The sequence below is a fragment of the Pelmatolapia mariae genome, linkage group LG3_W (assembly GCF_036321145.2).
Source record: "Pelmatolapia mariae isolate MD_Pm_ZW linkage group LG3_W, Pm_UMD_F_2, whole genome shotgun sequence".
Lineage (NCBI taxonomy): Eukaryota > Metazoa > Chordata > Actinopteri > Cichliformes > Cichlidae > Pelmatolapia > Pelmatolapia mariae.
In genome coordinates, this window is record NC_086229.1 from 42429521 (window position 1) to 42492408 (window position 62888).

The following is a 62888-nucleotide window of genomic DNA, read 5'->3' on the forward strand; positions in this document are numbered from 1 at the left end:
TAATAGATCACATTAGTCTTGATACAGCCTCTGCCATCACATTTGATCAATCCCTCTGGGCTCCTTTGATCGGCTTCATCACCTAGTGGGGGTGGGGGGTCATGGTTTGATCCTGCCTTCGCTATTGTGGTTGATATGGGGGTAGGGAAGCCTTAGGGCTTCTGGGGATTACCTAGGGACTTTTTCCTTGGGGGGCCTAACGCGGGGGTTGTGGCCATGACCTGGTTAGGGGCTCTGGTGGCTCTTAGATGGTGTTTTTTACTTGTGGCTGCGTACAGATGAGGGAGGGTCTGTGCTGTCAGACGTTGGTTACTGACCTGGTAGCCTGGCTGCCCCTGGGTGAGTACAGGATGGGTGTGGAGGCTTGGGGGTCTGGGGGTGCTCCGCGCCTCGGCTGGGGCTCTGGCTGGGCCTTGGGTCCTGGTTGTTCTGTCGCCGGAGTGGTGGGCGAGTGGGTACATGGGGGCTCAGCCCCGGTGCGGGGGACCTCTGGTGTCAGAGTGAATTGTTAAATGTTTGTCATTTTTATGCTTACCATCCATTTCTATATTGTTTAACTGTGAGGCTGTAGTGTTTTGTCACAGGCAACATCCTTGGGAAGGTCTGTTTGATGTTGGTAAAACTTCCTGCCCTTTGTATGGCTTCACTGTGTTATCTATGGTAAACCATACATTGGGTGTGGGGGAGACTACCCTCTTTATGACCTAGGATGTTGTTCCTGCTTTATGACCCTTTTGGTCAGCAGCTCACACACACACACACACACACACACACACACACACACACACACACACACACACACACACACACACACACACACACACACACACTTTCAAAACTACAGGCAAGGTACTCTTTGTGTGTATGTGTACATCACATGTTAATGACCCTATGCATATTCAAGTAGCCACAATAAAAGGAGTGCTATGGGGAACCTGGCTGAGAGTCTGACGGAGGTCAAATGGGTGGAACGACACTGGCTCCAGGCAGGCCTCCCTCATGCATGAGTAACACAAAGAACTTTGCCTACTTCGTGTCTTGCTTGCTGTGTAATTAATTGTCTTTAACGTTCCAGCGAATAGGTTTAAGCTAAAAACCTATCATCTGGTGCATCAGCCCAACTGCAGGGCTCTCTAACTGGTGGGGAGGCTGTTGCAGGAGGTCTCCTCTCTACAGGAGCTCACTCTGCAGGTGAGGGAGAGATATTGGAGAGGTGGAGAATGACTCAACCTGGGTGCCTATTGTCTTGTGTAGTCTGGGAGAAGATTGGATGATGGGGTGGGTGCAGTTTTCTCTGTGGTGGGGTCGAGTGGGCTGCCCCGGACTCTGGGGGGCGGGGTGGTGCTGCTGCTGTGGGCCCCGGTCCGGATGGGCCTGGGCCCCCTTGCCCTGGTAGGTTCCAGAGTGTGGGGGTGCCTACTGGGGTCAGTGGGGGAGCTGGTCCAAGGGAGGGGCCGCTTGTCCCTTTCTTCCCTCCCCATCCTCAGCTGCCTCTTTCTTCCCGCTCCACCGCACCCACACACACGCAGGGCTTGGGGTGCAGGTGTGTCACCAGGGTGCAGGGGAGGCACTCCCCCTCTGTCCCCTTCTGGCCGCCTGTGCCTCAATTTTATTCCGCAACCTAGACATCCACATTACTCATACTCTCATAACACACATATATAGGGCCTTGCGGGTGGGCACATTATACAGCGTCCAGAGGACGGTCTGTGTATTCAAACCCACCTCTGGCGCTGGTGCCCTACCCTCAATTTTTCAATGCATATAGACACTGAGGGTTTTTGGGAGGAGCCGTGCTGCTCTCTTTCAGGAAGCACCATACCCTCCTGTGTTTTAAATGCACTTTAGAACAGCACACAGCAACACTACATATGAGCGGGCGGAGGGAGGTTTGGGGTCTTCACTCACCCCAGTTCTGTTAGCCGTCGGGGCTGGGGGGCTGGGAGGAGGTGCTGGCCGTCAGATTGGGGTCTGGGATGCTGGGCCTCCCTGCTACTGCAGATAACGAGGCGGCCTGCTTTCCTCCACCCCAGAGAGAAGGGTTACATCTCCTGGGTCCGGGTACAGTTTGCCCCTCTGGGGGTGGGGGTACCCGGACCTGGGATATAGAGTATGTTTGGGGAGTGTGAATGTGTGTACAGTGTCTATTTGTGTCTGTCTCCACGTCGGGTGAGTGCCGAGTATTTGTTTGTGTATATGGGGGTGGGAATGCAAGTTTGTGTCTGCGTGCGCCTGTTCGTCTGTGTCTATATGTCAGCTTGGGTCTTAGACTCCACCTCTCTGGGAACATCTCAGGCTCTCCGAGGTATGGAGGCCTATCTCCCCTCACCACACTCCCTGCCGGTGGCTGATGCCCTCAGACGTTGGTGTGTTGGTGGTTCTTGGTGTCTGGGGCTGGGTGCTCATGTATGTACCGGCTCACTCCTGGTGGCCGATTGGTGGGGCCTGGCGCCTGTGGCCCGGCTGGGCCCCTTCCGTGGGGTGGGGTGCCCTCAGGCCCCTGGCCTCTGGGTCTGAAGCCCGGTCCTCTGGCACAGCTGGCTGCCTGCAGAGCCCGCGGGCATGTCACTGCAACCCCCTCTGGCCTCTGCTCCATGGCTACTGGGTGACCTCTCGTTTGGGGCTCTCCTCAGCTCTTCCCAGGAGGGTGGCACGGTTGCCCCCCTGGTGGTCCTCCTTGGGTCCTCGTATTCTGGGGCCTCTGGATGTCTGGGGCCTGGATCTCCTCCATACCTGCTTCATTGCCCTGGGGGACGGGGCTATGGCTCCCTACGCTCCCTAGCAGATCGTTACATGGAGAAACCTTCTGAATACAAGCGTGCTGATCCACACAGGTGTGCACACAGGTGTACACACGGGTGTTCACAGACACAAACTGCATCTTTCTTGGCTGCTACCTCAAAGCACATTGTGCGCTCTTGTAACTGAATTGTAACTTCACAATTCATCACCATACAGGTCCGATACCGATTACGTGGGTACAGAGGGTAAGTCCTCATCCTTACCCCATAGTGATTTAGGTAATTCCTCAGGGCCTTGGAATGGTGGCCATGCCCAGTCTACCTCATTAATGCCGGGAGAGTCGCCGAAATACAAAAAATCTTCCTCGCTGTCAGTGTCCATAGTCCACAGTTGTGGTGGTGAGGGGGGTGCGCTCCACTCTGATACTGGTGAATACGGTGCGTCTTCACCTCAATATGCCGAGGCATGCGCTAATCTGGTGGGGTTGGATGTGGTGAAAATCGGACAGCTACGGTTGGTCACAGAGTGTTACAAAGGAGGCTGTTTTCTCTGAAAGACTGATTTTTTCTTTTTTCTTTTTAAACATGTAACCTGCATTTTACCAAACAATGTATCCTACATTAAGCGCCTTTTTAAAAACATGTAAAAAAAGTTCTGTTGCTGAACTCTGATGGACGTATCTTTGAATCTTGTCAACAAAATCCGTAATCATCTAAATCTGCCATTTATCATCTTGTAAAATGTTCCCTCTGCTTCTGTTGCACATCTCCCCTGACACTCTCTTCTTCACCTCTCCTGTGCAGCTGGTCCAACCCCTGCCTCCTTAAACTGGTGTGTTTAAATCTCTTTACCTCTGTTGTGAACTTCACACAAAGTTCGTGGTAACAAAATCAAACTGAGGAAAAACACGCACTCACGAGACAAAATAAAAACAGACTGCTCAAAGTAAAAGCAGAGCCCTCACAGTTGGTAGTACAAAACACAGGGACAACGTGTGTATTAGATACCCTCACTCCAAAAGCATAAATATTAAAAAAGAAGAAGAAAGGAATCTCCAAGAATATGCTAAAAATGGCACTGAGGGGTTACAGTGTTACAGTGAAAAAAGCAGCCAAATTTTCATCTAAAAATGTTGAATTTTAGTAAAAACAATGCTCTGTAGTTTGATACTGTCGTTACATGTTTAAAGCATTTGGACGCGCATTTGAAATGCAGTAATTCTCCTTATCAGCTAGAAACATAAAGGTCATAAAATGACTTTTGAGAGTGGCTAAAAACTATTGAACAACAGCAATGTTAGTCTGTTCCAAATTTTGAATGTACATGTGTTGAAGGTGCGGCTCTTGTTGAATTTTTAAACATATTTTTCTTCAATCTTTCGAGCCATAAAAAAACAAAACAACTTTTAATTTTCTTCTGCTTGAGTCTCGGCCTCGGGTAGCTCTACTTATCATTGCTGAGTCAGTTGTCTGTTTGTGCTACTTTTTTCAAGGATCATTATTGGTAAAGGTAACTTTATGTGTTTAGTTACTTACTTAAGTGGAAGTACTGTGGAAAGTTTTACCTTACATACATAGATCTGACAGTACAGGTTCTGAGATAACTGTTTACAAGATGTTGTATCCTATCCAAAAGTTCTTTGCAATTTTACATTGATAAACATTATCCTTAACATATTTGACCATCATAAATGGCCATGGCCATCACACTGTCATTTATAATTGTTTAAATAACTCGTGTCTTAACTCATCCCATCACACAGAAAATAAAAAAACACATGGTTCACTTTTACATCACAAAATGTTAGAAATATAAGCCGTTCATAACAACCTGAAAGGTTGGGAGTTTAAAATGCAAACCAATGGAAGCAGAAGTAGAAAACTATAATGTCACAGAGCACACGGTGTCTATTATTGTGTAGACATGTATAAATAAGAGCTTAATAAAGACGCTTCATTTCTTAAGAAATATGCAGGTGGAGTGATCTTTATCAAAAGTAGAAGTGACATCTGTGGCTAAACCATTGTACACCACAACTTTAAAAATCTATAGTTTGTGAGGCTGTGTAAGTAAAGCTTGCTCTTCTCGCCCCGCGTGTAACAAACCATCTGTTGGGGGTTGTGGATTTGACACCTCAGCATTGTGAAATTGGGGAAACATGCTTCTGACTGTGGTCAAAGGAGTTAGCAAAGAAAAAAAAGAAAAGCGTCTGGACTTCTTTAAGTTGCTTGAAGACGTTTCACCTCTCATCCGAGAAGCTTCTTCAGTTCTAAGGTCAAATGGCCGAGAGTCCCAGATTTAAACCCAGTGGGAGTATCCCCCCAAAGAGGGACAAAGGACCCCCTGGTGATCCTCTAATCACATGAGCCAAGGTGTGAAAGCGGGTGTGGGACCTAATCAGCCAGGGTTTCGGGTGAGCTCATTGTGAAACCTGGCCCCACCTTGTCGTGTGAATTCCTGAGGTCAGATGGCCCAGGATGTGAGTGGGCATTAAGGCGTCTGGGGAGGGAACTCAAAACTGGATTATAGATGGCAGACAGTTGGTGTCGTAAACCACCGCCTCTGTTCAAAGATGGTCGCTCACAGTGGACATAGATGGCCTCTTTCACTCCTCTTTCAAACCATCTGTCCTCTCTGTCCAAAATGTGAACGTTGGCATCCTCGAAAGAGTGACCTTTGACCTTAAGATGCAGATGGTCTGCTGAGTCTTGTCTTCTGACTGTGCATAAGATTTATGCTTGCAACTTAGAATCTCAGTTCTAAATGAAATTCAGATGTTTTTTTAAGTGTGGCTAATGTATTATTTGACTTCTAAGGCACACACACACACACACACACACACACACACAAAGAACAACAACAAAGAGAAGAAGAAGAGGGTGTAGTTTACTTCGCCTCATAAAAAACGCAATCATTCATCTTCCAACTGTATCTTTCTGTTCTGACTTCAGAGTCCTTGTTTGTTTACTGAGCCGTACTTTGGGAGTCATACTGTTGTGATACTGGAGAGAAAGGGGTAAGGTGTGAGAGACTAAACTATTACACACAAAACTTCAAAAATCTAAAGAGTGAGTGAGACTGCTAGCTGTGTTGTTCAGCAATAAACTTATCTACAATGTGTTAGTAAAAGAGTGACTTGTACTTCTGTCCCATTAAGCAATGGTTTAACAAATTTCACTGCAATCTGTAAAAGGAATCTGGGTTTAAATAGAACATAGTAGTGTTGGATTAAGTGTAGGAAACCCTGGTATACAGTGTCTGTGGAACAAATCTCCTTCAACATTCGCAATGACCCAAGTGGATGACTACAGCCATTTCTCTCAGTTGATTGTGTTTAGGGAAAAGCAGCTAAATACACTGAGACTGCTCCACGCTGTTAGTGAGTTAACTCTGGATGTCTGTGGGTTTTGTTAACTTGGAGTGAACAAAAGCAGAAAAACACTAAAAGATGCAGACGGTGAAAGTCTGGTTTATTTCATGAATACAATGAAACATTTTACAGTTTACAGAGCAAAGCAAAATATATGATAAATAGATACACATAACACGACCTGTGAGAAGTAAAACTCATCGTCTTACCAGATGTTATATTCTGTAAACTTAAAATAAACCACAGAAATTAGAGTTTAATGTTTTTAAGTCATCTATTAAAAAAACATGAGTCAGCATTACTGAAGTGACACTTTAACGATGCTTCATATCACCATGTTTATGATGATAAAACATGTTCTCTCATTAGTAGATGTCTGCGCTGTCACTTGTCATGAAAATGTCCAGAGTCAGGGTTCAACTTCCTCTTCAATTACCATTGATCATTAATAGGGCGCACAAAAGATTTGTCACATTATCCCCATAAACAACATGCTTTTATAGAAATCATTGTGACCCAAATATTTAGATTCTTGTTTCACAATGTGCATGAACTCAAAATCTTTAGAGTTTCATATTTATAAAGTGTCGCAAAGAATACATTTATACCATTGTATGAGCTACACTTCTTGTAAAAAAAAACTGATTGGAAATGCATTTGAGAAAAGCTCCTGCCGTGACCTTCCTTCTGTGAGGGCACACACACACACACACACACACACACACACACACACACACACACACACACACACACACACACACAGATAGAGAGAGAGAGAGGGGGGGGGAGATCATTAATACGATTGGAGCCGGTTTTGGATTTTCACTTGTTGTTGGCTTTAATATGAACAGTCACATAAAATTCATTCCAATTTTTTTGCCTTTGCTTCAATTAAGATGTTTCTTTAAATCTACAACAGCTTCCTTTTCAAAAAGTTTACTGACATAGTAAGGAAGTAGCTAGGGTACTCAGTAAGTATGAGCAACAATAGCTTAAGGACACTTTCTCCAATAAAGAGGAATTCATCATCTGCAGTTCGTGAAAAAGTGCCACATTAAAAACAATTCAGCAGACCCTCAAAGTGTGGATACAGACTGTTTTCAGCTGTAGAGGTATACTTCATGCACTTATCAACCTACAGTTTAGAGGCTTGTATTAGAGTGCATTGGTGCTTGGGCATCTTTTATTTAGCATGGTTATACCATTGTGAATTTAGCTATATAAATATGCTCAAGGGTCTATCATATGTTTGGCATGCAACTAAAAATTCGAAAATATATATTTTTAAATCAGTAACTTTGCAAATTTAGAGAAAATGTTTTTGGACAACACGTGTCACATTTTAAACACGGTTTGAATAATTAGCGCTTACATACAGACATTTATGCGCTGGGTATAACAGACATGCTTACCGTGTGAAAGGACCGCGGATGTCTTGGAGCAGAGCAACATGCTGTATTGTTGTTTTTCTCTGTTGCATAAACGAATCCCAACTGTCAGAAACGCTCTGTGCGGGTAGCAGAGTCGGCTCCAGCGCACATCCAGGCATCAGTTTGAAAGAAAGGTGTCGCTGCGGCTAGGCTCTCAGGATAGTCAGGCTTTTATTTATATTTGCAGCATTCTGGTGCGTTAAAACTAGCAGCCTCTGTGTCCTGCTTGGATCACCATTCCGAAAATTCCGATATTTAAATAAAATGATGAATCGGCTAGTGATGAGGAGCAACGTAGATCCGTAAAATGAGGTTTGATTAAATTAAACTCTTATGAACAGCGATGAATTCTACCTCTCTATGTGTTCCAAACAAACGATGCTTTCTACGTGGCCAAACTGTGTGCTAACTACCTCACACCGCTGTGTCTGGGGTCCGAAAAAATAAAAAGTTAAAACGATATACCTTGCGGCAGTTGTGAAGTGCTGAGGCAAATACTGTGTGTCTGATGGGGTGTTTTTATATAGGTGGACTTGGTTTCAGTTGCCCTCTGACATGCAGAGATAAAGAGCAGGTTGTAAAGAAAAAGGTGGAAACTATAGAGGTGCAGTTGGGGGGTATACCTTTCTATGTGTACGTTAGTGTGTGTGTGTCCTTGGATGCTCTAAAAAAAGGTGTAAACTATGGAGGTACAGTTGGGATGTGTGTGCTGGGATGGTCTTGATAAGGAAGCCGCTTTTATAGTTTTTATGACTTGTTTTGCTGACTGTTGGGGCCCTACCTGTATGTCTAGTTGTCGGGTCTTACTGTTACAGTGTGTGGCTAGTAAATAATTAGAGGGGGTTGATACTGTGCTAGTGCGGCTAGGTGTGTGTGCTTTTAGACACAGAGGGATTTATCCTCTGTGTCTTTCAGAGCGTAAAAGAAAAGTGAAATGCCCCTAAACTAGTTAAATTAAATGCTGTGTGGGAATATGTATTTTTAGAAGTATCACAAGTAATGTTTATTTCTAAAGGGATACCTGTCATTTGTGGTACTCTGTTTAAAAACTACTACTAGGCCCTGTGTCTTTCAGAGTGCAAAAGAAAGTAAAATGTTCCTAAACTAGTTAAATTAAATCATCTATCTCTAAATAACAGAGCTCTGAGACCTATACAGTCCTTAAAAACAGTTTAATTATAACACATAATGGTTTCATTAAATAAAATGCAAAATAAAAAAAAGCTGCAGGTATATTACTACTCTCAAGTTATTCTTCTGGTGTTATTAGAATAGAATAGAACATAATAGAACAGAATAGAATAGAATAGAATAGAATACTCCTTTAGTGTCACTGTACATTTAGTGCATGAATGGGTGCAGGAGGAAGAAATATAAATAGTAAAGACATCAGGAATAAACAGCAAACAGAAGAAATAGTCAAGAGGAATATATACAGAACGGCACACATTAAAAATAAAGTGCTTTGAAGTAGTGCAAAAGACTTGATCTGCATGTGAGTGTCCTGAATGATGAGGGTCACTCAGACCATGGATCAGATTAGTGAGGTGGTGGGCAGGGGTGGGGGGTAGTGTTTGTTAACAGTCTGAATGGCCCAGAGGAAGAAGTTGTTAGTGAGTCTGGAGGTTTGGGGCCTGCCTGACCGACCAGAAGGCAGCGGGTCAAACGGGTGGTGGGCAGGCTCACCTATGATAGCCCTGGTTTACCTGAGACAGGAGGATCTGGCGAATGCCTCCAGGTGTGGCAGAGGGCAGCCAGTGATATTTTTGGTGAATGACCCTCTGTGCAGCCTTCCTGTTCTCAGTCGTGGCCCCTGAGCACCAAACACCCGGCAGAAGGAGAGCATGCTCTCCACTGAGGAGTGGTAAAGGCCAGCAGCAGCTTCTGGTCCAGGTTATTCTTCCTCAGGACACGGAGGAAGTGCAGCTGCTGCTGGGCCTTCTTTACCACGCCGATGGTGTTGTGGGTCCAAGAGTGGAGTGGACCTGTCTCTGCTTCCTAAAGTCCATTATGAGTTCTTTGGTTTTAAGGACATTCAGCTTCAGGTTATTTTCTGAGCACTAGCTGGACAAGATTTTAAAACATAAAAATACGTTTTATAAGAAGTAACAGGCTTAGATTGTCTAAATAATTGTAATTTCTTTTTATAATTTCTGTTTTCAACTCCTTTTTCACAACAAATAATCTCACCACAGATTAATGCCTTGCAGGAAAAAGACTGTTGTTCTAATACATGAGAATTTCAGCGTTTTCACACAGCAATGGAAGCACAAGCTAAATAACTGAGGTCCTAAAATTGGTCCTTCAAGCACTCTAACTGTACAGACGTGTTCATTTGGACACATTGAATGCGATCAGCTAATTAAGATCTAATCCAATTACTGAACTGATTTACAGAGTCAACTACTTTACACAAGACCAAAACTACTGCACCCACTATCCCTCCTTTATCAAAGTTGGGAACAACTACATTTTTAAGGACAAAGAGAAATACGCCCTCTAAATAGCTTCATTTATAATTTGAGTGACAACTGCCAAAAGAGGATCTTTTGTCTTTAAGTTCTTCAGTAATGTAATCATTTTTTTCTGTTACCAACTTATCCACCAGTTTAGATTACATTTTTTTAATTGCAGGTACATCATCTTTAATATGTATATGATGCTGTACCTTGCACTGAAGTTTGAAGTTATTCTGACATATGGAACAGCAATAAAAGCAGCATTTCAAAAAAACTAGCTGAGCAGGTTTGATCTGGCCGGTCTCCGACTCTTCAGTAATATGAGGTGTGGTTATTGAAGCATGACACTGAAGCTGCTTCTAGTTACATAAACTTTCAGCCACACCTCAGAGTTTAGTCTACGCATTAACAGCTGCTTGGAATTAGCAGCTTAAGTATTTTCCTCAGGGTAGACTCGAGGTGGTTGAGTCTTCACTGAAGAATGCCACACTACTAAGCTGTAGTGCCTTTTCACTGTGCAATACTTTGTTAATATCCAACAGTGCAATAGACTTCAATACGTGAAATGTGCAATTCCCTTGTATTCTTATTCCTATTTATTCTATTTATCCCTTTTGTATACTCTGTATTTATATATGTGTATATATGGTATATTTCTGCTCACATTCTGTAACTTCTATCGGTGCTGTGCTATTGGAAACCGAATTTCCCGAGGAACCCACCCGAGGGATTAATAAAGTTTTATCTAATCTAATCTAATCTAATCTAACAGCCATCAAACAGGAGACAACACGTCACCGGCAGCTACGTCACAGTAAAACCTGTCCTGTGTCTCCTTTAATTCTATGATGATGACATGTTTCTACAATGTGATGAGTCATGATAGAGGAGTGATCTGTCAGCAATCCAAAGTTATCTACCAAAGATCACAACACACACATATGTGTAATATGTTCTTAAAAAAAACAACCGAAGCATCTACAACACAAATAAAAACACTCTGATATAACAAACTGTATTAATATAGCGTGTTAATCATTTTATTTATTTTTCTATTTTTGAAATGAACTCGTGCTTACATGACTTTTCTTTTTATGTCAGGAGGTCATGTTGAGGCTTGTTTTTTTCTGTGTGACATTGAAACACACCTCACAAACTAGAGCAGCCTTTATTAAATCCATATATAAAGACTGAATGGAGGCTGGAGTGGATACTAATCATCATTGTGCTTTTACTTAACGAGTCACCTGAACATAAAACGTGTTCATTAAACAATAATAAATATTTATGTACTTTATGTAAGCTAGAAGAAAGAAGGGTGGAACTTCAATACTGTCCTGGATGCATGCCGACTATAGTTTATGGCCAAAGACTGTGTGTATTTAATGCCAGTTTAGGTTCATTCTTGAATAAATTATTGTGCTTTTAAATTTTCAACAGCATCTTCCTGGAAGGTTTAAACTCACTCAGATCTTTTATGTGAATTGCTTGTTTAAAATTGTACAGTTGCAGTACTTTAATATTCATGTTTTCCTGTTAATTTAGTGCATGTCACACTGTTTTATCATGCTGTGTTGATTACTTCAGATTTGTACCATTTTGTTTTTGCATTTATGATTTTCATATTTTTCTGCGTGAGGGCTCTGAGACACTAGAAGATGCATCTGAAAGGGCTTTCAGTTTTTAAAGAAACAATTTGAATTTAAGAGACTGATCAAGAAGAGTTGAAGTCCTGCAGAATCCTCCTGACAGGAAACAGCATATTAATAAAAAATATTTTCATTATGGAAAGCAGGACTGAAAGGCTCAATTGCAGTGCAGCTACTGCATCATACCCTCATTGGTCTCACGGGGTTCATGCTTGGATGGATCAGGGCAGTTTTGTCAGCAAAAATGGTGTAAACCATGAGCTCTGTTAGCTCTCCCTAACAAGTCCCTTCACACTTCTCCAGGATTCTGCAACCTGGATCATAACTTGCACACCCTGCTGAGAGCACATCAGCCCAGTTCAAGTCAAAAGTCAAAACCAATCTGTTTAAACTGGTTTACTCTCTTTGACATTGTTGTCTAATGCTGTTTTTTTATCCTTTTACTGTTTATATTTTATGCTCTGTATGGTGACTTTGGGTTTTTGAAAGGCGCCAACAAATAAATGGTATTATTAGTTTTATTATTAGAAATTTTCTCCCACAGTTTGTGTTTACTTGGATTGTCTTACCAATACTCAAGCTCAGTGGTGAAATTGAATTTATCATAAGAGAATAAATTAATATCAATCGTCCCATCATAGATGTTTGGACGAGTCAAAGACAAACATTATTTACAGGAGGAAATTTTTCATATAACACACACACACACACACACACACACACACACACACACACACACACACACACACACACACACACACACACACACACACACACACACACAATAAAAAAGAATTCAAACATGCTTATTTAAATATTTCAAATATTCACATGTGTATATACTTCAGTTGTTATGAGAACCTTTAAAAGAAGAGAACTAAAGAGAGAATGTCAACAATATCAGCTGAGAACATGTGACATCAGAACCAAGACTAATGAAAGAAAACTGATGTTGTTGAACATAGCAGACGAGGTTGTTGGAGCAGTTGTGGTTGTTGTCGGGGCAGTTGTGGTTGTTGTTGCAGCAGCTGTTGTTGTTGTTGGGGCAGTTGTGGTTGTTGTTGTTGGGGCAGTTGTGGTTGTTGTTGTTGGGGCAGTTGTGGTTGTTGTTGCAGCAGCTGTTGTTGTTGTTGGAGCAGTTGTGGTTGTTGTCGGGGCAGTTGTGGTTGTTGTTGCAGCAGCTGTTGTTGTTGTTGGGGCAGTTGTGGTTGTTGTTGTTGGGGCAGTTGTGGTTGTTGTTGTTGGGGCAGTTGTGGTTGTTGTTGCAGCAGCTATTGTTGTTGTTGGAGCAGGTGTGGTTGTTGTTGTTGGGGCAGTTGTGGTTGTTGGGGCAGTTGTGGTTGTTGTTGCAGCAGCTGTTGTTGTTGTTGGGGCAGTTGTGGTTGTTGTTGCTGCAGCTGTTGTTGTTGTTGGAGCAGTTGTGGTTTTTGGGGCAGTTGTGGTTGTTGTTGCAGCAGCTGTTGTTGATGTTGGGGCAGTTGTGGTTGTTGTTGCTGCAGCTGTTGTTGTTGTTGGGGCAGTTGCGGTTGTTGTAGTTGGAGCAGGTGTGGTTGTTGTTGCCGCAGCTGTTGTTGTTGTTGGGGCAGTTGTGGTTGTTGTTGGGGCAGCTGTGGTTGTTGTTGGAGCAGCTGTTGTTGTTGTTGGGGCAGTTGTGGTTGTTGTTGTTGGAGCCGTTGTGGTTGTTGGGGCAGTTGTGGTTGTTGTTGGAGCAGCTGTGGTTGTTGTTGCAGCAGCAGCTGTTGTTGTTGTTGGGGCAGTTGTGGTTGTTGTTGTTGGGGCAGTTGTGGTTGTTGTTGCAGCAGCTGTTGTTGTTGTTGGGGCAGTTGTGGTTGTTGTTGTTGGAGCAGGTGTGGTTGTTGTTGTTGGGGCAGTTGTGGTTGTTGTTGGAGCAGCTGTTGGTGTTGTTGGGGCAGTTGTGGTTGTTGGGGCAGTTGTGGTTGTTGTTGCAGCAGCTATTGTTGTTGTTGGAGCAGGTGTGGTTGTTGTTGTTGGGGCAGTTGTGGTTGTTGGGGCAGTTGTGGTTGTTGTTGCAGCAGCTGTTGTTGTTGTTGGGGCAGTTGTGGTTGTTGTTGCTGCAGCTGTTGTTGTTGTTGGAGCAGTTGTGGTTTTTGGGGCAGTTGTGGTTGTTGTTGCAGCAGCTGTTGTTGTTGTTGGGGCAGTTGTGGTTGTTGTTGCTGCAGCTGTTGTTGTTGTTGGGGCAGTTGCGGTTGTTGTAGTTGGAGCAGGTGTGGTTGTTGTTGGAGCAGCTGTTGTTGTTGTTGGGGCAGTTGTGGTTGTTGTTGTTGGAGCCGTTGTGGTTGTTGGGGCAGTTGTGGTTGTTGTTGGAGCAGCTGTGGTTGTTGTTGCAGCAGCAGCTGTTGTTGTTGTTGGGGCAGTTGTGGTTGTTGTTGCAGCAGCTGTTGTTGTTGTTGGGGCAGTTGTGGTTGTTGTTGGAGCAGCTGTGGTTGTTGTTGCAGCAGCAGCTGTTGTTGTTGTTGGGGCAGTTGTGGTTGTTGTTGTTGGAGCCGTTGTGGTTGTTGGGGCAGTTGTGGTTGTTGTTGGGGCAGTTGTGGTTGTTGTCTGTGCGTTGCAGCAGGCTGTGTAGAAATCTTTTGTCAGTTTCATATTTGTTCACCCTTTTTACAAATATAAAACTGTTTGAAGAAAGAAAGCTTCCCTTACCCACAACAAGAAGAACAATGACACAAATCTTTGCGATCATGGTGATGTTGTTTTTCTGCTCTTCTCTCTGAAAATTTTGTTGATTGCAGTTATTATTAGTTAGAGAAAGCATCATTCGTACAGTCACTTTCAGCTTTCTAAATTTATGTTGAAAAGAAGTTTGAGATATAAAACCCATAAAGATCAACCCATAAAAATCTTCCTACTCAATTAAATAAATTAAATTATGCATTATTTCTTTAGTACTGTTGTTGTGCTTTAAAATTAAAGTGTGAACTGGAGGACAATATGCTTCTCCTACATTATGTCTTTGAAGGTTCTCAGTCATCTAGGTCATCATAGTCTAAGGAGCTTGGAAAGAAATCGTCTGGACTTCTTTAAGTTTCATTAAGATGTTTCATCTGAGAGACTTCTTTAAGTTTTGAAACCAAAGGATGGAGAGTCCCAGATTCTAAGCCCTATGGGAGCTTCACCAGGAGGGTCATGGACCCCCCTATTGATCATCACTTCTCGGATGAGAGGTGAAACGAGGTGAAACGTCTTCAAGGAAACTGAAAGAAGTCCAGACACCTGCCTTTTTTTTCTCTTTTTCAGTTTTTGTACCTGGTTATGTCTTGATTATTATTCCACATTTCTCAATGAGGTGTTTGTTCAGATGAAGTTTGAAACAAACACAACAACAAAAAATTGGGCCCTGACTATGATGACCTTATTGTTACTGACTGTAAATCAGAGCATAAGTCACCATTTCATGTTCATAGCTCTGTTCATTTCCAATATTAAAATATATCACTCACACATAATATGTACACACACACACACACACACACACACACACACACACACACACACACACACACACACACACACACACATATATATAAGTGTCATATATTATGCATTATAGTTAATAGCAAAAAAACAGAAGCATTAAAAAAAACTTTAGAAGTATAAGAAAAAACACCCCAAGCAAACAAATTGCTGCCTAAATTACACCATATGTTGCCAAAAGATCATATCTAGAAATAAATATATCAATTCATCTTAAAAATCACATGTAGATGTCAGATATATATTTAATATTAGGATTACTTACATAGTATTTCTTTGCTTGTATGTCGTCCACTGCAGTGAAAGAAAGTGATGTTCTCTGACTTCATCTCCTCTTTTTATAAGCAGCAAACATGAACCTGAGGACAAATATGTGCAGGTGGAGTAATGGTAGTTATCGTCATGGTTTAAGGTGTGTGCACTAACCTTTTATTTACCTGCATCTCTCTCCTATGTCTACACACAGATATTTGTGACATGTTTTGACGTGAGCTTCTACATTTTCTCTGTGTGACTAAGTTTATTCTTGTGCTGGACGTGATTATATCTTCATGGCTACATTAGGACTCTATGTGGTCCATAAAAGATGACCGTTTTGCGACAATAAAATCTGACAGAATAAAACAAATATTCAGTGATTAGTTTTGGATTAAATAAAGCTCACAACTGGCTGACTAGATTTAGACCGAGAATCAACATTTACAGGTTGGTGGTGCTTGGTGGGCAGTCAGCGTCCACATCAAAATAACTCTGATTTCTCTCTTTTTTGTCTTTTCTTTTACACACATTCTAAATATTACTGGTTCATTTACTTGAAATGAAGAAGTTTTCATCAATGTAAATAAGAAGTCAGTTTTAAAGGGGTTCTTGAGAGTTGGGAGTTTGCTTTTTATTTGCTTTCATTGTCTTCTAGGTTATTGCAACACTTAATGCAGGAAGTCATTCCTCAGTTATCAGAGATACAAGGTGAGACCTGACTAAAAGACACTTACACACTTGTGCTGTAATAAAGAAGAACTGAAAATACCGACTGAGCCTCTCAGTTAATCAGACAAATACATACCATACTCATGCATGAGTAAAAATGGAGGTTTAATGCATTTCAGCATTACCTGAGTTGGTTCATCTTTTGCACCTTCAAATCTTCAAATATACACAAGTAAGAGAAAGTGAGGGTAAAGGACTCTTACAATCTACGGTCTTTAAAGGTGTAAACTTTTATTTCTCCAAGCTCAATTCTCAGGCGTTTAAGCAGCTGGAAAAGAAATAGTTAAATCCTTTATTTAAATGGGACTCACTGAGATTGAGATCTGGTTTTCAAGAGACACCTGTTTACAGAACTTATTTGCCACATAACAGCCACATAATAAAAGGAAACATTATACGTCATACACACAAATTTAGAAAAAGATGTACAAGGGTAGTTGCAGGTAGACAAATATGGGGCCTTCACACTTCAGTGGGCTGGCAGTCAGCTATCCTTTAAGTCCAGGAGCTTCTTCTTTTTTTCATTTTAATTATAATGTTGCACAATTTCTTTATCACTTCTTGTACCCACTAAATAGTGTTTGATAACACACACACACACTGAACATTTTTCATGTGAATCTGATGATAATGAGCTAATACTGACAAACAGATGTCCAGAGACACTCTCACTTATCAAGCATGTAAATTGGACGATGTGAATTTTCTATATATTGTATGTCAGTTTTGCTTCATGTGGTAAAAAATAGAAGGCCCTTTTCAAAAAGATTAAAAGTTTTCCAATCTATAATCAACAAGGTCTGTAGATTAAACTGAAGGATCACATTGATACAATCAAATCTCTAGGAAGAGTTCATTAGTACAAAAATGCTACCATGGCTGGCTTCTTGTTGACTTTAGGGCATGGCTCCAAGAGGATTTAGGTGAAACTTATTGCTGGGGCTAATAAAGTGCAACCCAAGACTCATACATGCAATTAATCTTTGACATCTTAAAAGATGAGAGTATGACAGTAGCATCTTGTAAGAGGAATTTGCTGATAAAACTTTTGGACACATCAGTACAGGACTCCACCCGGTACAAGAGTGTTTTTATTCATGATGTCGATGCTTCAGTACATACGTGTGTTGTGATGTTTGTGAGTCAGGATAAGATTTGTTGTGATGTAGTTGCCTAAGGTGCATCCTCAATACTTAGTAGTGACGTGTGGTCTCTTGTTTGATGGATATGTGGCATTCCTCAGGGAAGACTCCACCACCTTGAGAATGTGGAAAATGCTTTAAGTTGTTTGTGTACCCTAGTGCACAAACAACATGTTCTAGTTCTGTTAACAGACAGGAGACTAAATAATGAGGTGTGGTTGAAGGTTTAGGTAACTAGAAACAACTTCAGTTTCATGCTTCCAAAACCACACCTCAGATGACTGTGTGAGCGTCACTAGAAAAACAGGAGTAGTCACAGTATACTTTTCTAACCTGCTGACATACTGCTGTTCATCCCTATGTCTCTAAAGAACTAAGGAAATGAGCTACAGGCACTCCATACAGTGGAAAGACTCCAAACTAATTTAATGATCAAATTCCAACTTGTAGTTGGTGTTTCACGCTAAAAAATGCATATATTTATATTAAATTACAGCTGGATTTCAACCTTGATGCTCCACAGTGATGTGTGGAACAGGGTGGAGGCCATCCAGTGTGACAGTTGTAGGCTGAAGCCAAAGGAACAGCTACAACAAGACATTTGCTGTTATATCAGGGAATCAAGTACTTCTGATTTGAGGCTCTCTTTTTCACAGGAGCTACAGTATCCAGATTCATACGCAGTGAAGCAGGAACATTATTAACAAGATAACTAACTTCTGTGGGAGCAGCTTTCAGGTAGCTTTTCTGCTCTGTGTTGGTACAGGGCATTGAAAACAGTGGGTGAATTATATCCTTAAGCTTAGTTACAGCACTCTCAGACAGACATCTACTGTGATGAAGTCTATTCCCCACTGCTGTGTAATCCATTCACTCAAAAGAGGGTTCTCAGGAAATACTATTAAATCTTCAGTTTCTCGTTCAGTTTTTCATCTTGTAACAAAATGCTGTTGCCATGACCGTCGCACTCGCTTACGTCATTGTCATGAGACACTCTCGTAAATGAAATCACGGTTTAGTAACGCAGTAATCTAATTGCCTTTTTTGCAATAGTAATCCCTTACTTTACTCGTTACTTGAAAAGTAATCAGATTACCTTTTTCTGCTGCCCATCTCTGGTCACAGTACATGTTGGCATTCATGGTTCCCTCAATTAACTGTAGCTCTCCAGTGCCAGCAGCAGTCATGCAGCCCCAAACAATGACATCCCACCACCATGCTTGAAAGACACACTTGTCTTTGTGCTCCTCACCTGGTTGCCGCCACACATTCTTGACACCATCTGAACCAAAAAAGTTTATCTTGGTCTCGACAGACCACAGGTAATCCTTGTCCTTATTCTGCTTGTCTTCAGTAAACTGTTTGTGGGCTTTCTTGTGTGTTATCTTTAGAAGAGGCTTCCTTCTGGGACGACAGCCATGTGATGCAGTGTGTGGCGTATGGTCTGAGCACTGACAGGCTGACCCTCCATGCCTTCAACCTCTGCAGCAATGCTGGCAGCAATCATACATCTATTTTCAAAAGACAACCTCTGGATATGACACTGAGCACACGGACTCAACTTCTCTGGTCAACCACAGTGAGGTTTGTTCTGAGTGGAACCTCTCCTATTAAATTGCTGTATGGTCTTGGCCACCGTGCTGCAGCTCAGTTTCAGGGTGTTGGGTATATTCTTATAGCATTGGCCATCTTTATGCAGAATAACAATTCTCTTTTTTCAGATCCTCAGAGAATTTTCAGAGAATTCTTTGCCATGATGTGCCATGTTAGACTTCAAGTGGGCAGTATGAGAGACTGTGAGAGCAATAAAACCAAATTCAACACACCTGGTGTCCCTTCCTGGTGTCACGTGACACAGGAAGGGACAATGGGCACAATTTGGACATTTTCACTTAAGGGTGTACTCACTTTTGTTGCAAGTAGTTTAGGCAATAATGGCTGTGTGTTGGGTTATTTAAAGGGGACAGCACATTTACAATGTTAATCAAGCTGTAAACTGACTACTTTACATTGTATCAAAGTGTCATATCATCAATGTTGTCCCATAAAATTATGTAAAAAGATATTTACAAAAACTGTGAGGGGTGAACTCAATTTTGTGAGATACTGTATATATGAACATGGATGTTTTCTGATTATGAATCAAGTAGATGAATAATCAAAGAATAATTTTAAAATATGGTTCGACTAAAAAGAGAGAAATCAGAGTTATTTTGATGTGGACGCTGACTGCCCACCAAGCACCACCAACCTGTAAATGTTGATTCTCGGTCTAAATCTAGTCAGCCAGTTGTGAGCTTTATTTAATCCAAAACTAATCACCGAATATTTGTTTTATTCTGTCAGATTTTATTGTTGCAAAATGGTCACATTTTATGGACCACATAGAGTCCTAATGTAGCCATAAAGATACAATCACATCCAGCACAAGAATAAACTTAGTCACACAGAGAAAATGTAGAAGCTCACGTCAAAACATGTCACAAATATGTGTGTGTGTGTGTGTGTGTGTGTGTGTGTGTGTGTGTGTGTGTGTATGTGTGTGTGTGTATGTGTGTGTAACTGCCAAAATTAAAGTGATGACTGCTTCAGGAGGACAATAGGAGAGAGATGCAGGTAAATAAAAGGTTAGTGCACACACCTTAAACCATGACGATAACTACCATTACTCCACCTGCACATATTTGTCCTCAGGTTCATGTTGGCTGCTTATAAAAAGAGGAGATGAAGTCAGAGAACATCACCTTCTTTCACTGCAGTGGACGACTTACAAGCAAAGAAATACTATGTAAGTAATCCTAATATTAAATATATATCTGACATCTACATGTGATTTTTAAGATGAATTGATATATTTATTTCTGGATATGATCTTTTGGCAACATATGGTGAAATTTAGGCAGCAATTTGTTTGATTGGGGTGTTTTTTCTTATACTTCTAAAGTTTTCTTTTGCTATTACCTATGATAAATAATATATGACAAATTCACAATACATATATATATATATATATATATATATATATATATATATATATATATATATATATATATATATATATAGGGTGAGTGATATATGTCAATATTGGAGTTGATTAACACTATAAACATGAAGTGGTGACTTATGCTCTGATTTACAGTCAGTAACAATAAGGTCATCACAGTCAGAGCCTTTCCTTCATGATTTCTTAATTTCTTTTTGTTGATTGGTACAAGCACCTCGTTGAGAGATGTGGACTATTAATCAAAACATAACCAAAGAACTGTAGAAGAAGCATATTGTCCTTCAGTCCACACTTTAAATTTAAAGCACAACAACAGTACTATAGAAAAAAATGTATATTTTCATTTATGTAATTGAATAGGAACTTTTTTATATTATGGGTTTTAGATCTCAAACGTCTTTTCAAGATAACTTTAGAAAGCTTAATTAAGGCAATTGTAGGAATAATGCTTTCCAAGGTTTGGAGGCCCATCTCCCCCCACCACTTCCCCTGCCGGTGGCGGACGCCCTCAGACATCGGTGCGTTGGTGGTTCTCTGTCTCCGGGGGTGGGCGCCCAGGTACCCACCGGCTCACTCCTTGGCGGCTGCTTATTGGGGCCTGGAGCCTGGGGCTCGCTCGGGCCACCTTGGGGATGGGGTGCCCTCGGCCTCACGGCCCGGGGCTCGGCCACTCAGGCACAGCTGGCTGCCGGCGGAGCTCACGGGCACGTCACTGCAACCCCCCCTGGCTTCTGCTCCGCGGCTGCTGAGTGACCCCTCATCTGGGACTCTCCTCAGCTCTTTCTGGGATAGTGGCGCGGCTGCCCCTCTGTTGGTCTTCCTTGGTCTCTTGTGTTCTGGGGGCCTCTGGATGTCTGGAGTCTTGATCTCCTCCATACCTGCTTCATGCCCTGGAGGTCGGGGCAGTGGCCCCCCACACCCTCTAGCAGATCATTACATGAAGGAACCTTTTAAAAACAAGCGCGTTCATGCTCACAGGTGTACACACGGGTGATCACACACACAAATTACACCCTTTTTGGCTCCTACCTCAAAGCACACTGTGCGCTGTCGATCTCACGTGCTGCACAATAATGTTTAATATTTAGTATTTACTGTCATATTCTCATATATCATTGTGATCTTGTTTATTACTCTCGTTTTCTTCTGCTTGCTTTCTTTTTTCTTTCTCAACAGGTGATCCAGGTGATCGATATATGTATTTTTTGTCTGCTTATTCTGTTGGTTTTTGTTTTTTGCCCTTTTTCCCCGTCCCTCTTCTCAGGTTTTTTTCTTTCCCTCTTTCTTTCTCCACATTCTCTCCTCCAGTCAAGTCTGTCCCGTATTCAGCAAGTGAAAATAAAATAAACAATAAAAAGTTGAATCAAATGGACCATTACGGCAAGGCTGGGATGGTCCATTTGGTAAAGTAAATCCGTTGGGCATCTTTCTTCGCCTTTAGACAATAATTCTGATGGCAAAAGAACCAAACGGGACAGGCAAAAAAAAAAAAAAAAAAAAAAAAAGGAATAATGCTTTCTTTTAATAATAATAACCAAAATGAATTTTTATTTTCAGAGACAAGAGCAGAAAATCAGCATCACCATGATCGCAAAGATGTTTGTCATCGTTCTTCTTGTTGTTGGTAGGAAAAAATAAATTTCTCGAGGAATTTCATATTCATAAAGATGTGGTTAATGTGATGAAATATGAAAATGATGTAAAATTTTCTACACAGCCTGCTGCAATGCACAGACAACAACCACAACTGCTCCAACAACAACCACAACTGTTCCAACAACAACCACAACTGCAGCAACAACAACCACAGCTGTTCCAACAACAACCACAGCTGTTCCAACAACAACCACAACTGTTCCAACAACAACCACAACTGCAGCAACGACAACCACAACTGTTCCAACAACAACCACAGCTGCTCCAACAACAACCACAAATGCAGCGACAACAACCACAGCTGTTGTAACAACAATCACAACTGTTCCAACAACAACTATAGCTGTTCCAACAACAATCACAACTGTTCCAACAACAACTACAGCTGTTCCAACAACAACCACAACTGTTCCAACAACAAATACAGCTGTTCCAACAACAACCACAACTGCAGCGACAACAACCACAACTGTTCCAACAACAACCACAGCTGCTCCAACAACAATCACAAGTGCAGCGACAACAACCACAGCTGTTCCAACAACAACCACAACTGTTCCAACAACAACTACAACTGCTCCAACAACAACCACAACTGCAGCGACAACAACCACAACTGTTCCAACAACAACCACAGCTGCTCCAACAACAATCACAAGTGCAGCGACAACAACCACAGCTGTTCCAACAACAACCACAACTGTTCCAACAACAACTACAGCTGCTCCAACAACAACCACAACTGCAGTGACAACAACCACAACAGTTCCAACAACAACCACAACTGTTCCAACAACAACTACAGCTGTTCCAACAACAACCACAACTGCAGCGACAACAACCACAACTACTCCAACAACAACCATAACTGCAGCGACAACAACCACAACTACTCCAACAACAACCACAACTGCAGCGACAACAACAACGTCTGCAGCGACAACAACCACAACTGTTCCAAGAACAACCACCACTGTTCCAACAACAACCACAACTGTTCCAACAACAACTACAACTGTTCCAACAACAACCACAACTGTTCCATTAACAACCACAACTGTTCCAACAACAACTACAACTGTTCCAACAACAACCACCACTGTTCCAACAACAACCACAACCGCAGCAACAACAACCACAACTTTTCCAACAACAACCACAACTGTTCCAACAACAACCACAACTGTTCCATTAACAACCACAACTGTTCCAACAACAACCACAACTGCAGCGACACCAACCACAACTGTTCCAACAACAACCACAACTGTTCCAGCAACAACCACAACTGTTCCATTAACAACCACAACTGCAGCGACAACAACCACAACTGTTCCAACAACAACCACAACTGTTCCAGCAACAACCACAACTGTTCCATTAACAACCACAACTGTTCCAACAACAACCACAACTGTTCCATTAACAACCACAACTGTTCCAACAACAACTACAACTGTTCCAACAACAACCACAACTGTTCCATTAACAACCACAACTGTTCCAACAACAACCACAACTGCAGCGACACCAACCACAACTGTTCCAACAACAACCACAACTGTTCCAGCAACAACCACAACTGTTCCATTAACAACCACAACTGCAGCGACAACAACCACAACTGTTCCAACAACAACCACAACTGTTCCAGCAACAACCACAACTGTTCCATTAACAACCACAACTGCAGCGACAACAACCACAACTGTTCCAACAACAACCACAACTGTTCCAACAATAACCACAACTGTTCCATTAACAACCACAACTGTTCCAACAACAACCACAACTGCAGCGACAACAACCACAACTGTTCCAACAACAACCACAACTGTTCCATTAACAACCACAACTGTTCCAACAACAACCACAACTGTTCCATTAACAACCACAACTGTTCCAACAACAACCACAACTACAGCAACAACCACCTCCTCTGCTATTCTCAACAACATCAGCTTACTTACAGTACTTCTGGCTCTGTCGTCACATGTAATCAGATCATTTTTTTAACATTTCTTAAGTTCACATCCTCCAAATGAAGCAACAAACTGAAGTACCTGTGAAGATTTGAAATGTTTAAGTAACCAAATATTTAATCATATATTTTTTCTTATTTATTATGGTTTTATTTATTTATATCTATCCGAGAAAAGTTGTTAAATGTTTTCCTGATGTTTGTGTGTCATGCAAACATGTGTGATCAGAGGACTGATATCAAAAATATTGTGATGTCTACAATCTGAACACTGAGCTTATCATAAATAAAGTCTTTTTACACTGATTGATAAGTGTCTCCTGACCTTTCAAAGATGAGAATAATTTCTCATAACAATCATTTCTCTACAGTAGTCAGTGTTAATACTGAGTAATATTCAGCTTTATTTATATTGCTGCAAATCACAATAGTTCTCTCATCATGTTTCCTGTTTTAAATTAAAGACCCTGCAGTATTTGGAAGACAAAACAAGTAAACACAAACTGTGGGAGAAAATTGAGTGACATGCTGCAGTGGTATATAAACACACAGAGAAAAAAAAGAGTAGATAAGGATAAAAATGAGTGATTCTGATAATCCAGACTATATGATTGTGGTTTTATGGGGTCTGATATCTCCTTGTAATGTAAACAAACAACTCAAATATCAAATTTGATTATTAAACTTGACAATGGTAATCTAACACAACTAACATTTGACACTCACATACAGCTGCTTTTTATAACCACAGAGGTGCAGAAGAATGTGATGCAAGCAGAAACTTTGTGTTGAGCCCTTCTGAACACATAAGACTTTCTTCTCAGTATCTTGTGTTTGTTTCACTCACTCACACACACACACACACACACACACACACACACACACACACACACACACACACACACACACACACACACACACACACACACAAACAATTTGTCTCTTTCATTCTTTGTGTGTCAAAAGTTTTAAAACACTGTCCCTCAGCCCAAAACAGTGTTTCACACATTACATTACACACTGAGAATAAGGGCTCAGTGGAAGGCGTCTCACTCCCACCGCGTCACATATGGACATTTGATCGAGACCTGTTGTCATCACACTTTAATGCAACAGGTAACTGACACAACTTTTCCCCTTAAATAAACGAGACCTCAAAGAAGACCAATATGAATCTTGCTGCAGGTACGAGAATTCTAATTAGAGGACTGAACCTGTTCACAGTCACAGCGGTAAAATGTAGCAGGTCACTTCTGAAAAATGTCACAGAGCATGTGTGAAACAGCACTGCAACAGTCAGTGTTGTTGGCTGTTTCAGGAGGACAAAAGCAGAGAGACACTTGCATTCAAGCTGTTTCTACACACACCTTTAACCAGGACGATACCTGCCATTACTCCACCTGCACATATTTATCTGGATGCTGATGTTATCACATGTCGCTGGCTCATAAACCATCAGTTTCTCTCTGCAGCTGAAACTACCAGTCAGCCATGACACTTTTACCACACAACCTTGAAGTGAAATCTGCATTCAGGTAGCCTAATGTAGGCAGACTGGAAAGAACAAGAAAGCATTACTCTGATTTAAAACTTCAGCACCACGTAGTCTGTGAGTGGTGGAGCCAGAACTCTGTCAGATGGACTCAAAACTCCACAACACATTTCATGTTCAAATGTTGAACCCATTGTAAACTGGACCTTGGTAACATTCAGCTTATCATTTTACACCAGGCGTCCCCAATCCCAGTCCACGAGGGCCGGTGTCCCTGCAGGTTTTAGATGTGTCCTTGATCCATCACAGCTGATTCAAATGGATAAATGACCTGCTCAACATGTCCTGAAGTTCTCCAGAGGCCTAGTAACGAACTAATCATGTGATTCAGGTGTGTTGACCCAGGGTGAGATCTAAAACCTGCAGGGACACCGGCCCTCGTGGACTGGGATTGGGGACCCCTGTTTTACACTAATAATTAATTGTCCAAAACTCCAGATAGGTGACAGTTTAAGATTTTGTTACAATTGTGCCTGTGCTTTGAGCCAACACCTGTTTAGCCATACTGCCATACCACAATCATTTTATTCAGCAGCGAGCAGTGTCTATCAGCCATGTATCCATTTCATTTATCATTCCACTTTCATTAGCTCATCATTTCTGTCGGCAGCAAATGATTTTAAACATTTATTCCATTTTTGACCGTTTTTGAGTGGTATGTATTTGAATTTTACACTACTGCAAAAGAAGGCATGTAGAAAACTTTAATGTTTAACTTTCATCATCGATTGAGCCAATATGACAAATTGTACGAGAAAAGCAAAAATACAGTCAAATCCAAATATAGCAAACTGCTGGAGTTTCCAAATGGTCCTCTAATTATAATTCAGAAAATAACTTTGCTAAATTTCACTCGTGTTTCTTCCCATCAACATGAATCCTGACCTGTAATTTCAGACCGATATATTTGGTGATAGCAATGTGAAAAAAAATCAAACCGTCTTGTAAATCTAACATGTGAGCACACACACACCAATAAAAGCTTCACAATGCAAAACACAATTGTGTCAGTTTATAAATATGTTTATAGTAATATTTCAAAATATTGCAAAAATGATTTTATTTTAACTATTTATTTTTTGTTTGAAGAATTTTACAGTGGTACGCCAGAATTTCTTTTCTTGTTTCTGACTGACTTTCTTCACCAGTTTGATAGGTAAGGTTCAGTCAACATAAGTCACTTTTACAGGAAATGTTTTGCAGGAAGTCTTTGCTAAATATTGCACAGAGGTGATTCATGTGTGCAGCAGCTGCTGGCGTCAGTGATCAGAACCTGGAACTTTTTTTAATCTTCGGGTAAATACCAACAAGCTGACTGACAGCACAGTCTATTACAGTCCACTGCATGTCTGATGATGCATTTAAACAGCAACACACCCAATGCACAGAAATGTTCTTCACTTTTGGGTGGTGACTCTTCATTCACTGGGCTCTTTTGTTCTGACTTTATTATTTTCTGTTTATAGCTCCAAGCACTTAAAGTTGTTTATCACGGTGCTTTCCATGTTGAAAACATCTATTATTAATATGCTGTTTACTGTCAGGAGGATGCTGCAGGGCTTTAGCTTTTCTTGGTCATTCTCTTAAATTCTTTCTTTCAAAACTAAAACCCATTTAAGATGCATCTTCTAGTTTTGCAGAGCCCTCTTACAAACAAATATGAAAACCATGAATGCAAAAACAGTAATGTCACAAATCTGAACTAATCCACACAACATGATAAAAGTGAACAGTGTGACAAGCACCAAACGATCAGGAAAACATCATTTGAATGTAAAATTGAATCAGTGAAGTAAAGGAATATTAAAGTACTGCAATCACACCACTTTTTAAAAAGCAATTTACATAACATATCTGACTGAGTTTAAACCTTCCAGGAGGATGCTGTTTGAAATTTAAAAGCACATGACCATCATTAATTGATTGATTTGAATCTAAAGTTTCATTAAATAAACACAATCTTTCAAATCAAAACACTTTTATTGTCACATCACATGTGCAGGTACACTGGTACAGTACATGTGAGTGAAAGTCTTGTGTGCAAGCTCCACAAGCAACATAGGTGTGTAAAAATACAATAACATAAGAACAAGCAAAATATAAGAATGGGTAAATCTGAGAGTTATATGCATAAATATATGAACAATATACGAGTGTATGCGCATTACTGAATGTGTATACTAAATATGTATATCTACGTGTGTGTATACACACACACACACACACACATATTTTAAAAATTAAATAGAATCAACAGGTTGGCAGTTGGAAATGTGCAAAACAAGTGGCATTTATATACAGTCTGGAGTGCATAATGTTGAAGTTCTGGTAAGTGAAGGTGAGGTGTCTGTGAAGGGTTAGGGTTAGAGCAGTATTGAAGTTCCACCCTTCTTTCTTCTAGCTTACAAAAAGCTACATAATTATTTAATATCATCTAATAAACATGTTTTTTGTTCAGGTGACTGACGGTTTGTTAAGTAAAAGCACAATGATGATTAGTGTCACGGCGAATGGGATGAGCCGTGTGCAGAAAAAACAAACAAAAACAAAACAATAAACAAGGAGCATGGGTCCAGATCAGTCCATAAACACAAAAACAGTTCAACACAAAACTAGATCAATCATGAGTCCACAAATCAAAAGTTCAGGGACTACCCTCAGGAAATAGGGGTGCTTACTAGCGCTCTCTTTCTAAATCCTACCACAGGGAGAGTGGAGCACTCCCTGGCTACCTGTTGGACTTCCCAAGACTACACACAGATCCCAGGCTGGCATAAGTTTGAGATAAGCCACTGCAAACATCCACCCAAACTGTATCAACTGCACCCCATCCTCCCTCACCCCCTTGTGGCCCAACGGGCACTCAGGAGCCCCAGAGACACAGACCGGACATCTCGATGTGGGTCAAGACGTGTTATTGTTTGTGTTGTAGATGCCTCAGTTGAACATCTAGAGACTTTTCCAGTTCATATTGTACATACGTGTGTGTTGTGATATTAGTTTTGTTGTGTTGTTGCCTAACAGAATCTCTATTTTCCTACATCATGTTTTATCACAATATAGAAATGCATCATCACAGAACTGAAGGTCACACAGGACAGGTTTTCTTGTGACGTGTTGTCTCCTGTTTGACGGATATGTGGCATTCCTCAGTGAAGACTCAACCACCTCAAGTACATGCTGGAAAATGCTTTAAGCTGTTTTTGGACCTCAGTACAGAAACAATGAATGTTAATTCTCAACATCTGTTAACGCACAGGAGACTAAACTATGAGGTGTGGCTGCAAGTTTATGCAACTAGAAGCAGCTTCAATAACCACACCTCATATGACTGAATGAGCGTCAGAGAAAGGCCGGGATCAAACCTGCTCAGCTATATTTTATAAACTGCTGTGTGTGCTGCTGTTCATATGCATATCTCCAAAGAACTAAAAGAAAATCCATGTGTTGGAATAACTTCAGAATAAATTAATGAACAAATCTGCATCAATTAATTTCCAGAGTTGCACCAGATCAACAAGATTCATAAAATAAGTTCAACAAAACAGAAATATGTTGTATATATATATAAATTCCTGAACTGTGTTACAGTATAAGACACTTACCGGGCATCTGTGGTACTATTATTTTAACTGCATTGATAATTTGTTGTTTATTGTAAACTGTACTTTTTTTTACTCTTTATCATGCTGATGTTACAGAAAAAAAATCCCTCGTGGGATCAATGAAGGATGTATATATCTAAAGTCTTTACAAATAAAGTATTTACATAAAATGACTCATTCACACTGGTGCTGTTTTAGGCTCAAAGAAATAAAAGTTTACACCTTTAAAGACTGTAAGCATCCTTTACTCTCACTTTTTGATACCTGTGTATATTTGAAGATTTGAAGGTGCAAAAGATGAACCGAGTCAGGTCGGAAAAGTGAACATAATGCTGAGATGCATTAAACCTGCATTTTTAATCATGGCCAGCGGTACTCGGTGGCTGTATTCAATTTATTACAGCACAAGTGTGTAAGTGTCTTTTAGTCAGGTCTCACCTTGTATCTCTGATAACTGAGGAATGACCTCCTGCATTACGTGTTGCAATAACCTAGAAGACAATGAAAGCAAATAAAAAGCAAACTCCCAACTCTCAAGAACCCCTTTAAAACTGACTTCTTATTTACATTGATGAAAACTTCTTCATTTCAAGTAAATGAACCAGTAATATTTAGAATGTGTGTAAAAGAAAAGACAAAAAAGAGAGAAATCAGAGTTATTTTGATGTGGACGCTGACTGCCCACCAAGCACCACCAACCTGTAAATGTTGATTCTCGGTCTAAATCTAGTCAGCCAGTTGTGAGCTTTATTTAATCCAAAACTAATCACTGAATATTTGTTTTATTCTGTCAGATTTTATTGTCGCAAAACGGTCATCTTTTATGGACCACATAGAGTCCTAATGTAGCCATAAAGATACAATCACATCCAGCACAAGAATAAACTTAGTCACACAGAGAAAATGTAGAAGCTCACGTCAAAACATGTCACAAATATGTGTGTGTGTGTGTGTGTGTGTGTGTAACTGCCAAAATTAAAGTGATGACTGCTTCAGGAGGACAATAGGAGAGAGATGCAGGTAAATAAAAGGTTAGTGCACACACCTTAAACCATGACGATAACTACCATTACTCCACCTGCACATATTTGTCCTCAGGTTCATGTTGGCTGCTTATAAAAAGAGGAGATGAAGTCAGAGAACATCACTTTCTTTCACTGCAGTGGACGACTTACAAGCAAAGAAATACTATGTAAGTAATCCTAATATTAAATATATATCTGACATTTACATGTGATTTTTAAGATGAATTGATATATTTATTTCTGGATATGATATTTTGGCAACATATGGTGTAATTTAGGCAGCAATTTGTTTGATTGGGGTGTTTTTTCTTATACTTCTAAAGTTTTCTTTTGCTATTACCTATGATAAATAATATATGACAAATTCACAATACATATATATATATATATATATATATATATATATATATATATATATATATATATATATATATATATATATATATATATAGGGTGAGTGATATATGTCAATATTGGAGTTGATTAACACTATAAACATGAAGTGGTGACTTATGCTCTGATTTACAGTCAGTAACAATAAGGTCATCACAGTCAGAGCCTTTCCTTCATGATTTCTTAATTTCTTTTTGTTGATTGGTACAAGCACCTCGTTGAGAGATGTGGACTATTAATCAAAACATAACCAAAGAACTGTAGAAGAAGCATATTGTCCTTCAGTCCACACTTTAAATTTAAAGCACAACAACAGTACTATAGAAAAAAATGTATATTTTCATTTATGTAATTGAATAGGAATTTTTTTATATTATGGGTTTTAGATCTCAAACTTCTTTTCAAGATAACTTTAGAAAGCTTAATTAAGGCAATTGTAGGAATAATGCTTTCTTTTAATAATAATAACCAAAATGAATTTTTATTTTCAGAGACAAGAGCAGAAAATCAGCATCACCATGATCGCAAAGATGTTTGTCATCGTTCTTCTTGTTGTTGGTAGGAAAAAATAAATTTCTCGAGGAATTTCATATTCATAAAGATGTGGTTAATGTGATGAAATATGAAAATGATGTAAAATTTTCTACACAGCCTGCTGCAATGCACAGACAACAACCACAACTGCTCCAACAACAACCACAACTGTTCCAACAACAACCACAACTGCAGCAACAACAACCACAACTGTTCCAACAACAACCACAACTGCAACAACAACAACCACAACTGCTCCAACAACAGCCACAACTGTTCCAACAACAACCACAACTGCAGCAACAACAACCACAACTGTTCCAACAACAACCACAACTGCAGCAACAACAACCACAACTGTTCCAACAACAACCACAACTGCGGAAACAACAACCACAACTGTTCCAACAACAACCACAGCTGCTCCAACAACAACCACAACTGCAGCGACAACAACCACAGCTGTTGTAACAACAATCACAACTGTTCCAACAACAACTACAGCTGTTCCAACAACAATCACAACTGTTCCAACAACAACTACAGCTGTTCCAACAACAACCACAACTGTTCCAACAACAAATACAGCTGTTCCAACAACAACCACAACTGCAGCGACAACAACCACAACTGTTCCAACAACAACCACAGCTGCTCCAACAACAATCACAAGTGCAGCGACAACAACCACAGCTGTTCCAACAACAACCACAACTGTTCCAACAACAACTACAGCTGCTCCAACAACAACCACAACTGCAGCGACAACAACCACAACTGTTCCAACAACAACCACAGCTGCTCCAACAACAATCACAAGTGCAGCGACAACAACCACAGCTGTTCCAACAACAACCACAACTGTTCCAACAACAACTACAGCTGCTCCAACAACAACCACAACTGCAGCGACAACAACCACAACTGTTCCAACAACAACTACAGCTGTTCCAACAACAACCACAACTGTTGCAACAACAACTACAGCTGCTCCAACAACAACCACAACTGCAGTGACAACAACCACAACAGTTCCAACAACAACCACAACTGTTCCAACAACAACTACAGCTGTTCCAACAACAACCACAACTGCAGCGACAACAACCACAACTACTCCAACAACAACCATAACTGCAGCGACAACAACCACAACTGCAGCGACAACAACAACGTCTGCAGCGACAACAACCACAACTGCAGCGACAACAACCACAACTGTTCCAACAACAACCACAACAGCAGCGACAACAACCACAACTGTTCCAACAACAACCACAACTGCAGCGACAACAACCACAGCTGCTCCAACAACAACCACAACTGCAGCGACAACAACCACAACTACTCCAACAACAACCACAACTGCAGCGACAACAACCACAGCTGCTCCAACAACAACCACCACTGTTCCAACAACAACCACAATTGCAGCGACAACAACCACAACTCTTCCAACAACAACCACAACTGCAGCGACAACAACCACAACTGTTCCAACAACAACCACAACTGCAGCGACAACAACCACAGCTGCTTCAACAACAACCACAACTGTTCCAACAACAACCACAACTGCAGCGACAACAACCACAACTACTCCAACAACAACCACAACTGCAGCGACAACAGCCACGTCTGCAGAGACAACAACCACAACTGTTCCAACAACAATCATAACTGTTCCAACAACAACTACAACTGCAGCGACAACAACCACAGCTGTTCCAACAACAACCACAACTGCAGCGACAACAACCACAGCTGTTCCAACAACAACCACAACTGCAGCGACAACAACCACAGCTGTTCCAACAACAACCACAACTGCAGCGACAACAACCACAGCTGCTCCAACAACAACCACAACTGCAGCGACAACAACCACGTCTGCAGCGACAACAACCACAACTGTTCCAAAAACAACCACAACTGCAGCGACAACAACCACAGCTGTTCCAACAACAACCACAACTGCAGCGACAACAACCACAGCCGTTCCAACAACAACCACAACTGCAGCGACAACAACCACAGCCGCTCCAACAACAACCACAACTGCAGCGACAACAACCACAACTGTTCCAGCAACAACCACTATCGCAGCGACAACAACCACAGGTGTTCCAATAACAACCACAACTGCAGCGACAACAACCACAACTGTTCCAACAACAACCACAACTGTTCCAACAACAACCACAACTGTTCCAACAACAACCACAACTGCAGCGACAACAACCACAACTGTTCCAACAACAACCACAACTGTTCCAACAACAACCAAAACTGCAGCGACAACAACCACAACTGTTCCAACAACAACCACAACTGTTCCATTAACAACCACAACTGTTCCAACAACAACCACAACTGCAGCGACAACAACCACAACTGTTCCAACAACAACCACAACTGCAGTGACAACAACCACAGCTGCTCCGACACCCACTACAACTGCTGTTCCAACAACAACCACAACTGCAGCGACAACAACCACAGCTGCTCCAACAACAACTACAACTTTTCCAACAACAACCACAACTGTTCCAACAACAACCACCACTGCAGCGACAACAACCACAACTGTTCCAACAACAACCACAACTGTTCCAACAACAACCACAACTGCAACGACAACTACCACAACTGTTCCAACAACAACCACAACTGCAGTGACAACAATCACAACTGTTCCAACAACAACCACAACTGCAGCGACAATTACCACAGCTGCTTCAACAACAACCACAACTGTTCCAACAACAACCACAACTGCAGCGACAACAACCACAACTACTCCAACAACAACCACAACTGCAGCGACAACAACCACGTCTGCAGCGACAACAACCACAACTGTTCCAACAACAACCACAACTGCAGCGACAACAACCACAACTGTTCCAACAACAACCACAACTGCAGCGACAACAACCACAGCTGTTCCAACAACAACCACAACTGCAGCGACAACAACCACAGCCGCTCCAACAACAATCACAAGTGTTCCAACAACAACTACAACTGTTCCAGCAGCAACCACTATCGCAGCGACAACAACCACAGCTGTTCCAACAACACCCACAACTGCAGCGACAACAACCACAGCTGTTCCAACAACAACCACAACTGCAGCGACAACAACCACAACTGTTCCAACAACAACCACAACTGCAGCGACAACAACCACGTCTGCAGCGACAACAACCACAACTGTTCCAAAAACAACCACAACTGCAGCGACAACAACCACAGCTGTTCCAACAACAACCACAACTGCAGCGACAACAACCACAGCCGTTCCAACAACAACCACAACTGCAGCGACAACAACCACAGCTGCTCCAACAACAACCACAACTGCAGCGACAACAACCACAGCTGCTCCAACAACCACAACTGCAGCGACAACAACCACCACTGTTCCAACAACAACCACAACTGCAGCGATAACAACCACAACTGTTCCAACACCAACCACAACTGTTCCATTAACAACCACAACTGTTCCAACAACATCCACAACTGCAGCGACAACAACTACAACTGTTCCAACAACAACCACAACTGCAGCGACAACAACCACAGCTGCTCCGACACCCACTACAACTGCTGTTCCAACAACAACCACAACTGCAGCGACAACAACCACAGCTGCTCCAACAACAACTACAACTGTTCCAACAACAACCACAACTGTTCCAACAACAACCACCACTGCAGCGACAACAACCACAACTGTTCCAACAACAACCACAACTGTTCCAACAACAACTACAACTGCAGCGACAACTACCACAACTGTTCCAACAACAACCACAACTGCAGTGACAACAATCACAACTGTTCCAACAACAACCACAACTGCAGCGACAATTACCACAACTGTTCCAACAACAACCACAACTGCAGCGACAACAACCACAACTGTTCCAACAACAACCACAACTGTTCCAACAACAACCACGGCTGCTCCAACAACAACCACAACTGCAGCGACAACAACCACAACTGTTCCATTAACTACCACAACTGTTCCAACAACAACCACGGCTGCTCCAACAACAATCACAACTGCAGCGACAACAACCACAACTGTTCCAACAACAACCAAAACTGCAGCGACAACAACCACAACTGCTCCAACAACAACCACAACTGTTCCAACAACAACCACAACTGCTCCAACAACAACCACAACTGTTCCATTAACAACCACAACTGCAGCGACAACAACCACAACTGTTCCAACAACAACCACAACTGCACCGACAACAACCACCACTATTCCAACAACAACCAAGGCTGCTCCAACAACAAACACAACTGCAGCGACAACAACCACAACTGTTCCAACAACAACCACGGCTGCTCCAACAACAACCACAACTGCACCTACAACAACCACAACTGCAGCGACAACAACCACAACTGTTCCATTAACAACCACAACTGTTCCATTAACAACCACCACTGTTCCAACAACAACCACAACTGTTCCATTAACAACCACCAGTGTTCCAACAACAACCACAACTGTTCCAACAACAACCACAACTGTTCCAACAACAACCACAACTGTTCCATTAACAACGACCAGTGTTCCAACAACAACCACAACTGTTCCAACAACAACCACAACTGTTCCAACAACAACCACAACTGTTCCATTAACAACCACCACTGTTGCAACAACAACCACAGCTGCTCCAACAACAACCACCACTGTTCCATTAACAACCACAACTGTTCCAACAACAACCACCACTGTTCCATTAACAACCACAACTGTTCCAACAACAACCACAACTGTTCCATTAACAACCACAACTGTTCCAACAACAACCACAACTGTTCCATTAACAACCACAACTGTTCCAACAACAACCACAACTGTTCCATTAACAACCACAACTGTTCCATTAACAACCACCACTGTTCCAACAACAACCACAACTGTTCCATTAACAACCACCAGTGTTCCAACAACAACCACAACTGTTCCAACAACAACCACAACTGTTCCAACAACAACCACAACTGTTCCATTAACAACGACCAGTGTTCCAACAACAACCACAACTGTTCCAACAACAACCACAACTGTTCCAACAACAAACACAACTGTTCCATTAACAACCACCACTGTTGCAACAACAACCACAGCTGCTCCAACAACAACCACAACTGTTCCATTAACAACCACAACTGTTCCAACAACAACCACCACTGTTCCATTAACAACCACAACTGTTCCAACAACAACCACAACTGTTCCATTAACAACCACAACTGTTCCAACAACAACCACAACTGTTCCATTAACAACCACAACTGTTCCAACAACAACCACAACTGTTCCATTAACAACCACAACTGTTCCAACAACAACCACAACTGTTCCAGCAACAACCACAACTGTTCCAACAACAACCACAACTGTTCCATTAACAACCACAGCTGTTCCAACAACAACCACAACTGCAGCAACAACAACCACAACTGTTCCATTAACAACCACAACTGTTCCAACAACAACCACAACTGTTCCAGCAACAACCACAACTGTTCCAACAACAACCACAACTGTTCCATTAACAACCACAGCTGTTCCAACAACAACCACAACTGCAGCAACAACAACCACAACTGTTCCAGCAACAACCACAGCTGTTCCAACAACAACCACAACTGTTCTATCAACAACTACAACTGTTCCAACAACAACCACAACTGTTCCAACAACAACCACAACTGCAGCGACAACAACCACAGCTGTTCCAACAACAACTACAACTGTTCCAACAACAACCACCACTGTTCCAACAACAACCACAACCGCAGCAACAACAACCACAACTTTTCCAACAACAACCACAACTGTTCCATTAACAACCACAACTGTTCCAACAACAACCACAACTGTTCCATTAACAACCACAACTGTTCCAACAACAACCACAACTGCAGCGACACCAACCACAACTGTTCCAACAACAACCACAACTGTTCCAGCAACAACCACAACTGTTCCATTAACAACCACAACTGCAGCGACAACAACCACAACTGTTCCAACAACAACCACAACTGTTCCAGCAACAACCACAACTGTTCCATTAACAACCACAACTGTTCCAACAACAACCACAACTGTTCCAACAACAACCACAACTGTTCCAACAACAACCACAACTGTTCCATTAACAACCACAACTGTTCCAACAACAACCACAACTGCAGCGACAACAACCACAACTGTTCCAACAACAACCACAACTGTTCCATTAACAACCACAACTGTTCCAACAACAACCACAACTGCAGCGACAACAACCACAACTGTTCCAACAACAACCACAACTGTTCCATTAACAACCACAACTGTTCTAACAACAACCACAACTGTTCCAACAACAACCACAACTACAGCAACAACCACCTCCTCTGCTATTCTCAACAACATCAGCTTACTTACAGTACTTCTGGCTCTGTCGTCACATGTAATCAGATCATTTTTTTAACATTTCTTAAGTTCACATCCTCCAAATGAAGCAACAAACTGAAGTACCTGTGAAGATTTGAAATGTTTAAGTAACCAAATATTTAATCATATATTTTTTCTTATTTATTATGGTTTTATTTATTTATATCTATCCGAGAAAAGTTGTTAAATGTTTTCCTGATGTTTGTGTGTCATGCAAACATGTGTGATCAGAGGACTGATATCAAAAATATTGTGATGTCTACAATCTGAACACTGAGCTTATCATAAATAAAGTCTTTTTACACTGATTGATAAGTGTCTCCTGACCTTCCAAAGATGAGAATAATTTCTCATAACAATCATTTCTCTACAGTAGTCAGTGTTAATACTGAGTAATATTCAGCTTTATTTATATTGCTGCAAATCACAATAGTTCTCTCATCATGTTTCCTGTTTTAAATTAAAGACCCTGCAGTATTTGGAAGACAAAACAAGTAAACACAAACTGTGGGAGAAAATTGAGTGACATGCTGCAGTGGTATATAAACACACAGAGAAAAAAAAGAGTAGATAAGGATAAAAATGAGTGATTCTGATAATCCAGACTATATGATTGTGGTTTTATGGGGTCTGATATCTCCTTGTAATGTAAACAAACAACTCAAATATCAAATTTGATTATTAAACTTGACAATGGTAATCTAACACAACTAACATTTGACACTCACATACAGCTGCTTTTTATAACCACAGAGGTGCAGAAGAATGTGATGCAAGCAGAAACTTTGTGTTGAGCCCTTCTGAACACATAAGACTTTCTTCTCAGTATCTTGTGTTTGTTTCACTCACTCACACACACACACACACACACACACACACACACACACACACACACACACACACACACACACACACACACAAACAATTTGTCTCTTTCATTCTTTGTGTTTGCACAAGTTTTAAAACACTGTCCCTCAGCCCAAAACAGTGTTTCACACATTACATTACACACTGAGAATAAGGGCTCAGTGGAAGGCGTCTCACTCCCACCGCGTCACATATGGACATTTGATCGAGACCTGTTGTCATCACACTTTAATGCAACAGGTAACTGACACAACTTTTCCCCTTAAATAAACGAGACCTCAAAGAAGGCCAATATGAATCTTGCTGCAGGTACGAGAATTCTAATTAGAGGACTGAACCTGTTCACAGTCACAGCGGTAAAATGTAGCAGGTCACTTCTGAAAAATGTCACAGAGCGTGTGTGAAACAGCACTGCAACAGTCAGTGTTGTTGGCTGTTTCAGGAGGACAAAAGCAGAGACACACTTGCATTCAAGCTGTTTCTACACACACCTTTAACCAGGACGATATCTGCCATTACTCCAAATGCACATATTTATCTGGATGCTGATGTTATCACATGTCGCTGGCTCATAAACCATCAGTTTCTCTCTGCAGCTGAAACTACCAGTCAGCCATGACACTTTTACCACACAACCTTGAAGTGAAATCTGCATTCAGGTAGCCTAATGTAGGCAGACTGGAAAGAACAAGAAAGCATTACTCTGATTTAAAACTTCAGCACCACGTAGTCTGTGAGTGGTGGAGCCAGAACTCTGTCAGATGGACTCAAAACTCCACAACACATTTCATGTTCAAATGTTGAACCCATTGTAAACTGGACCTTGGTAACATTCAGCTTATCATTTTACACCAGGCGTCCCCAATCCCAGTCCACGAGGGCCGGTGTCCCTGCAGGTTTTAGATGTGTCCTTGATCCATCACAGCTGATTCAAATGGATAAATGACCTGCTCAACATGTCCTGAAGTTCTCCAGAGGCCTGGTAACGAACTAATCATGTGATTCAGGTGTGTTGACCCAGGGTGAGATCTAAAACCTGCAGGGACACCGGCCCTCGTGGACTGGGATTGGGGACCCCTGTTTTACACTAATAATTAATTGTCCAAAACTCCAGATAGGTGACAGTTTAAGATTTTGTTACAATTGTGCCTGTGCTTTGAGCCAACACCTGTTTAGCCATACTGCCATACCACAATCATTTTATTCAGCAGCGAGCAGTGTCTATCAGCCATGTATCCATTTCATTTATCATTCCACTTTCATTAGCTCATCATTTCTGTCGGCAGCAAATGATTTTAAACATTTATTCCATTTTTGACCGTTTTTGAGTGGTATGTATTTGAATTTTACACTACTGCAAAAGAAGGCACACACACACACACACACACACACGCACACACACACACACACACACACACACACACACACACAAAATTTGTCTCTTTCATGCTTTGTGTTTGCACAAGTTTTAAAACACTGTACCTCAGCCCAAAACAGTGTTTCCGGCCGAGAACCATGGCCTCAGATTTGGAGGTGCTGATCCTCATCCTCATCCTCCCGCTGCTTCACACTCTGCTGTGACCCGTTCCAGTGCGAGCTGGAGGCCCTCACCCAATGAAGCCAACAGAACCACATCATCCGCGAAAAGCAGAGATGAGATTATTTATAATAAATATGAATAAATCATTGCAATTTCTTTAACTTCCTAAGTTGGGTCCCGATGAATGTAAAAACAAAGAATTACCAGATTTTTTTTTTTTACCTGATTTTTGTTTCTAAGAAAAATGAGAGCCACATATGTGGATATTTGTTTAAAATTTCGATTGAACAGTAGCAGTATAATGTCCTCGTAAGTGGACATCAGGCCCTGGTAGAGCAAAATTGAGTATTTTGGTCTAAATAACCCAAAATGTGATGTCCACATATGTGGACGCCAGGTCCTAGGACGATAACCATAGAGAATGACGAAGTTCTTCAGGACAATGTCACATCAATGCACTGAACTCACTATGTTATCCATCTAACAGCCTCCACATGTTCTCACTGTAGTTTCCCCCTCATGAATGAATTTATGCTTGCACTAATTAATCCGAATGTTCGGGAGGGGAATCAAGTTCATTTTACTCGCAGTACTCAAGCTGACTTGCCTTTGTTTGAATGACAACGTACTCACAACGTGGAGGCTTTAAAATACCCAAATCAGTGCATTGGTGGTTCTTGGTGTCCGGGGCTGGGCGCTCAGGTATACACCAGCTCACTCCCGGTGGCTACTTGGCGGGGCCTGGTGCCTGTCGCTCGGTCAGGCCTCTTCCGGGGCAAGGGGGGCCCTCGAACCTCCGGCCTCGGGGCCTGCAGCTCGGTTCACTCTGGCACAGCTGGCTGCCGGCAGAGCCGGCGGGCGCGCCAGTGCAGCCCCCTCTGGCTTCTGCTCCGTGGCTACTGGGTGACCCCTCGTCTGGGGATCTCCTCAGCCCTTCCCAGGAGGGTGGCACGGATGCCCCTCCGGTGGTACTCCTTGGGCTCTCGCACTCTGGGGTCCCTGGATGTCTGGAGCCTGGATCTCCTCCATGCCTGCTTCATGCCCTGGGGGACGGGGCTATGGCCCTCCACACCCTCTAGCAGACCGTTACATAGAGAAACCTTTTGTATACAAGCGCGCTGATCCACACGGGTGTGCACATGGGTGTTCACTGTTCGCAGACATAAACTACACCTTTCTTAGCTGCTACTTCAAAGCACATTGTGCGCTGTCTGTGCTGCACAACAACATTCAATATTTAGTATTTATTGCTGTTTACACTTAGCTAGATTAACATGATGGTGTTGTGTTTAGTATGTTGCTTTGGTTTTTTTTGCTTGTTTTCTATTCTTTTTCTCTCAACAGGTGATCCAGGAGATTTTTTTTTTCTCTTTGTCTTTGTAAGTGCCCTTTCTCACTGTTCCTCTTCCCTTCTGTTTTTCTTTTCCTTCCTCTCTTTCTTTCTCCCTTTCCTATCCCCCAATCATGTCTGTCTCATCTGTAACAACTGAAAATAAAATAAATAATAACAACAAAGGTTGATCAAATGGACCAATACGGCAATGCCATGATGATCCATTTGGCAAAATAAATCCATTTGGTATCCTTGTTGGTCTTCAGACAACAATTCTGACGGCTAAAGAACCAAATGGGACAGACAAAAAAAAAATAAAAAATAGCCAAATCTTGTACCCAATCCTTGGTGAATTGGATGTGCGCCTCCAGAGATTTATAATTGCGAAACTGGTTCGCCGTGTGTGCCCTGACTCCAGAGACAAGGTACGAAAATATATCAGGGTAAGTCAATAGCAGTTGGTCTTCAGGGTTTCTACTCCACTGCCGTTATTTCATACGTGTCCACATTTCCAATGCAGACTATTTTTTGCAAGTACCGTCTCTTTGCATCCGGATGCAACCTGTCTCTATACCGTCCTTTTTCTTTTAAGCTGCTTCTAGGTATGGTTCGTAGCAATCTTTCTTCCAACACAGTTTGTTTTGATTCGTGGACTTCAAATGTGGCGCAGCGCTCCAACAATATATAGGGCGGTTACGTCAATTCCAAAGCCCTATACACTGGGCAACCAATCATTGACTGGTCTGACCCTCCCACAGTCTATGTGGGCTGCTTGGACACCTCTGTGTGCCTTCGTGTACCAGTCAAATACGCCACAGACATAGACGGTGTTGAGGTTCACTTCTTGACCTCACCAATCCTTTGATATCACAGCTCGAGCAGAAGCGTCAGATGAGGTTGGAGTATTTTTCATCAAAGCTTTATTACCAGTGCGCATTGGGAGATCACGCTACATGTAGATCTGATGGGCAGTCCCGCAGATCTTTACAGTTTATACCTGGTGGCCGCACCCCTAATGGTCATCTACAGCGCTCAACACAACTCTCCTAAATGCCCACATGTGGATATATGTAGCAGTATCTGAGTGTGCGTTTGTATGTGTGACATCAATGCTCAGGTCCCTATGAAGCAGGAGGTGTGGGGGTATGCCGTACCCTCTATCCTTCAGGGGGAGGGGAAACGAACTTCTTCTTTCTACTCTATAGGGGTGTCCAAATTCATAGGCTGCATCCTCCTGAGGACCTGGCCTTTGCAGTCTACGTGGGCCGGGTCCTCCAAAGGCCGGAAGTGAGCGGCTGTGAAATTAGACGGTGTAGCCTTCAGTTTTGCGTCACCAGTTGTCTCAGTGGGGTTTAATAAACTTGGCTCCTTTCTATCTATCTTTTCTATCTAAAATATAACAGGACACTGGCGTAAACTCTCAACCATCTCACACTTCTGTTTAATCAGTTTAATCAGACGTTTATTCAGGTGTGTAAAAACTATAACTTTAATCTCACCCAAACCAATTTACTCAGTTATCTAAGTGACTAATATATCACATTTAACCTGAGTAGCGAAAGACCGCGGGGGTTTGAAAACGATGTGCGGGGAGTTTGCTGTTATCGCCTCGGCTAGCTATTGAGCTGGTGATAAACAGACGTCTCGGAATATGTCGGCGCACTTTTACTAATATGTGATATCTTGATAATCCAAGCAGATATTGAAGTTTACACAGCTACATTCTCGCATGAAAAAATCTTAAAAGTTTATTTTGTGACCCAGAAAGAGTAATAAGAGTAATATTAAAAACTTAGCAGTGGCCGCCATTGTTCGAAACTGGAAGTGGCTGGTGTTAAACCCAGATCCTTTTGTCCCCATGATAGAACAGAGAAAACCCGACTCATAGTGGTCAAAACATTTTATATTTCTTTTATTCAATCATCTTCCGGAAAAGAGCCCTGCACAGCCCAAACGCCAGTTGCAGGATCTCTGCCCAGCAATACACAAGCCGTCGTCTTTATAGCATCAGGGTATGTCTTCTGACGCCCCCTCTTTGCGTCAAACAAGTACAATACATGCATGAGTTTCAAAACCACAAATGTTCTGTTAGCAACCTTTAACACAGTTAGAAAAGAACATTTTCTTCGCCTCCAAGCCAGGTGCATCCTGTTGTTGCTGTACGCTCACTTATCGTCTGGAACATCAGCAGCACGTCCTAAAACAAACTTGTCACTTATGCAGGCACAAAATGCAGTTACAAGCAAAATATGTCTGAACTTCTACCTAAAAATAAGTCTATATACTGTGTGTGTGTGTATGTGTGTACGTGTGTGTGCAGACTGTATGTCTCGACCTCAGTGCACTATGTCTCCCCTCTCACCTCGCCAACTAAACTCATGACCTCTTAGCAGACAGAAGCCACTCTCATATGTTTAATAACCTAAATGGACCACCTATGTAATATATTGAATAAATGTTCTATCGGGTATCAGATGCCACCTCTCTGGGGACATCTCAGGCCCTCCAAGGTATGGAGGCCTATCTCCCCCCACCACTCCCCCTGCCAGCGGCAGACGCCCTCAGACATCGGTGCGTTGGTGGGTCTTTGTGTCCGGGGATGGGCGTCCAGGTACGCACCGGCTCACTCCTTGGTGGCTGCTTGTTGGGGCCTGGAGCCTGGGGCTCGCTTGGGCCCCTTCGGGGGTGGGGTGCCCTCGGCCTCTCGGCCTGGGGCTCGGTCACTCTGGCACAGCTGGCTGCCGGCGGAGCTCATGGTCACTGCACCTCATCTGGGGCCCTCCTCAGCTCTTTCTGGGATAGTGGTGCGGCTGCCCCTCCGTTGGTCTTCCTTGGTCTCTTGTGCTCTGAGGTCCTCTGGATGTCTGGAGCCTGGATCTCCTCCATACCTGGTTCATGCCCTGGAGGACGGGGCTGTGGCCCCCCCACACCCTCTAGCAGATCATTACATGAAGGAACCTTTTAAATACAAGCGCGCTCATGCTCACAGGTGTACACACGGGTGCTCACGGACACAAACTACACCCTTTTTGGCTTTTTGGCTCCTACCTCTGCACAATCATATTCAATATTTAGTGTTTACTGTCATATTCACATAGATCATCTCGATGATGTTGTTTATTATATTGCTCTCTCTTTTTTGCTTGTTTTCTCTTTTTTCTTTCTCAACAGGTGATCCAGGTGATTGATATATGTATTTTTTGTCTGTTTGTTTTGTTGGTTTTTGTTTTTTGCCCTTTATCACCGTCCCTCTTCCCCGCTGTTTTTCTTTCCCCCAGTCAAGTCTGTCCCGTGTGTAGCAAGTGAAAATAAAATAAAATAAACAATAAAAGCTAATCAATAAAAGCTAATTTAATCATTGTGTCATTCTACTCACAACAGCGAAAGATCAATTGCGTGTGTGGTGAAGAAGCTAACAGAATAGTAGCAGTCTTTTCAGTGAAAATACTCAGAGTGATAGTGAACTCCGAACGCTGTGAGCCTACGTAAGCACTGTGAAGCCCCATATAGCATTTGTTGCTTCACATGGTAAGTCCCAGTCAGTGTATGTGCACTAGCATAGCATGCCAATTGTCGCTAGCTCCGATGCTAATTTCCGCTAGATATTTGCAATGAAAATACCCTTTGTGAGGCTAAAGCAGAGTTTGTTGCACTTTATACTAAATGCTACTTGAGAGTTCCTGTCATATTATTATAGTATGGATGCAAAATGTGTTATTTTGTGCAAAGTTATGTTAGCACCAGAGGTGGGCCAAGTATCCAAAGAATTGTAGTCAAGTAAGAGTAGCATTACTTTAAAATATTGTTACTCAAGTAAAAGTGAAAACTAGTCGTCTAAAAAATTACTCAAGTAAGAGTAAAAAGGTAGTTGGTGAAAAGACTACTCAAGTAGTGAGTAACTGGTTGTAATGTCCGATTTATAAATATACAAATTTTAGTATTTTCAAATAGAATATATGTAAAAACATTAACAACTTAAGGCACAACAATTCACATTTCCAGATTTCAGTTTTTCACAACAGAAAGCTTTTTTAACCAATGCCTACAGTAAACAATATAAATATATAAACAGTGCAAACCATTTCTAGTAATAAGATATGCTGTATACTTTATAGTCAGTTTTAGTCCAAATGGCACAGCAGCCTCAGAGAAACCATCAGAACAACACAACTTCAACGTATGTACTTATAAAGCAGCTCACTTTACCATAAACTATATGGATGTGCATCTATTTCTGCATATTTTGCAAAAAGTTGCCATTTCTTCACTCAGTAAGGTGATGGTTAAGTTTCAGCAGCAGTTTGGTCTCAAGGTTCTTGCTGTGAAGCTGTAACTGTTTAGCAGGGAACAGGAGTCCTGCATGACTAAGAAGTCCTTCACAGGCTCCAGATGCAGGAAGAGCTGTATTGATTTTGATTGACAGCTTCTCAATGTGAGGAAAGCTATGCAATAGATCCATGCCTCCAGTGAACAGATATGAAAGGTACCTCTCCAGCTCCCCTGCTTCTGGCTTTCCTGACCCCATGGATCCAAAGAAGTCATCTTCATCAGATAGGCTGCTGTTTGTGCTGGCCTCATCCAGCTCAGTGTCTAGGTGATGTCTGATGAAGTTGAGACCTGTGGAAAGATGCATGGTTTTCAAAAGAATTAGGTCTGGGCATAATAGTGATGTATACACTGCCAAGCTGCAGATGTTTGGCATGAAAATTTGATCACACTGGAGATGTTTTTTACTAACTCTTGTTAAAAAACAAAATCTTGTCATTCATATCCCACACAAACAGTTTGCAATGAATTCCAGATTAAGTTTATAATAAGAAGGTATGCAAGGCTAAACAGTGCTATCCAATGTTCCCTCTAAGCTGCGCACGTGCGCAATTGCGCACTGCTGGCACAGTCTCTGCGCACAGAAAATCTGCGTTGCGCACAAAAAAAAACTGACAGTACCTGAATTGAAATTAAAATTAATACTTTAACAATTCTGTTTTGCAGTGTGAGTCAGTAAGTGATTGGCTGCTCCCGTATGGGATCAGAACGATGCCACCTTATCCAATAGACCAGCCAATAATGCGATTTACATTCGTATATACGCAGCTAATCAACGTCGTTGACAGGCTATGACAGCGTCCTTATGTGCCGACACCGGTGTTTTAGCTAGCAAAGCGGCGTGGCTGATGTGGAGTGAAGCCACGTAAATGACAACGTGGACAACCATTGGAGATGTGAGCAGGACAGACGGAACAATTGACGGGAAAAGTGTGGACTTTATACCAGTTTTTAAATTGTGTTGATCGGCCACGTAAAACCAGAGTTATGATAAAAATATGTGCAATGTTTGGTTTTCTTCCTGAATACTATCGTTGTTTATATTTACTGCGGGAAGAAACGGTAAAAACGGCGTTTTATAAGAAAAAAAGCTCGAAAGCGCTCTCCACCTGTGAGCAAAAACAAAACCCCCCGCCTCCCCTTTCCTATTCGTCCAAAAAGTACCATGTCGACCAATCAAAAAATGATATGGCAACGTGGCATCTAGTTGTTAAGAAACGGGGGGAAGTTTTAGGAGTGACAGCGGGGTTTTGAGATGTGAGAGATTTGAGACGTTTAGCGCAAACCTTGTGTAGTTAGTGTGTAGTTAGTGTGTAGTGAAGTCAATAGCTTTGTTAGCAATGAGCAATGAGGCGACTGCTGAATGTTACAGGTGTTACAGGAGTGATACATCCTGTTGTCTGGCCTGCAGGTATCAGGCTGTTGTTCTCCTTTATCTCATAGTGGACAGAAATTATTTTTTGGAGTGGCACAAATAATTTGTGTGGCATCAGATTTGATGCAGAACAGCTGATTGTTCTGTAAATAGTTTGAAATGTTTATTTAAAAATGCATTGGCTGCATTTAAAAAAATAGCTGCAAAAAACGTTGTTGTTTGCATAACTCACATACTTTTTTGAAGAAGTAACTATATAATTAATTGCCCAACATTGGTCATTATATACTATATTTTGCAGACAGAGAGTTACAGGACTCTCTCCCAGACCACAGACTCATAATACAAGTCAGAGCTTTATAAAAAAAGAAAAGAAAGAAAGTTGTGTTTTCGAAATTGGAGTTCAAGGTATTTTTACTTCCAATAGTGTTAACATACTACACAGGTCAATGACTAGATTGTTTTTACATTTTCATTGTAAATGGGCTAAAGCAGTTAATTAAAGGTAGTCTAACATAAATGTAAATGCTGTAATTTGATTTGATTTTAATAAACTATTTAACTTGGATGGATTCGATGCTGGCGTGACCACAGTGCACACGTCTGATGTCGCTAACAGTGGTGCAAGGGACCGCTCAGGGAGTTTGTGTGTTCGCTCAGACACATAAAAAATTAGAGGGAACATTGGTGCTATCCAATAGATCCTCCTCACACTGTTTGGCTGTTACTCTGGGAAAGACGACAGTGATGAAAGCCATGATTGGAGCTGCAATGTAGCCTCTAATCTCTGCATGGCTGTCCTGAGAACGCCAACACCTCAGTCTGTGTGGCTGCAAAAAAGATGAAATACACCCCTTCCAACCACAGGGGAGGGAGACGGATGAAGCTAGCCTCCTAACTCAGGCTGTTTAAACTAAACAAGCTGCTGTTTCACATAACAAACCCTGTCAACCGCAGTATTGCCTTCTTATTTAACAGTTAAAGCAGTAGAGACGAGCTGTGTAGCGCCAAAAATATGATGTGATCCTAGTTTAATCAAATTCAGGGCAGGAGGAAAACCGCCTCCATATCCTCGCAGGTGACGGACATCTCCACATGGGGGAAGTGAACAAGGCCAAGGCCCAATCCTCGAGGACCAGTGTCCTAAAACTATTAAACATGTCCTCACCGCAACATGCCAGAATAAAATTATTAGGTCATTAACAAGTACTTGACTGCATGCTGAGGGGGCAATTCAGCCATTTAATTAATGTGTGTTGGACTAGGGACACATCAAAAAGTTGCTCGACACAGCATTAAACTGACATCCACCTAACCACAGCTAAAAAGAAATTTAGAGTAAACTTACTGGGATACGATTGTACGAGTTGACTTTTTTCACGCCGAAACGTCGGTTTGTTTTAGCTCACACTGAAGTCACCGCGTTATATAGCTGTTTCTTTTGTTCTGCTTTTAAGCGAAACATGCTTTGTATTTGAGGCCAAGGGTGTTCATCCTCTTCAGTTCTAGCAGAGACGGTTGCCTCTGCCATGTTTTTATGTGTTTCCTCTTTCCTTGGGCCGCTCTGCCCGCCATATAACTGGTCATGTGACTGCATGGCTACATCTGATTGGTGAAAGAGTTACCGGAAACTCTACTGGTGGCATGATCTATTAGTAGCATTATCTAATGCAGAGGTTCCGAAAGTGGGGGGCATGCAGAGCCATTGCGGGGTGGGTGGGAGGCGCAGTATGAATCAAAAAAAGGGAACAAAAAGGAAAAAATGCTTGGACACTGCTAGCATAATGGACAGGTTTGTTGACGGGGCTCCTACGCAAACGCAAAGCAGAGGTTGAAGCATCGCCAAATATGCTTCCAAACCAACTTCCTTCCAAGCCAAAGACTAGAACATATGATGAAGCATATCTTTGGCTTCACCTCCACAACAGCTGTTGTGCCAAGGTAGGTCTCCCCGACAGAATTCGTTTCCTATGTGTCGGGAGCACGCGCTGGGCTCTCCAAATCACAGACAAACAGTATCCCACATTCTTGATTTTTAGTTCACAAACACTTCTTATAACAACTAACTACTCCTGAAACTGGAGGTTTTAGCTCTTTATACAGTAAAGAAACTGGAGGATAAAAATAATTATCAGGCAAAATGTCTTTCATTTGTTAAAATAATCCCATCCAATACCACGTGAGAACAATAAATATATAATTTTCTGTTGTAACCCTCAAACTGAATCTATGTAACGACACTCATTTTTCACTTTTTCACAAAATGAAAACATCACTACTTCCACGTCTAATTGTCTGTAATGGAGGCAGAGTAAACTGGATCTGCACTCTGTGCCCAGTGAATGCTCCTGACACAGGGGGAACAAATTTTGTTGGTGACACCTACCTTGGCACAACACTGATCCTGCCCCAATTTGTTCCCCCGATTCAAATCACAGACAAACAGTATCCCACAGTTGTTCATGTTTTTAAACCCATTTTACACAGAGAGACATTTTTTGAAAAATGTATTGATAGCAGTGTTGAACATTCTTACACAGTGAAAAAAAAACTTTATGTAAAATAATTACACCATGAAGATGGTTTGTTTTTCTGTTATTTAAAAGAGGTAATGTTTTATTTTATTGCAACCTGTAATTTATTTCAGTTTACTTTTATTTGTGTCATTGTTTACAAAAGGTTTGAGGTGTGGATTAATCTGCAATGGAGTTTGAAAAGAAAATATGGGTGTGTGTGGTTGTATGGAGTTATTTTAGTGCCTCTATTCTGAGTGCACAGAAAAAAAAATTGCAAGCATAAGTGCATGTTGAGGAGAAAATGATTCTGAGTGAACAAAAGTTTAATTTGAGCGAACAAAATTAATTTCTGTGTGCAAGAAATGTATTTCAGTGTTCGCGATTATCCATATAAACACACAATAACAGCCCCTCTCGCTCACAGCTCCTCTCTGCTAATTTGTGTTCAGCCATTCTGAACACACAAGACTTTCTTGTCAGTATCTTGTGTTTGTTTCACTCACACACACAAAGTTTGTCTCTTTCTTTCTTTGTGTTTGCACAAGATTTACAGCACTGTCCCTCAGCCCAAAACAGTGTTTCTGTCAGGGACCTGGGTCTGAGGGACCCAGGGCCCATGAGCAGTTTTGGACTTGTTATATGTACATTTGATGTATTGTGTGGCTGTCCCTGGTTTCCCTGCTTGCAGGTATGTGTATGGGTGTGGGTGTGTCTGGTAGGATGGTTTACAGGCACCATCAGGCCTGGTGGGTGTGCCCTGCCAGGTGGCTGGCCACACCTGAGGAAGATGCACGCACACACCTGCAGCTGATCAAGCCTCGTCGGAGGAGCTACTTAGGAGTGTGGTGGAGCTCTCTGCGACGCTGGATCGTTTCGTGAGACTTCTGTTAGTTTCCCAGTAAAAAGTCAGTGAATGTGAGTTTGTTGCAGTGTGGTGTGTTTACAGCTGCTCCTGTTACTTTCCCAGGACAATTGCGGGACGAGAGGGCAGCAATCAAGGATTACACGAACACTAAGGAGTGGAGGCACAGAGCACTGACACTGGATGGAGACACGGAACGGGAGACACACGGGGATTTATTGTTGCTTCACTTCACCATCTTGTAAATAAACACTGTTTGTACTGAAGAGTCAGGCTTTGGGTCCTGTTTCCCCACCTCCCCTCGGTCTGCTGGCGCAGGCCGTGACAGTTTCACACATTACATTACACACTGATAATGAGGGCTCATTGAGAGGCATCTCAATCTTACCTCATTAAATATGGACATTTGGTCAGGACCTACAGTGGTATGCAAAAGTTTGGGCACTCCTGATAATTTTCATGATTTTTCTTTATAAATCATTGGTTTTTTGGATCATCAATTTCAATTAAATATATCATATAGCAGATATACAGCACAATGATATTTTACAAGTGAAATAAAGCTTCTAGGATTTACAGAAAGTGTGCAGTAGTTTCTTGAACTAAATTAGGAGGGTGCATAAATTTGGGCACCAGAACAGAACAATTACATCAATATTTAGTAGATCCTCTTTTGCAGAAATAACAGGCTCTAAACCAGGGGTATTCAACGAAAATTTGAGGAGGTCCAGTTGGAGAAACTCTTCTCAAGCAGAGGTCCGGGACATCATAATGTCTAACTTGCGTTATGATTGTGATACAGAAGCAGCCTATTTTTTATCAATATCTGAGTGTATGAACAACAGACTGTCAAATCAATGAAAATACATGTTAAAAACATTTCAACAAAATTTATTGTTAACACTGAAACACACAGTAGGCCTACATTAGATATAAGGCTGCAGTTTAAAATGAATTAGAGAAAATAAATAAATGGCTAAATTGTGCAGTCCTTAATTTCTGAAAAAAAATAATAGCAGCAGCTTGATTTTCACTTTTTCTTTACCTTTCACATCTCGACTTAACAGTCTCAATACATTTTTCAACAGATAACATCAAAACATCTTACCAATTTTACAGTTTCTCTTTCTTTCCCCCTTATATTCCACTTCCCACTTTCTGTTGTTCAGTGAGAGAATTGAGCTTTAGTTTGCCCTACCAGGATTTTAAATCTGGGCTGAAATGGTGTCAGACCCATTCTCATACACATGTGTAGGTGCTCACTGGTGAGCCTGGAACGATATTTAGCTTTTATTATGTTCATTGTGGAGAAAGCTGCCTCACAGCTGTATGTGGAGCCAAACATGGTCAAGATGTACTGGACTACTTTCCCCAGATTTGGGAAAGCTGTCTCAGAGACCATTTGGAGCCAAAAAGTGGCAGGTTCAGTTCTTCCAAACTGCTCTTTCAGGGCCACATCTGCCAGTTGCATCTGGAGAGGCCCAGCATTTGGCCACTTGAAGTGCTGTGTGACTTCCTTTGAGAACCCTCTGACATCAGTGATGAGAAATGGGTTCTTTATGAACATGGTGAGCTGCTGTCCAAAGCTGAAGCTATCAAAACGTTTGCTGAAGTTTTCAATCAGCTTATCAACAAAATCAACAAAAGAGGACACATCTCTCTGTCCCTGAACCTGTTCCTTTACTGCTGGGAAGTGTGCATGGTCTCCTTGCAGGTCTTCTTTGAACACTTCATGTTTCCTCTGAAAGCAGCAGACAGCTGTCATCAGTTCACAGATTGAATCGTCCTTGCCCTGCAGCTTCAAATTCAGTTCATTCAGGTGTGAAGTGATATCAACCAAAAAGGCCACAATATCCATGTTTTTCTCATCATTTAAAAAGAGAGAAAAGTTTGTTGCTTTCTGACTTTCCAGCTCTTCCAAGAAAGCTGCTACTTCACTCCTGATTGACCAAAATCGCTCCAATGCCCTGCCTTTGCTGAGCCGTCTCACATTGTTTTGAAGCAGAAGATCATCAGCGTGTGCATCAACTTCTCTGAGGACTTCCCTGAGCATGCGATGCTGACAAGAAGATGCCCTGAGAAAGTTTATCATTTTCATCATTGTTTTCATCACCTCAGCATACTCATCTGACAGGGAGGAGCATAAGACAGACTGATGAATAATGCAATGGTAAGAGATTAGCTCGGGATTGTCCTCTTTCATTCTTGCTACAGCTCCTTTCTCTCTCCCCATCATAGCAGGGGCTCCATCTGTGGTTATTGAAACCACTTGATTTGGCTCTATTCCTCGCTTTGTTAACATTTCCTTAATGGCCAGTTAGATATCCTCTCCTCTTGTAGTGCTGTGAAGGGAAGTTACACCTAGCAGGTCTTCACAGAACTTTTTCTTATCATTGTTGAAGAACCTTACATAAACTAACAGCTGAGCATTGTCAGACACATCAGTGGACTCATCTACAGCCAAGCCTACACATGATGTCTTATGAATAGCTTCTTCCAGCTGGGACAGCACATCCTGAGCTAATATTTCACTTCTCTTTGTGGCTGTTGATGCTGACATAGGTATTTGCTTTATTTTGTCACAAAGCTCTTTTTTTTGTTTACCCTCAAGTTATGTTTCTGCTACTGCACTCATGCACTCTTTGACAACACCTGCATCTGCAAAGGGCTTTTTGTGTTGACCTAAAATCCAAGCAACTCTGAGGGAACATTCATGAGCACATTGTTGGGCGGTAAAGAAGCGGGTTAAGATCCTGGTGGATTGATTGTATTGGGCTCTGAGACTGCTAATTTTCTGGGACCTGAGTTCAGACTCGGGTGGGTATGATTGTTCAAAAGCTTTGTGCTTTGTCTCATAGTGGCGTTTGACATTGCCACTTTTAATAAGAGCAATGGTTTCTGAACATATGAGACACACTGGTTTGCTGCTTGCAGCCGGAAGAATGAACATACATGCGTCGGTCCTCGCACACAATTGGTTTGTATGTTCCTGGTCTATTAATACAAGGTAACGTTACCACTTAAAATTGAATCGCCCCGTCAAAATTAAAAGTAATTTAATATTTTGTTAACTATAGGTCCGGGTCCAAATGGGATACTGCACATGAGATAAAGTGGCAGGAGTGAGCAGCAGCACAAACTGAGCACTACAAAATTTTTGAGTGGCAGTTAGTACAGTATTGCACAGAGAAAAGGTATTTATTTTTATTTAAATACTAATAAAAATGAAGTGACCAGTGGAGACTGTAGTATGTACCTGTGAAACTGTAGGACAGCTTCTGAGTGCACCCTGTGGAGTGTGGTGTGTGTGTTTAAGTGTTGTGGTTGACGTGTCGTATGGCTTGGTGGTAAAAACTGTTTTCAAGTCTTGTAGTCCGAGCAGACAGACTCCTGTAACATCTGCCAGATGGTAACAAGGAGAACAGCTGATGTGCTGGGTGGTTATGTGTTAGGTTTATATTGTTGGATTGTCATTTATGCTTAGAAATATATAACCATATATGCTTAGAAGTATAATGCTTAGAAGAAGTATAATCGTTTGTGGATTGAAAGAATGTCTCATCCTAGGAGGTCTGCAACAGCCCTGTGTACCGTGAAGAGGGGAGTACGTTCACTCCTCTTCCAGAGTTTTCTGGCATAGATCACACACCTCCTGGGGTCATGAGAGAGGTCGTATCTTCTCTTTTGATATATGGTATAGCAAACACACCTATATCTGTTTGAGTGTAAGAGCCTTTTGTTTAAGTGAACTGCTGGACTCCCTGGCACCAGTAGGTCTGGGGAGTCTTCACAGGGTCACATCTTGACCCCGCACACACACACACACACACACACACACACACACACACACACACACACACACACACACACACACACACACACACAGACGGTACTCTGTGTTCACATGTATGCCTGTGTAAGATGCCGTATGTTAATGAACCTATGCATATTCATGTAACCATAATAAAGAGCAGTGCTACGGGGGAGCTAACTGGGAGTAACTGGGGTTTGAGCGGAAGGAATGGCGCTCGTCACGATTCTCTCCCTCGTGCACGCGATTGCCCAAAGAACTTTGGTGACTTGCGTCTTGATTTTGCCACTGTAGTAGAATTGTCTCGTTCCAGCAATAGGTCTGTGCTAGACTAACCTATCATTAATTGGTCCTTTGAAGCCGGATCCCTGGAATCGACATTCAACGAGGGGTAAAGAGACACGCCGAAAGACTGACGTCAACCAGGGCTTATAGAAGTTCCTGCAGAAAAGTCCCGAGACGTGAAAATCCGTTATCAAGCCGGAGGACTAGCCTTCTGTTCTTTCTCCTCGATGGATGATGATTGACGGGATCTGAGACTGATACTGCATGCAAAAGCAACACCAAGTAAGTTCAAAGAGAGCAACTCTATAACCGCGTGACTGAGTTAGTGAAACTGCCCTGGGTTTGTGTCCCGAGCGCCCCGGTGTGAGTCCGGAGTAGGCCTATTTTGTGTTGTTGTGTTTGTGTGCATCTGTGTGAGTGAGTGTGGAACAGACACGTGGTCTGTGGCTCCAGTTGTTGTTGTTTGTTATCATGTGTTCCCAAGCAACCCAGATTGCGTGAGAGGGAGACGAGAAGTTTATGGAGAAATTCACTCCTAGAAGCACAAAGTGTTTAGAATATTGGCGCAAGAAATATGATTTTTAGGGTAAACTGGTTGCAGGAAAATGTCAGATGTTAGTGGACAAACTGACAGTGAATGCAGCTTGTGAAAAAGGGAAATTGAAACAGGAGAGAGAGTTACAACTGGCGGTTGCTAAACTGTGGTTAGAACAGGCGCAGAAAAGAAAGGAGGCAGGGAATGCGAAGAGAGTAGCTCTGCAAGCAGTAGCTGCAAAACCTGAAGATGAGACAGTACAGTCCACTTCAGTTGTGTTGACGTTAAGAGACCAACAGCATAGAGCAGCACTAGTGAGAGAGAGAGAGGTCAGAGAGGAGGAAGAAAGGCAGGAGCAGGAAAAGAGAAAGAGAGAGAGGAGGATAGAGTAAGAAAGGAGTTTGGAGATACCGCAGCAAACTTGCTAAGCCCTTATTGGACTAGATCCAAAAATAAAGGGGGTGAGGCGAGCACAGCTGTGTACCAGTCTACCCCTCCCTAGCTCAGCTAGAAGAGAGATATAAAGTCTCTGCCGCAAACGGCAAAGGCAAGGGGGGGTGCGCTTGGCAGCCCAACCCCGTCCATGCAGTAAATACCTTTCCCACGGTGGAGGTCGCGAATCCCCATTTTGGTGTTGAAGGTGACCAAAGCCATGTTATTTGTGTTTACAGGCCATGCACTGAGTCTGAATGTGCAGAGGCATGTAAAGTTTTAGGAGACCCGTTGACTAATGTTGATGAATTTATCACCCGACACAAACAAATCTGTTCCTCGTACCGCTTAAACGGTCAGTAAACACATGTACAGATAATTCTGTAGCTTGCCAGAATCTACAACAGTCTGTGCTCCAGACTCTAGATTTAACTGAAGTACCGTTAAACTTGTCAGGGAAAGAAGTGAAACCAGTTTGCATGGTAACTGTGCAAGGCAAGACTAACTTTTGTGTGATTCAGGGGCAGAAAAAAACAGTCTTAAAAGATCATGTATCAGGAGTTGACCCTTCAAGTGGCACAATTTATGTGAAGCCTGCAAATGGTCAGTTAAATCAGCATACAATCTCTAAACCAGTGTGGATTAGAGATCCTACCACGGGAGAGTCAGCTCAGGGTTCAGTTGTAATGTGCCCAACATGTCTGGTGAACCTTTTGGGAAGAGATATGATGATAAAACTTGGAATTTCAATAATTCCAACATCCACTGGGATGATAGCTGCAGGAAAAGGAGAAACTGCAAAATGCAAAGCCCCACTGTCCTGATGAACCATTGTCTCAGAATGGTTCATCAGGACAGTGGGGCTTTGCATTATTACTGGACACTCGACCTGTCAACCTCCAGACCTGATCAAATAAACTGTTAGCTGCAGCTGAGGAAATGTTAACAACCAGCCATGATACGCAGAGGTCAGAAGACTTGCATGTTACACTGAGGTTCAAGACCGTGCCTGGGCCTGATGAGGCCTACACAGACAGGGTGATGAAATTAGGGCCACAGAGAATCACCATAAAAGCAATATACACTGATGGTGAAACAATGGCTGGATGCAGTGTGATCCTTTCTGAAGCTGCACAACAACTCTTTAAAGGCAGTACACCACATGTTTCACTGACAAAGTGTAGCACGGCTGAGTGGACAGACTTAGCATCTTTAGTGAGGCAGGGGGAGAGTGTTGGAATGTGGCAGCATACGGGGGGGGTTGGCAGACAGACATGCAGTGCAGCATCTTTCGTAAAAAGCTGGGATGGGTGACACATACTGCACCACAAACACACTTAGAGGGGGGTGAGAATGACACAACAGAATGATATATTGTAGATGTCACAGATCACCCGGAGCTGTGACAACTTCAAACGTATGTTTGAAGTTGGTGTGTTATGTGAGTGTGTGTTACGTCAGCCAAGAAAAGAGATTAGATTAGGGCATTTGGATAATTGATTAGAGATAACATCAGATAAATAAACTGGCGGTTAGAGTCCACAGTGATGTTTTTTAAATTATTTAAATTATTTAGGACGGGAACGGTAATTCCTAGGAGCGTGGTTGCTCAGCGTGTGACACCGACCCCTGGTGGCGGACGCGTTACCAGGCCTGGCGGCGTCCAGTTAGTCCGGGTGGTACCCGCGGGACTTCGGGCACCCATTAAAAAACAAGTGGTCATTGACCACTTTTTTACCGCGCTGTTTGAGTGAAGAGGGGGGGCCTCGGGCGTGACCATTTCAAACGTGGCCGACAGATAACCTTACGTAAAGCTTCAGACGCCAGCAGGACGCTGGGCATTGATGAGGTGGGGTTACTGTTGAGCTGTGGGAAGCGCTTATAAAGTAATATAGGACTTAGCAATCGGGTCGCTGCCCCGGGCAGATAACGGCTATAATTGACCAGCAGGGTGGGCGAACCTGGGCCTTAGAGGCTTTTAAATTTGTCAAAAAGTTAGGTGTACCGGTACTGAGGTTTTGAAGATGAAGTGAAGATGTGATATGGTAATGGAAATAATTTATCTTGGCAGTCAGTGGCAGTCTTTTGATATATATATATATAAATGTGTGAATGTATAAATGGAGTGTAAAGTTGTTATTTGGATGAATGATTAAATGTGCACATTGTTTTGAGAGGAATGGCTGTGTGTGTGTGTGAGGCGATTTTTTTTTTTAAAGGAAGCTCAGGGAAGTGTGCAAAATGCTGATGAAAGTATTGTGTGAATGATGCTAAAAAACTGAGCTGAAAGAATGGTGATATGTGTGGAAAACTGTTAATTATCCTGAGGATTTGTGCCAAAAGAGCTCTGCTAAGCACGCTGAAGATTTTGATGTGAATGCTTGCAGATGAAAAGAGCTTAGTATATTTAAGTGTGTGTGTGCGTGTACTGAGGGTGCATTCTTTTTAGATCGACACTTAGCAGAGTTACAGAGGGTTTATAGACTGTAAATATAAAATGTGCAACAGGACAGTAGTCATTCAGACCGGAGACCACACACACACACACACACACACACACACACACACAAGCATACCTACACATACACTGTAGTCTGTGTTCACATGTATGACTGTGTAAGTTGTCATATGTTAATGAACCTATGCATATTCATGTAACCACAATAAAGAGCAGTGCTGTTGGGGAACTAACTGGGAGTAAGTGGGGTTTGAGCAGAAGGAATGGCGCTCGTCACGGTTCTCTCCCTCGTGCACGAGATTACCCAAAGAAAGTTGGTGACTTGCGTCTTTTTTTTTGCCATTGTAGTAGAATTGTTGATGATGGTAATTGATGTTGGCATTCATGCCAAACTTCCTCAGCCTCCTCAGGAAGTAGAGTCGCTGGCGAGCTTTCCTGATAGTAGTGTCTGTGTGAAGGGTCCAGGAGAAGTCCTCAGTGATGTTGACTCCAAGGAATCTGAAGGTGCTGACCCTTTCAATCTTGACACCGTTGATGTGGATGGGCTGGTGTTCCCCGACTGGTTGTTTCCGGTAGTCCACTGTCATTTCTGGTGTTTTCCTGACATTGAGAGACAGGTTATTTCCCTGTGGCGTTCCTCTGTTTAGGATGAGTGATGAGGATGTGTGCTTGCCAGCTCTCACCACCAGGGGCCTGTTTGTGAGGAAGTTCAGAATCCATCTGCAGATTGGTGTTCCCAGCCCACAGTCAACAAGCTTTGAGGCAAATTTGAGGGGATGATGGTGTTAAAAGCCGAGCTGTAGTTGATGAAGAGCATTCTTGCATATGTATTCCCTTTTTCCAGGTGAGTGCGGGCAGTGTGCATTGTCAGGGCGATGACATCCTCTGTGGCTCTGTTTGTTTGATAGGCGATCTGAAGAGCATCCAGCGTGTCGAGGGGGGGGAGGAGCAGATGTGACCATGATGACAGATGTCTGTGCAACAGGACGGTAGTCATTCAGACCGGAGACCACTGATTTCTTAGGAACAGGAATGATGGTGGATGTTTTGAGGGATGTGGGGGGCTGCTTTATATGCATCAGCATCCCCTGAATTAAAGGCAGACGTCCACTTTTTTAGCTTAGCACGATTGTCTTTATTTACCCAGGGTTTCTGATTTGGATATATGCGGACGGTGGTTTTGGTGATGATATCGTCCATGCATTTTCCAGTACATCCAACGACAGAGTCTGTGAGTTTGTTCATGTTGCCATCAGCTGCATCCACAAATATCTGCCATTCAGTGGTGTCAAAGCAGTCCTGTAAGACCCCCTCTGCCTCACTGTCCCATTTGTAGATGACCCTGGAAACAGTTTTTTCCTGTTTAAGCCTTTGTCTGTATGCAGGCAGCAGCAGTATGGAACAGTGATCCGCCTTTTGAAGAAGCTTCAGTGATCCGCAGAACTGAAGAAGCTTCTTGGATGAGAGGTGAAACGTCTTCAAGCAACTTAAAGAAGTCCAGATGCTTTTCTTTGCAAACTCCTTTAAGCATACCTCAAGTGACTCTGTTTGTGGCATGTGCGCAGACAAGGCTTCTTCTGCATTACTCTTCCATACAGCATCTTGTTGTGAAAAGTGCGCTGAATAGTTGAATGATGCACAGTGATACCATCTGCAGCAAGATGATGTTGTAGGTCTTTGGAGCTGGTCTGTGGGCTGACTATGACTGTTCTCACCATCCTTTGCTTCTGCTTATCTAAGATTTTTCTTGACTCGTCACTTCGGGCCTTAACTAGAAATGTGCCTGTGGTCTTCCATTTCCTCACTATGTCCCTCACGGTCAAGGTCCTCACCAGTCGGCCTGCCCATGATGTTGTTTTCTCGCTCCCTCTCTCTCTCATTTCTCTCCATATGTTTTTTTATGTCCGTCGGGGACGGACACACTCCTGGGAGCCATCGCACCCGCTGATAATATTCTGCCATCTTAGCCGGACTATTTAACAGAGGGATCAGGCTTCGGTCAGTGCTGGAGTATTAGTGAAGCTCCGTAGTGTTGCATCGGATGTATGGATTTTACCTCTCACTCAGAAACTGCCTCGTCATCGTACTCTGTTTTTTCACCAAGGACCACAAGGAGAGAGGAGAGAAGTTTCGAGGGCTAACCACAACCGGGGACGAGGATAGTTGGAAGTCACGGTGTGTTAATTCACTACTCAGGCACGGTTAGGAAGAAGAGGAGAAAACTCCCCACTCACCATTTGTTGTACATAGATCTGCTGTTCATGGTTTTAACTACGCTGTAAATAAACCTCACTATTTATCTGCAAGGAGCTCAGCTGTCGAGTCCGCACTTTATCCGATCCCTGACACTCACAGTGCAAACTGACAGCTGAAATCTCTGAGATAGCTTTTTGTATCCTTCCCTTAAACCATGATGTTGAACAATCTTTGTTTTCAGGTCATTTGAGAGTTGTTTTGAGGCTCCCAATTTGCCACACTTCAGAGAAGATGCAAAGAGGAGAAAAACTTCCAATTGGCCACCTTAAATACCCTTTATCATGATTGGATTCACCTGTGTATGTAGGTCAAGGGTCAATAAGATTACCAAACAAATTTTGTGTTCCAATAATTAGTGCTAAAGGTATTCAAATCAATAAATGACAAGGGTGCCCAAATATATGCGCCCGCTTAATTTTGTTTAAGTAACTATTGCACACTTTCTGTAAATCCTCAGGGGCGATCGTGGCTCAAGAGTTGGGAGTTCGCCTTGTAACTGGAAGGTTGCCGGTTCGAGCCCCGACTCAGACAGTCTCGGTTGTTGTGTCCTTGGGCAAGACACTTCACCCGTTGAGGGCCCGGTGGCGCCAGTGTCCGGCAGCCTCGCCTCTGTCAGTGCGCCCCAGGGTGGCTGTGGCTACAACGTAGCTTACCATCACCAGTGTGTGAATGTGTGTGAATGGGTGAATGACTGGATATGTAAAGCACTTTGGGGTCCTTAGGGGCTAGAAAAGCGCTATATAAATACAGGCCATTTACCATCATGTTAAAGCTGTTGAACTCCTCGAGTTTTCTTCCAACATCACCCATGCCTGAAAACAAAACCTGTTATTTAATATGAACTTCCCATTTGAAACCCCGTATTTATTTTTATTTTCAGTTTGCTTTTCCCACTTTAACATTTAGCATTTCCCAACAATGACCCCATTTTCTTACTCCAGACATCAGTAACTCAAAATTAGCAGCCAAAGGGTTCAGTCTGCAGCTCCACACTCTCATGTGAAGCTACAGTCTCCCCCTCTGGTCTCTCTTATATTCCTGCTCCTGCAAAAAACAAAAACAAACAAAGCATCCGCCCTTTTCTTACTGGCATGGTGAATTATTTGCCAACAGTTACTAATCCTATGGTTGGTTCAGTCTTTGTCTCAGTGTCAAGTCAGTCAAAACTTTAGTCCACATCGTCAGTCCAGTCACACACATTCACTCATGCTAGATATTGCTGATAGTCGAGTCTCACGCGCAAATGATCAGATTCTCTACCTTCAGCAATATGAGCTCATTCATTTGTTTTTTTTTAAAAAGAGAAAAATAGTTCTTTATGATTTTGAACTGGATTGACTCGCTGCAATCCTTTTAGACAGGGACTCACACACTGATCGGGTCCCCACAGGCAGCCTTCTCCTCAGCCCATTGTAATCTGGAAAAGCTCACCTTATATTTGCTCTCACAAAAATGTTTTACAGCGCTGTTTATTCAATCTTGCAGGCCTGCTTGGAACAAAAATGAGAAAAAGAGAGCTGATTATTAACTCATCAAAATACAAAACATCATCACCATAAGGGTGACACCTAACGGGTTTTCTCTAAGTGCACTGTTACAAAAATAATGGGCCCAGTTCTGGACATGTCCATGTATAGAAAAACTCCCTCTGTTGAAAACAGGAAAACAACCCAAACCTAACTGGCAGAATTAACCTCTCACTAAAACAAAAAACCCCAAAATCTGCCAGATTAATCACAGGAAAGTTTTTGCTTACTAGTATCACAATATGTTGTGAGAATTAGAACTTCGGGTGCCATGGAAGTTGCTACACTACTCCTGCTTAACTAATACTTACATGGTCTGAAATCAGACTTAAAATCACTCCCTCTGTTCATCTTCCCCACATCATATTTTAGTGGTTGCCCTCAGGTGCTCCAGAGTCCTGGAGAGTCTGGGGTCCACTGACATAGTTCCACCTGCTAAATACACAGAAAGTTTTGTTATCAGCCTCACAGTTCGCACAAGACTAATATTCCCCATTAAGCACTTCCTAAACACTTTATGACAATGTATCATCACTAGATTATAACTTTCTTCTCCAGGCCTGCACTACTGCATTTTAGTCACAGACCCACCCACTCTATTTAATTATCCTGTACCATGCTATCATATATTTTACCAAGCAATTCTTCTCACACAGTCAGAGATATGTTTCTCTCAGTGCAAGCTTCACTCATACATTCAAACAGGAAACTCAATTTTTTTTTTTTTTATGTCTCCACTCTAACCGACTCTGCTACATCCGGTTCACTTGAGAGATCAAATCATCTGTTCCTAATCCAACAACACTCAACTAATTTGCATCTCAGTTAATAACTCAATAAGTTGACAGGACAAAAGAAATGCATATTTAACATATTACTACAAAAAGAATTTCCTTCATACAGTAATCACTTGTGTTGCTCAATCAGCAAAAGACCTCTTCCAATTTACTATTTTAAAACTGCTTTAAGGGTTTGATCACTGGTTGGTCAGCCTAGTCTCTTTTCCTTTTCACAAAAGTCTCCCTGTTGTCGTGCAACTTTTGAGAGTTATTTCTCAGGAATGGATAACCTCAGCGTTCAATAGCAAGTGTCTGTTAAATCTACACTATTTAGCGTTTATGTGATATATTAACATTCATGAGTGTAAGCTGGTCTTCATTGCATGTGTGGGTTTGTATTCAGATTAATGTATGCCTCTTTGCGCTGAGCTGTGGATTCAAACTGTCTTGCCCCTGATTCTCTCCAAAGATAGTTT

At 42.1% G+C, this 62888-nt stretch overlaps 1 protein-coding gene across 1 annotated transcript; it reads left to right on the top strand.

The window, feature by feature from the left end:
* The first annotated feature begins 9131 nt into the window (after window positions 1-9131).
* On the top strand, window positions 9132-42542 carry LOC134624120 (GATA zinc finger domain-containing protein 14-like). The gene is made up of 4 exons (XM_063469092.2): window positions 9132-9280; window positions 33044-34134; window positions 42010-42086; window positions 42369-42542. Exons 1-4 carry the CDS (start codon window positions 9132-9134, stop codon window positions 42540-42542), a joined length of 1491 nt encoding a protein of 496 aa, XP_063325162.2.
* The last annotated feature ends 20346 nt before the right edge of the window (window positions 42543-62888 follow it).

Bases quoted from the DNA above. Each gene is read 5' to 3' on its own strand.
- LOC134624120 (XM_063469092.2), top strand. From the start codon at position 9,132: ATGGCCCAGAGGAAGAAGTTGTTAGTGAGTCTGGAGGTTTGGGGCCTG. The intron at 34,135-42,009 runs GTTCCAACAACA...ACCCTCCCACAG, and splicing joins CAGCGACAACAACCACAGCT to TCTATGTGGGCTGCTTGGAC. The intron at 42,087-42,368 runs GTTCACTTCTTG...ATCAATGCTCAG, and splicing joins CAGACATAGACGGTGTTGAG to GTCCCTATGAAGCAGGAGGT.